The sequence below is a fragment of the Rhinichthys klamathensis genome, unplaced genomic scaffold, assembly GCF_029890125.1.
Source record: "Rhinichthys klamathensis goyatoka isolate OS25496 unplaced genomic scaffold, OSU_Roscu_1.1 h1tg000003l_1, whole genome shotgun sequence".
NCBI classification, from domain to species: domain Eukaryota; kingdom Metazoa; phylum Chordata; class Actinopteri; order Cypriniformes; family Leuciscidae; genus Rhinichthys; species Rhinichthys klamathensis.
In genome coordinates this window covers 4799917-4872005 of record NW_026606556.1, presented here as the reverse complement: position 1 = coordinate 4872005, position 72089 = coordinate 4799917, and the positions used below count along the sequence as shown (strand labels likewise).

The window sequence follows — 72089 nt, the reverse complement described above, 5'->3', positions numbered from 1 at the left end:
CCACTGATATTGTGTAATTCATGCATATACATATATATATATATATATATACATTAGGACTGTCAAGTGATACATTTCTTTTAAATCTAATTATTTACATGATGTGGCACGCATTTATTACACATTTATTGCACATCAAATTTGACTGAGAAATTACCCCAAAAAGATAATTTAAAGTCATTATTGTGATACTTCAAATAAAGTAGCTTTAGAAAGAAATATTATATTTGATTCAACATAGAATTTATTACACATCAACTTTTAGGCTACAGCGGCCATGAGGGTGAGTAAATGACGACAACATTTAAATTTTTGGGTGCGTTAATAAATGCGTTAATAATTTCAATGCATGTATATACTGTATGTATATATATGCATTGAAATGGTCAGTTCAAATTGATTTAAGATCAATTCCAAACCGTTTCAAGGCAATTATTAATTGTCAAATCCTAATAGTCAGGTGGTAAGTTAAATAGTGTGTATTTACAGGTTGCAGATCCAGACAGAGATATGGTGAGTATGCAAGCAGACGATATTCAGGATGGAACTTAGCTGAAGGATAACCAGAGTCTTTGTTAACAGATGCGGATGGAGAGTCACTGGGAACAGGCTGATGACCGGAGACTGGAGACTGAACTTCCGTGTGAAGGTTAGCAGGTGATCGATGGATGGAACTCAGGTAGGTAGTGGGTAAGTTGCAGGTAAGTAGCGTGATAGTCTGTGGTGTCATGCAGAGACGAGACCAGACAATGAGTGTGTGAAGAGGAGTTGAATATATAGGGAGGTGAACTGATGAGGTGCAGGTGATGGTGATTAAAACTCAGGGGACTGTGAACGAGTGGGAGGAGTGAGTGAAGCTGGTGGAATCCTGACAGTACCCCCCTCCTCCGAGGCGGCTCTCGACGCCTGAGATGAGGGACGAAGACGGCGACAAGGTCTACCACGACCCCTGGGAGCGGGGCGATCAGGATGGTCGACGTGAAACTGAGTGACCAAGGGAAGAGTGGAGGTTGATAACCCAGGACACACTGAAAGGGGGTGAGCCCAGTGGTGGATTGCCGAAGGGAATTCTGGGTGTACTCCGCCCAGGGAAGGAACCGGCTCCAGCTGTCCTGGTACTGGTGGCAAAAGGTCCTGAGATGTCGTCCGATCTCCTGGATCTTCCGCTCAGTCTGGCCGTTTGTCTGAGGGTGGTATCCGGAAGATAAGCTGACAGTAACCCCGAGGAGTCTGAAGAAGGCTTGCCAAACCCTTGAAATGAACTGTGGACCTCTGTCCGACACTATGTCCTCGGGGATGCCGAAGTTTCGAAACACATGATTGAAGAGGGCCTCTGCGGCCTCAAACGCAGTTGGAAGTCCAGGGAATGGGATCAGCTTGCAAGCCTTAGAAAAGCGATCCACAACGACGAGGACACAAGTGTGGTTACTGGATCTGGGAAGGTCCGTCATGAAATCAATTCCAAGGTGAGACCAGAGTCATTGTGGGATAGGAAGTAGCACGAGCTTGCCCTCTGGGAGTCTTCTAGGGGTGTTGGTAATGGCACAGACTGAGCATTCCCGAACGTACCTGGAAACATCCCGTGGGATGGACGGCCACCAGTACCGATTACTGAGGAGCGAGAGGGTACGTCTGCTACCTGGATGTTCAGAGCCCGGAGTGGTATGAGCCAAGTCCAGAAGGGCGGCACGAAGATGGAGAGGTACGAAGACACACCCCTCTGGACCTCCCGGCGGAGCAGGATGACGAAGGTTCTCCTGGGAAATCTGCTCGTCGATGTCCCAGATGATGGGGCTGATGATCATGGCTGGAGGGAGGATAGGTTCTGGTAGCGAATCTTCGGTTGAAGCATGATGAAGATGAGAGAGAGCATCCGCTTTGCAATACTTGCTTCCAGGTTGGTATGACACGGTAAAATCAAAGCGGGTAAAGAAGAGAGCCCATCGAGCCTGACGGGGATTCAGCCTTTTTGCTTCTCTGAGGTATTCCAGGTTGTGATGATGGGTTATAACCTTAAACTGGTGGTTAGCTCCCTCCAGCCAATGCCTCCATTCCTCTAACGCAAGCTTGATGGCGAGCATCTCCCAATTTCCAATATCATAGTTCCGCTCTGCCGGGGACAGCTTCTTAGAGTAGAAGGCACATGGATGGAGTTTGGGAGGATCACCCTGCCGCTGTGATAGAACTGCTCCAACTCCTGTTGAGGATGCGTCCACCTCAACAACAAACGGTATATCTGGGTTAGGATGAACCAGGATGAACCAGGATGGGAGCAGTCAGGAAGGCTTCTTTCAGTTGTTGAAAGGCTAAGATGGCTTCAGGAGATAAGGACAGAGACTTGGGCCGGCCCTTTAGAGACGAGGTCAAAGGAGAACTGATGTGACTGTAGTTATTGATGAGTCTTCTATAGAAATTGGCGAATCCGAGAAACCGTTGAAGATCCTTCACAGTAGAGGGCAGGGGCCAGTTCCGGATAGTTTCCACCTTCCTCTGGTCCATCTGCACTCCCTGTTGGTCTATGATTTAGCCCAGAAATTGCACAGTGGTGGTGTGAAACTCACATTTCTCCAGTTTCAGGTACAGTTTATGAGCTCTCAGTTTCTCCAAAACTAGAGTGACATGGCGCTGATGCTCAGCAAGAGATGAGGAGTAGATGAGAATATCGTCGATATAGACAACCACAAATCTGTTGAGATACTCTCGGAAGACCTCGTTCATGTAACCCTGGAAGACAGCTGGGGCGTTGGACAGTCCGAAGGGCATGACTCGATACTCATAGTGACCTGAGGGCGTGACGAATGCCGTCTTCCATTCATCACCTCGTCGAATGCGAATCAGGTTGTACGCACTGCGTAAATCGAACTTAGAAAAGATGCGGGCTCCACGTAGCTGCTCCAATGCTGCTGGGACCAGAGGAAGGGGATAACTAAACTTGAGATGACGATAATCAATGCACGGCCTCAAGCCTCCGTCCTTCTTAGCCACGAAAAAGAAGCTGGAAGCGGCAGGGGATGTAGATGGTCGAATGAACTCCTGTTGAAGAGCCTCCTCCACATACTCCTCCATGGCCTTCTGCTCCGGGATGGACAGAGGATAGACATGGCCTTTAGACAGGGTGGCTCCAGGTAGCAGGTCGATAGCACAGTCCCATGGCCGGTGAGGTGGTAGTTTGGTCGCCAACTGCTTGCTAAACACATCCTGGAAAGCCCTATACTCAGCAGGAATCTCCACCTGGTGATGGACCTCCGGACTCTCAATGGACATGGAACACACAGGAAACTCAGACTTTCCCACCGAAGATGAAGAAGAGGGGGCTTTCTGGAGCTTCGCAACCGAAGCTAGACAGGAATGCGAGCAGTCTTCTCCCCAACGAAGGACCTCCCCGGATTTCCAGTCGATAATGAGTTGATGTTGGACCATCCAAAGGCATCCCAGAATGAGCTCAGCAGTGGACTCCTCCAGCACCATGAAGGAGATCTCCTCCGAATGCAGGCAGCCGATGCGGAGCGTCAGTGTGGGGGTGAAGTGACGAATTCGACCTCGACCCAGCGGTCTACCCTGGATGGTTTTGACTTGGAGATCTTGATGACTTCGGCGTTTATGAACATTCAATTTTTGTAGGAGTTGAGTGGAAATGAAGTTCCCCGCCGAGCCGGAGTCGAGGAGGGCTTGTGCTGAGACACATACACTGGAGGTTTATAAATGAACAGTTGTGCGGTTCAAGGTTAAAATCTTAGGAGGAATCTGAATGGTGCTTACCGCAGGGCGTTGAGGTCGAATAGGGCAGGAGTTGATGAGATGTTTATCACCCCTCACAGTATAGACAAAGACGCTGTTGAATTCTAAGCTGCCGCTCTGAAGAAGAAAGATGAGTGGAGTCAATCTGCATGGGCTCGGGTGCTGGAGTGGCGACTGATGGAGCCGAGGACGGAGGATTTTTAGCGGTTTCTAGAACATCACAGGCAGATAAGCGTTGAGATACTCGAATGGTTTTCTGAATGAGGTTTTCAATTCCCAAGGAATCCTCATATACCACCACCGGCTGACGGATGTTAGGGTTGAGACCATGTCGAAAAGCTGTCATTAAAGCTGTCTCATTCCAGCCACTAGAAGCCGCCAGCTTGCGAAATAGAAGGGCATGTACTCACTGAAGACTTTCAGACGGGCCATGGGACTCGCAGAGGCAGCTGACGAAGCAGCGGATGTTTGCTGAAGTGAATGGTGGCGTGCTGAGTAAAGGAGATCCTCGGGAACGGTGGGTGGATTAGTCGGGGGAGAAGGAAGTAAGGACTGGCGAACAGCATGAACCAGTTCCGCGAATGGATCGCGAGATGGATTCTCCACGGACTCCGCTGGACTCTGCATTTCGTTGGTCTGGTCTTCTGTCAGAGATATGGCGAGTATGCAAGCAGACGATATTCAGGGTGGAACTTAGCTGAAGGATAACCAGAGTCTTTGTTAAGAGATGCGGATGGAGAGTCACTGGGAACAGGCTGATGACTGGAGACTGGAGAATGAACTTCCGTGTAAAGGTTAGCAGGTGATCGATGGATGGAACTCAGGTAGGTAGCAGGTAGGTAGCGTGATAGTATGTGGTATCATGTAGAGACGAGACCAGACAATGAGTGTGTGAAGAGGAGTTGAATATATAGGGAGGTGAACTGATGAGGTGCAGGGGACTGTGAACGAGTGGGAGTGAGTGAAGCTGGTGGAATCCTGACATCAGTGAGGCTATCAGATTTTATTTACATGCACTTTAGATTGGCTGTGTTGTAGTTGAAGCGTGTTGATGATGATTTGACTTGCCCAGTATACAGTATATTCACTGGCTTATGCCAATCAATGTGGATGTTTTCAGTGGATTTTTGCTTGATATAAAAATAACTAGTGCATACAACTAGTGTAAACATAATGTTCAGCTATGTAATCCTATAGGCACTAAACATATTACATAAGCTTTTTATTTACATGAAGACGTGTACCAACAAGATGTGGCATTATCATAAAACAACTATAGTCAGTCCCGTGATATGGTGTAACATTCACCCGGGAAAAGGCCAAACATCCATCTCTCAAACAGGAAATACTACAGCAGGAGGCGAGTGGGACATGAGACCTTTCATGCTCAGATGCATTTCCTCTTTCGTATAAAGATCTAGATAGAGATTGCTTCTTAGTGACATGCTCAGAGTGCGTCTAATCTCAGCTCAGTCAAAGGACTCGAATGCAAGTCGGCAATGTGCATCAAGTGTTGCTGTATATGATGATTGTCACAATCCATTTGATTCATTCTGTAAATTTGCCTGCAGGGACAATATGTCACAGCTGCTTTCTGCTGCAAAAGGCATGTTCCCCCCTGAATTGAGCCCAAATCAAGACCAAATTTGTTTCCCTAGCAGTTTTATCTAAAAGCATATCCATAAGCAGAAAACCATCTCTGGAATCTGAAGTTGAGGTCATTAGAAATGCCTTCCTATCACAATAAACCAACAGAGACAGTCATTACAGCCACAAGACTCATTTTTTAGACTCATCATTTTATCCGACTGCCAAGAGGCAAGATGTACTGGTCAGATGTGGTGTCTATAACCTTCCAGACTAGCTGAAGCAAACTGAAGATGCCACAGTCCAAAGTCCTTCAAAATCTTCCTCTAGCTCTTCCAGGACAAAACTAGTTTGGAAAAGCTGTCGAAAGTCAAGCACCTCAACTTCAGTTACTTCCTTTTCACTAAGCAAGGATCTAACAACAGCAGAAAAGTATTTCTTAAGTCAGCTCATCCTTTCTTTACTTCAGATTGACACATCACACAGTAAGGGGTCCAGGGAATGTGTCAAAAGTGGAACAACAAACTATCTAACCTGAATTAACCTGTTAATGTAAAATAACATGGGTTAAGGTTAGGTTTAGGGGAAGGTTCAGGGTTCTCAGTTTTTACCCAGTTATTGTAATTACTACAATAGGTACATACTATGTACATGTGGAAGACTTTAAATTTAAGTGCTGCAAAGATTATAGTACTTTAAACGTTCTTTAGTACATTAGTCAACACAGCAAAATAAGTGTACTAGAGAGCACGACAAAAATGATTTGAAACATACTTAATATGTACTTTAAAGTAAAACTTTTAATTTGACTATTACAAAATGTAGTTTTTTAAAGTTTACTTAAGCGTTTTGAGAAACAGTCGTGACATTTTAAATAGACTTAAAGGGATAGTTCACCCAAAAAAGAAAATTAGCCCATGATTTACTCACTCTCAAGCCATCCTAGGTGTATATGACATTCTTCTTTCAGGCGAATACAGACTCGGAGGTTTTTTAAAAAATGTCCTGGCTCTTCCAAGCTTTATAATGGCAGTGAATGGCCGTTTCTGTTTTGATGTCCATAAAAGTGCATCCATTCATCATAAAAGTGCTCCACACTTCTCCGGGGGGTTAACAAAGGCCTTCTGAAGTGAACCAATGTATTCATGTAAGAAAAATATCATATTTAACACGTTACAAAGTAAAATTCTAGCTTCCGGACAAACGAACATACGCAGTCTACTTACGCCTAAAGCGCAACTTACACAACTCATGACGTCGGAAGTAGCGTAGTGCGTAAATAACAGCAGTACGTCACATTACTCGCATAAGTTGCGCTTTAGGCTTAAGTCGAATCTGTATGTTTGTTTGGCCGGAAGCTAGTTATTTTACTTTATAAAGTTTTAAATATTAATATTTTCCTTACACAAACTCTTCGCTTCGCTTCAGAAAGCCTTTATTAACCCCCCGGAGCAGTGTGGAGCACTTTTATGATGGATAGATGCACTTTTATGATGGATAGATGCACTTTATAATGGATAGATGCACTTTTATGATGGATAGATGCACTTTTATCATGGATAGATGCACTTTCATGATGGATAGATGCACTTTTATGATGGATAGATGCACTTTTATGATGGATAGATGCACTTTTATCATGGATAGATGCACTTTTATCATGGATAGATGCACTTTTATGGACTTCAAAACAAACTACTCACTGCCTTTTTAAAGCTTGGAAGAGCCAGGACATATTTTAATATACCTCCGACTGTATTCGTCTGAAAGACGAATGTCAAATACACCTGACTTGAAGGCGAGTAAATTATGGGCTAATTTTCATTTTTGGGTGAACTATCCCTTTAAGTAGCATTTTACTTAATGTTATATTGTCTGCAAGTACGTTTTTTTTTTAAATAAGATTTGAAGTGCACTACAAGTGCACGTTCAGTAGAATTAAGTGCACTTCTTTTTCCACATGGGACACATAGGACTGTTAATTGTTGATTTGGGACAGAGGATTGTGTGTGTTAGTGCCATAATCTTCTTCAAAACGCTTCACATGACAGGAAGGACATGATATACAGAAACCAAATGAACGAATGGATACAGTATATTTCTTTAGAACCTCACATAAAACCCTTTCAAAAGGTTAATTTGAATATTTCTCAGAATGCAAAAATATAAAGCAGTTTGGAGAATGAATGTGCACAAATAAAACTGTTAATGATCTCAATCATCCAATTAACTTTCTAGTGTCTGTGAACTCATAGATTAACCGGAATATAAAATTGAGGGTCTTAGAGAGATGTTTTATATGTTCAGCCGCTGCCTTCATGGCATCATGACTTTGGGTTGCGACACATTTTTATCTCATATGGTCTCCGTGCTTTCCTCCCTAATCTCCCGTCACAGGCGTACGTCTCCATGTAACACGGATAGTGTTTGACCAGCCCACATCAGCTGGCAGGCCATGACAGGGTGGCACTCCACTAACCCTGCTAAAGGTAGTCCACCTGTCTCCCGTCACACGTCTGAAGACACACACACACACACACACTCCACCAAACATGTTCACATCTTGTTCTGGCTATCCAGATGGGCCGTAGAGCTCAGACAATCGTTTTCCTGTTGCACACCAAGTTGAATCCATTAGCTGACAGATTAATCTAGAGGTCACGCCGGCCAGCAAGAGGAACATCGCCCAACATCATGCTGATTAATGATGCGCTACATCTCTACGAATAACTTAGTCATACATCATACTGCAGGAATCAATACAGTTCCCAATTTCCACAGAACAACATGTTTCTAGCGGTGCACTGAGGTTTATTGACACGCAATGACAAATTACCTCCCCTAAAAAAGAGAGTTAAAAAAGTAACGTTTGAACAATATCCTGACAAAGCCTTCAACCTTTAAATGTAATGTTACATTGAAGGTTATACTGCATATCTTGTGTTTTTTGACTACTCAGATTCCATGTTTGAGTGAAGCCTTGCTAAATGGTTGCTCAGGTGTCATGTCTGCTTGATAAGATGTTGTTCGGCTGTTGTTTTTACATGGCTAGAGTGTTCTTGCTGTTTGGTATGTGATTGTTAGAAACCTTGCTGGTTTCTATTAATAAATAACTAATATTAATATAAACCTTGCTGGTTTCTAGGGTGTTGCTAGGTCTCAACCAATACAAAGAGTTGCAGTAAAATTAACGAGAAGTAAGAAGACAGACTGATATAAAAAGTCACTCAAGTCAGAACAGAGAATAAGACTGACGTTGTTGGAATGGAATCAAAGTGTCTGCTAGATTTAGTAAGACTTTAAAGCAGTCATCCTTCAAGTACACTTCTTCAGCAGAGCTTTCATGCCACACATCTGACATTACAACAGAAAGAAAGCTACATTTATAATGGGTCGTCTATAACAGATGATTTAAATGACCTTCAAGTCTCTAGGCGTTTTGATCAACATGAAAATAAATCTTTTTTTCTTGAGCTATTAAAGTGGAATACTGGTATCCCTTAGCACAGTGGTTCGCAAACTCTCTTCCACTTCGTCTGCAGTCACACCTTGTCCATTAAAGGGTTAGTTCACCCAAAAATGAAAATTAAGGGACAATATTTACCCCTTTAAACTATTTTTCAGTTGCATTTTTTACCATTATAAAGACAAACTTTTTCTAATCCTATTAAATGTAGGCTATGTGTCATGTTTTATTTCAAATTCCATTATATCAATTAACTGAAATATTAATATAATACATAAAGCAATAAATTAAACTAAATCAATGATTAAAATCTAATTAAATCCATATCATCAAGCCACTGCAGCGGTACAAGCTGCTGATAGCACACGTACATCACAGAGACGTCTATTTGATGTGTGTGTTTACATCTGGAAGACGTATTTTTTAGAGTGTTTGCTCATCTGCAATACGTCTATAGGACGTTTCCTGTCAGATGTCAAATAGACGTTTAGAAGATGTCTTTAAGATGTAATGATTTAGAATGTATGTTAAACTGACATCTTAAAGGTGTCTATCACGATGTCTTGCAGACGTATGTGTGCTATCTGGGATGCGTTTACACACTGAATTCAATTACAATGGCATAAATCATTTTATGAGATAATGTTTAAATAAAAAAATATTCAATAGAGAAGTATGAAATGATGGGAAAAAAAAACAAGCGATACTTTTAAATATTGAACTAAAACTGCCAGTAGGTGGCGCGAAGTCCCTGTTTTAAGGAGCGAGTCATTCATTCATTCAGTAACGAAGCAAGTGGCTGTATAATTGAGTCATTCAAAGCCACTGATTCGTCCACTAAGGAAACACCATTGTGTGTTGCACAACAGTTCTGCTGTGGCTTTTGTTGGAACTATTATTTCGTTGCAAAATAGAGCAAACAATAATTGACAATGTGTACGTCACTTAATATGACCTTTTTGTTTGTTGAACTGTGATTTAAAATCATTGTCACGTTTGCAATCGAGCGGATATTTGGGAAAAATTGCATTCTTGCTTGTATAATATATTATCAACACGAAAAACAGGAACTCACATAGGGTATGTTTTTGTAGTGAAGAGAGTTTGAGTCTTAAATCGATATTTTGTCTCCATGCTAGTAATTGCTAAACCCCCACATTTCAAAGGTTCATATTCGAGAACGGTAGTAATGAAGCGTGATTTGCTGATTTTGTGGATGCAGTCAGTTTTGACCGCAAAAGATGAGGTAAATTGATTGGATGTCATGTATTTGACCGTTTACGGCACTACCACTTTCCCGTTTTTTACACTATTTTTCCTGTTAGAAATACATGCTCGGTTTAAATCTTATTTTAAGGTGGGGTAGAATTAAAGGAACGGCAAAACTCAGCATTTTGTTCACGCATCCCCTCGGTCACCTCACGTACCCCAGTTTGGGAACCACTGCCTTAGCATTTGTACAACATTAGCAAACAAACAATCTGAAACCATTTTACAGATATTCAACACTATTCTGTTTTTTGTTGTTGTTGCTTTTAGAAGGAACGGGAAATTTTCTTCCTTTCATATTCAAAAGACAACAAGGATGCTGAATGTATACATACGTTTTTTAATCTCTTTAGTTGGATTCATGTTTAAACAAGCACATGTTGACCAGCCCATGGTGCAAACAGAGAAAATGGCTGCATTGCCAATGCATTGCCTACATATTTTGTAAATTAACATGGGCCAAGGAACAACAAGGATTTCTGTATTGTGTCATCCGAAGAGGATCAACATTCTGTTCAGGCAAAAATAGCCTTCAATTTTTGAAGTGCAAAAGCAATTCTTCAGGCTAGATTGAGATATGTGAAGGATGTGACATGGCTGGAACTAGCCTTTTCATGTTCTCAGCACAAGCACTTGATACGAGCACCATCTTTGAAGTTTTGCGAGCTGAGGAGCTCCAGAAACTAGAGAGCGAGCAGAAAAGACGCCACATTTCTCCTCTGAACTTCTGAAAAGATAGCTAAATTGTTTTTTAGTGATTGCAGAATGAATTCTGAAAGAGTAGGGGCTTCTTGTCCGTTTGGATCCAATACAGGGTCAAAAACAGGAGACACTTGCGTATATTACACTGGCTGTCGACACAGCGCCATCTGCTGGTTTTGAATACAAACTTAAGGAGCTCCTTCTAGGCCCTAATTAGGTACATAACAAAACACAATTTCAGACTGTCAGTCCAAATCCGATTTTTGTGCATATCCGATCATCTTTAGCAAGTGTGAACAGCAACAATGTTCATGTGGTAGAAATGGGCTTCTATAATCAAATATCCTTCTGAATTGCATTTACTGACAATCTCGTGTTTGATGATGTGTGTTTATTTTTTATCAGCACCATATTAAAATCTGATCCTATTTAGTTTAATACACATTGCTGTTGTTACACTGCACAATCTATCAGGATTTAGTTTTGTCTTTGTAATCTTTTTATCAAAATGTAATAACTTGCCTCAAAGGAGTTGCAAATACAGTTTCATTTTGACTTTAAGAATATTACTACATAGATGAAGCTAATATTGTTACACAACTCAACACACTATTTTAAGACAGTTTTGCTCTGCTCATCTAACAAGTCATCATTCACACGCAGTACTTACATGTCAACGTGTCTATCAGTGGATTTCATCACCGGATGTGGGAGGAAACCACAGGAGTTCATTTGCATCTTTCAAAGCACTTCAACACACACAGCCTATTTTGGTTCAGTTTGAGGGAGGATTGCATCCTTTGTTCTTGTTGATTTCGGTGGTCTCTACAAAGTTTGATATTTACAGAAGCAAATCCTCAACCACAACATGTACACAGAACTATCAAAACTAAACTAAATATATGATAAATCTCGCAATGTGTTTTAACTCCAAAGGAGCATCATATTGTACTCAAGCAGCAATCAACAGTCAACTGATTTCACCTGTGTTCTTTCTTAAGGCATATATAAGTCCATGTAGGAAACGATGCTCTTGACCAATGGGAAGTGTGCCTGCTCTCTGGAGGACTGCAGCACACGGCTGGTGGTTGAAGTGTTGCTGAACAGGAAGTTGCTGAGTAGAATTGAGAGAGCTCCAACAGACATGAGGGTCTCTTATCAGGCTCTTGTCTTGTTGTTCGTAGCAGGCTTTTGCTCACTCGGTAAGATACTTTCATAAGCATTTGCATAGTTTTTACTATTACATGGTCACTGAAATGGCTCTTTTATGTTCATTTGTATGATACCAAAATGCAAAATCCATGTTTTTTTTTGTTTGTTTTTTACTACAGGGAAAGCTGAAGTTCACACAGTCGTCAGCAAACCAATCCCAGGAACTCTGCAGAATGTCAGTAAGAATGACACTGGAGTACAGAAGGCTGTCCTGACCGGAACCTACTCATTTAACAACAAGTCCAATGATGCTTTCCTGTTCAAAGCATCGGCTGTTGATGATGCCAAGAGACAGGTACAGTTCAAGAAGCCCTTTTGTCTCACTGCGTGTGTATATAATGCGTGCGTCATCCTCTGCTCTGCTATAGGTAGTCAAAGGCATCCGCTACATTCTGGAAGTGGAGATCTCACGGACTATGTGCAGGAAGAGGGACAACAACGAGAACCTCACCAACTGTACCTTTCAGACAGAGAGTCTGTTACGCCAGGTATGTGTGGTTTTCTATGGAAGAGGTTAAAATGGCTTTCTTGCTCTGAAGTAAATCAATAAGGCCAAAATTAGGGTTCTCACTCTATATTTTTATATGTATATTTTTGAAAGAAGTCTCTTATGCTGACCAAGGCTGCATTTAGTGGATCAAAATTACAATATATAACAGTAGTATTGTGAAATATTATTAGTTATTTAAAAGAACTGTTTCTGCTTTAGTACATTTAAAAATCTTATTTATTCCCTTGATGCGAAGCTGAATTTTCAGAAATTATAATTATTACTGTTCAAAAGAACAGCATTTATTTGAAATAGAAATCTTTTATAACATTATTAATGTTTTTACTGTCACTTTTGATCAATTTAATGTGCCCTTGATGAATTAAAAAAAAGAAGTTTTTTACTGATATGTATTTTATATACACACACAGTTGTAATCAAAATGATTCAATCACCCATTGCAAATCAGGTTTACTGGCAAAATGTATAGATTTCAGCTGTTTGCAATGAACAAATCAAACAAAAGTAATAGAAAAGCTTAACACAACAAATGTTTCAAGTGGTTTCCCCAAATTCAACTGCAAATGCCACTTTTAATGACATGTGCAGTCTCAAAATTATTTAACCCCTTAGTAGAACACTCTTTTGCTGTTATGACCTGCTGCAAACGAGATGTATAACCAGACCCCAGCTTCTGGCAGCGTTTCTGAGGAATCTTAGCCCAGTCCTCATGAGCAATGGCCTCTAGTTCAGTTATATTCTTGGGTTTGCGTGCTGCAACCGCCGCCTTCAAATCCCACTACCAGAGATTTTCTATGGGGTTCAAATCAGGTGACTGTGATTGCCACCGTAGACTCTTCCATGACTTCTTCTGCAACCAAGCCTTGGTGGAATTTGAGGTATGCTTGGGATCATTGTCCTGTTGGAAGGTCCAATGACACCCCAAGCTTCAGCTTCCTCACTGACGGCAAGACGTTTTCTCCTAGAATTTCCTGATACTTCAATGAATCCATCTTGCCTTCCACACGCTACAGGTTTCCAGTGCCAGAGGATGCAAAGCAGCCGCAGAGCATCACAAAGCCTATGCTGCCTTACTCACTCCACAGAACAGAATCCTAAAACTTCTGTGGCTTCTTTATTTGAGCACTTTTCCTGTGCTTTTGTGTCAGTAGTGGTGTACGTCTTGGGAGTTCTGGCATGGAAACCGCATGCGTTTAGTTTGTATCTTTTTGTATCCTGTTCCTTGTTTGTGAAGGGCGATGATATCTTCTCTTAAAGTCCCCCTGCAGTCAATAACTTTATCCCTTAACACTCATCTTTAAACACCAAAACGACATATTTAAACGTTTTGTCCTAGAAAAAATTCTTCATGCTTTAAAATAGCTTGAATTAAAGCTCTATTAGGTATGCACAGTTCTATGAATATGCAAATTAGCCCTGCCTCCACTCACTCACACCAGCTCAGTGATCCACCTGTTGATGTGATTGGTTACAAGGTAGTTTGGGACTCAGAAACACCAGCGATTTCAAACCGCGTTTTTGAGACTGTCTTTGGTTCACTGCAGTTTTAAAGGTACAATATGTAAGAATTTTGTATCAAAATATCCAAAAACCACTGTGCACAGTGTTATATATTTCTTTCAATTGTGTACTTTCATTATCCTAAATGTTTCCAAGAATTAGTAAATTCAGAGAAATTCACAATTTTAAAAAGTTCCCGTCCCTGTTCACTTGTCGCCTGTCAATGACGTAATATCCGCGTTAGAACTGGTTTCCGCTTGTATACTGCCATAGTAACCATGAAGACAGATGTGGACAACTGTTTAATGTTGTATAGTGTAATGTTTAATATAGTTGAATATATGTTTAGCGGCACGCTCACGCTGTTATATAGTGGCACGCTCACACTGTTTCGTTCAAACATTATGGATCATGGCAAGCAGACTTTGGGACAAAAGGAGAACTAAAACGAGGATCAATATCGGAGTGGCGTTTTCGAGATGCCGAGAGCTCCACGTCTGCGACTAACTTGGACTTGACAGGGACGGCGCTATTGCATGTACTTTATTAGACAGGTGAGCAAATGTACATAAAAGAAATCAATGTTATAAAACGTTAGCTCAACGTGATGAAATGTTAAAATATGATCAGAATGTTATTCTAATGTTGATCTAGCTTACTACTAGGGGTGGGAATCTCTAGGCACCTCACGATTCGATTCGATTACGATTCAGAGGGCTGCGATTCGATGCTAAATCGATTATCAGAATCTTTTTTTTTGTGTGTGTGTGACTATAAATACTTTGCTTTAAAAGTAGAAAGTAATGACCCATAAAGAATTAACGTACAATATATTTTCTTAACATTGCAAAGAACCAACAGGAAAATACATGTGTGTCTGAACTAGCAGCAGCATATTTGTAGTAAATTAATAATATAACAACGACCGGTAACGTTACAGCCGAGTGTTTTTCCTCCTCTGGCTGGAAACGTGTCATATGGCTTCTCATATGTGTCTTGTTTCCGAAATATTTTAGTTTTACTCTACAAAGCTTACAACTAGTGTGGCTCTTGTCCAGCTCCTTTCCCCCTTCAACTTCAGAAGCCAAAATATTTCCACACGTCAGCTTTTAACGAGGAGGGTGTTTGGATTTGGCGCTCAGCCATCGCGTCCGCGTCTGTTACGTGCACGCCACAGACGGTCCGGCCACTGCACTTCCGCGCTTCAGAGTTCCGTCAATATTACGTTATTATAAATATATATCTAAATTTTTTTTATTTTTTTTGAAAATCTATTTTTGACAGTTGTGAATCGATTCAGAATCGTCCACGTCCGCATCGCGATGCATCTAAGAATCGATTTTTTCCCCCACCCCTACTTACTACTGGTCTCATATAGCAAACAAACTAACACATAGAATAACATTATAACTTTAAACACACTCAAATGCCGTTTAGTATGATAGTGTAACGTTAGACCAAATGAAACAGCGCTGCGTTACCTCACAAGTTTAATTCGTCAAATAACCTGACCTGTGTGAGTAATTCAGCACTTGCGGGTAGTTCAGTAGAATTAAATGTGGCGCTGATTTCTGTCCCTCATTAGCAATCACGACCTGCTTCATACCACAGTCATGTTAACAAACATGAATGTTTTCACTCATCCATAGACATTATTAGATCCATCAGCTTGACAGCAAGTCCCATTATGCTTATCACTGCATCATCAACCTACGCCTTAGTTATTGTAAGAGGTCAGCGACCCCTAGCAGCGAAAAAAAAAAATCATACTGAGAAAATACTCTGCAATGGTGTTGACATAAACTACATTAAAAGCTTGATTTTCACCACAGGGGGACTTTAACTTTTAGGACCATTTCTTTTGAGTTATATTTCTAACCTGCAGTCAAATCTGTCACTCCACAAACCTAGCCAGTTCAGATATTTCAAGTGTTCTAGCTCAAGCACACCTGGTGAAACTAATGAAGCCCTTGATTAGTTGCATCAGGTGTGCTTGAAACAACACCTGTTTTGCAGATTTGTGCTGTTGTGAGGGGGTTCTCTTCAGGGGGTTGAATAATTTTAAGACTGCAGAAGTCATTAAGTTGCATTTTCAGTTGAATTTGGGGAAATGACTTGAAACATTTGTTGTGTTGAGCTATTTCAATTACTTTGATTTGTTCATTGCAAACAGCTTGAAGTCCTGAAACCTGATTTGCAATGGGGGTTGAATAACCCTGATATTTCCATGACCCTGATAATCCTTGACCCTGATAATCCTCTACAAATGTAATTATAAAATACTGTATATAGGTTTTAAATCATTACTCATATTTTTTTTATATATTTCCTTTTTTTATAGACATTCCTCTGTCACTTTGACATATGGTCGATTCCATGGATGAAGACAATGTCGACCACGTATTTTAAGTGTCATTCTTTTGATAAATTCTGAAATGTCTTTTTCATCTAAATGTTTTTCAATGGATCAATCTGAAATGTCATGCTAATAAAGTGAATAGTGTAGTGATTGGTTATCATGTACAGAAATTCTATATGTGCAAGTGACCTTCAGTTCATCAAATGCTGAGATTGACTGACTGAGTGTAAATTATTCAGTGGGCTTCACGTCTGATGTGCGTTACGCACCTACAGTAGATCAGGGGCTATCACCGCAATCTCTGAGCTCCCTGGTCTCTTTTCCTTTGAGTCACAGATCTTTAAAGCAAACTGGCCCTAGAAATACACCAGCACTGATCAAACACATCTAACGGGTTTGTATGAACAGTATGAAATGAATTTTTTTTGACTACTCATTTACTACTAGTTTTTTTCAAAATGAGACATACTAGTCCTAAATTTCATAACCCCATATGCCCAATAGGTGGGTGCAAGCATCCAATAGGACAGTGGTTCTCAACTGGATTTGCTTTGAACCAAGATTTTACAGTGGGCGAACCAGCAACCAAAACATTATCATACAAAAGCGACCTTAAATTGTCCCTAAAATCAAACATTACATTTATTAATATTAAACCAATCATTGGTTTACATTTGAAAATGTCAATTTTTTCATATATTTAATCTCTTTCCCCGCCATTGACGGAATTTTCCATAATTTATGACGTTTCGGTTATGTATGTAACCTTGGTTCTCTGAATAGGGAACAACACGTTGTGTCACTGAAGCTATGTGAACACCTTCGGTGTGACGATTGTCTGAAACCCCTATACCATCATGCCAAATCATTGGCCAGTGGCACTTACACTGCCTCTAGGGAACACTTCCATTGACATGGAAAATCTGAAGAGAGATGGCGGGAGCACGCTCTTATGAGGCATACGTCACGTAATAAGAGCGTGTACCCGCCATCTCTTTTCAGATTTCCCATTACGGAGGAAGCACTCGCAATGTAGTAGAATGGCCGGTATTGCAATGTCTCGTTCCCTATTCAGGCAACCAAGGTTACATATGTAACCGAGACATTCCCGTCGGTTTACTTCTACACTGCGTCGCTTAAGCTATGGGAACTGTATACCATAATGCCTTCGACTACATTTGCGGGTTTATGTAGAAGACTGAGGACAGTGTCGTGTTTAAAAAGCCCAGACCTGGGAGCCAGGTGCCTGCACCTTGAGACCATAAAACCTGGTAAAAGTGTGTGGAGAGGACCACCCTCCAGCAACACAAATATCCTCCAAGGAAAAACCCTTAAATAGAGCCTGAAACCATTCCTCTAGAAGAATGAGCACGTATACCGAGAGGCGAAGCCAAGCCGCACACCTTATAGGCTGCAGCACAGCATCAGGTATCCAATTAGGGCGCTTTCACACTTGGTTCGATTGCCTGTTCCGAACCCGAGTTCGATTGCTCCCCCCTTGGTAACCGGCGCCGCTATGAATGAAAAGGCGTCAAAATGGATAGAATTGCTCGCTTCACATTTGTTCTTTTTTTTAACCTTTGGTTTTGGTTTCAAAGAAAAGATACAGAAACACACTTGGGTCTGTCTGCCGCAAAAGTACTAAAATCGTTCCAAAGACATCTGGCTGTCAGCCGAAGACAATTTTTGCGGAGGCAAGCATAAATCATTTCTCCTTGCAGTGCGTCAATCCCGCTTTTCGTCAAGGTAAGTGTACACACACACACACACACACACGACTGTCCTGTCGACCACATTATACATTATACGTCATCAATAGCAGTTCACTTCCGCGGTTTGGTTCGATTGCGTTCATATCAGCAGCGAACCGCACTGGAGTTCACATGAACCGTACCCCAGAACACCTTTTTAAGCTGACCCGAGTACGGTTCGCGGGTACGCACCCAAGTTCGGAAGACAGCGTTCACATCATCCAAACCAACCGAACTCTGACGTCATTCGAACCCGGGTGCGCACCAAAAGTGCTAGTGTGAAAGCCCCCTGAGACATCCTCTGCTTGGTGACAGCAGCTCCTCTGTTTCGACCACCAAAACACGCAAAAAGCTGGTCAGACTTACGTCACTGGTCCTTGTGGTCGACATATGTCTTTAAAGCCCGCACTAGGCAGAGCTCATGAGGCCGCACGTCACTCAGACTCTGTGCTAGGAGGGGAAATGCCTCCAAAATCACTTGCCGAGTGCAAAATGGGGTCGAAGCAACCTTGGGGACATACCCCAGCCTAGGCCGTAGTAAGAACTTAACCAAGCCAGAGACAAAGTCCATAAAAGAGCCAACTTTACGATTCGCTTAAGAGAGGATAAGGCCACCAATAGGACCAGAAGCTTATCTGACACGAACTCCAATGGTTCAAACTGATGGCCTTCCAGGACAATAAGCCTTTTTCACGCGTAACCGGAAACTACGTCACGTCGGGTAAACTGATTTCCGCCACAGCTGAAACTACGGTGTTTGAACATGGAGCGTTATTTCACAACTTCTCTCTCGACACTTCCACGACTCAGATTTGAGGATGTTGACAGAATTGTTGGACGGCACTCAACAGTTAAAGAAACGAGGCTGAGCAAGGGCTATAAATTCTTCGTTGAGGAATTTATTCACAATTATCAAGGTAAGTTGACAACTATCTGGCGCTAGCACTTGCAACATTATGAATGCTAATTGCTAACCATTTGTATGTGTTCAGTCTCCAATGTTGTTGATCGCAAGGTGGTAGTAAGAGCTAGGTGTTATCGTTCTATGAGGAAAAATGAGGAGCCCCACACTCTTGAGGTTATATGCAACGTTAATATGCCGGTTGGCTTAACGTTATGAGTTAGTCAGATCGTTCTGATATCAAGTTACTGCGGTTGCAGAATTTGTTTCCCTTTATTTTAGTTTCACCTGTCTTAAGTTTTTCTATGTTGGGTTTTAGTTATGTCTCTTTCATTGCTTCTGCGGTTGCAGACTACAGCTGTATTTCTTGCTTTTGCTGCTGTTTGCAGCTTTCAATTAACAGCACTTAAAGGGATAGTACACTTCAAAATGAAAATTCTGTCATCATATACTCACCCTCAAGTTGTTTTTTAGCCTGTATGAATTTCTTTCTTCTGCTGAACACAAATGAAGATATTTTGAATAATGTCAGTAACCAAACAGTTTACTGGTCCCATTGACTTCCATAGTATTTTTTTTCCTACAATGGAAGTCAATGGGATTAAAGGCATAATTGAAATGTCTTTCTCAGGGTAAATGATATCAAGACAGAAGCCTTAGTGGGTAATGACAAATATGGCAACAAATACTATGAGGACAACAGAAACTTTTTCGGTATTAATTTACAATTTTTAAGTGAACTATCCCTTTAATGTAGCTCACAGCATAAAATTACAATTCATTAGCTAAATTATTGTCTTCTCAAACAGGTATCACTGGAGACAGAAGAGGTTGTTTGTATTTCTGCCTACATGTGCAGCTGTGCAGCTGGTAAAGGGTTGTGCAACCATCTGACAGCACTTCTGTATCAGACGGGCCACTATGTGCAGCTGAATTTACAGTCTGTCCCTCCACCACTGGCCTGCACGAGTGAGCCACAGAGATGGCATCGTCCAAGAACACAGGCATGTATTTTTTCTTTTCTGCAAATGGTAAGAACACTATAGTATCAACTCGAGCAAGTAAGTAGGCTACATGTTAACATCAAAGCATTATGGACTAATAATGCACTAGAGTGCAGATTAAGTAACAAAGGTATAAATGAACATCACCCAAGATTAATACAATCTGTTAACTGTTATTACTCATTATTTCATATTGACTAAATGCATAAACTAATGTAAATGTATAAAACCTTATTATAAAGTGTTTCGAGAATATTTTAACTTTGCATCTGTTTATTTTATGCTAAGGGAGTCCATCCAGAGGCAGTGAGTGAACTTGTTGTCCTGAAGCCAAAGTCAGCTGGGAAGACTGGAATCAAGTCTACTCTATACAGGGCTTACACAGGTAATACACAACACTGTATGTGTACACGTCGTGTACTCAGCTACAACTTAATGTGTTCAAAACTAATAGTTTGTATTAATTTCTTTAGGTCCCCTTCCAGATTCTGATGTATTGGCTTCTGGTACCAAACTGAGTCAGATCCATCCCCGGCCTTTGCTGGCACACATACTAGAGGGCATGTCAAAAATAGAGTTGGTCCCCTCACAGTTTGGTCCTGTACCTCGTGGTAGTCCACTTTCATACCAATGTCCCCCTATAGCTGTAGATATTCCTGTTGTTAATTTCCCCCCACTACCTGTGCTTGGCTATCAGTTTGGCTGTAATTTTAAATATGTGCCCACACACCATCAATCACTTCATCTGGAGTCTATAAAGGTTACCCATTGTTCCGCTTGTCAGATTGAAGAGTTAGTCATGTAGTTGGGGATTCAACTGGTCAGTCATTAGCGGCAAGAATCATCAAGGGCACGAGGCAGACAAGTGCTATGAAACGTGGCCTTGAACTTGAGCCAGATATTTTGAGAAAATATTCTGAGATAGCCAGTGTTAGTGTCCTACCTTGTGGTTTTATTATCAACCCAGAAGCACCACATCTAGGAGCCAGTCCAGATGGACGAGTGCATGATCCATCTGAAACCTTCCAATTTGGACTAGTGGAAGTAAAAAGCACATCTGCTGATAACATTGCCCAGGTTCCATTTATCAAACTTCAAAGAGGACAAGCCAAACTCAAAGAGACCCACAAGTACTACTGGCAGGTTCAAGGCCAGCTTGCAGTGACTGGTCTACAGTGGTGTGACTTTGTGACTGACACAAAATCAGATTTCACAATACAGAGGATCTGGCGAGATGATGCCTTCATAGCATCAATGAAAGACAAGCTAGACATGTACTATTATTATGTTTACATGGATGTGTATCTTTCAGTGGTATAAATGTACGATAACACTTTACTTGAATGGGTGTGCGTAAGACTGACATGACACCTTCATATATGAATATGAAGGAGGTTTTATGCATGTTTGTGACAACTGTCATTAAGTGTCATTCACTCAATTATGACATTTTTAATGCAAATATGACATTGTGATAGATGTCTTTATGACAACTTGACAAATCAATACATCATAACCATTAAATTACATTAAACTGTCAGGTGGTTGGTTTTGACATTGGCTGTCATGAAGCCATTATAACTTTTTAATGACAAATTGAAGTTGAGGTCACAAAAAATATTAATGGCACAGTTATAATGCCTCATGACAGCCAATGTCAAAACCAACCACATGACAGTTTAACTTAATTTAATGTCAAGTTGTCATGACAAAGACACTGACAGGTTATGATGTTATGGTTTATGTCAAGTTGTCATAACAAAGACATCTCATTGTCATATAATTGAGCGAATGACACTTAATGACAGTTATCATAAACATGCATAAAAGCTCCTTCATGTTTATAACATGCGTTACATATACAGTATACCCACATTTATGTACATAGCCTAATAGTTAATACATTATTATATTTTGAATTTGATATTGTGTAATATATATGATATGTATGCATACACATTTACTAATTGTTTATGTATTTGTATTGTGTGAAATAACAATCAACAGCAGAACTCAGTTTACAATTTTGTTTTTATTGATTCTTATTAAATGCATTTTGTCAACTATTTCAATGCGTCTGTCAAATTACTTTCAGGAAACTTAGTATAAATAATGACAATATACATTTGATCAAATGTCACAGTACAAAGTAAACAAAAAAGTAAAAACAAGATATTTAATGTAAAATATTGAAAGTCTGTCACTACTATTGTAAAAATCAATCACACTGTCATTGTAAATATCTAATATTTATTATATTATACATATATACTTGTATACTGTACATTCACTCCTCAAGAAACATCGGCCCCTGGTAATTAACCATAAAACAGCAATTATGCCAGATTTGATTGATGCTTCCTGACAAGGTGAGTGGCACAACAGAATCCCAAATGTGGTTTTCCTTGACCCTTCGAATTACCCTTTCCACCAGAATTCTGAGGCGTGCAATGGCCTCTCTCAAAAGCTGACTGCCTTTGAGGGGGTACATAGAAATTGTTCCAAGGGAAACGACTGGGAATGGCACCAACCTTCAGCCGCGAACTTCCTGGAATGTAGTCGACAGCGGTAAAATGCTGACTGCAGACATACGTGCTGCCTCTCCGAATGACGAACGTAGACCCTTCGTTCCGTCTAATAGCGATAACCCATTCCTTTTTTTTTTGTCTTCATTCAAAGGATACCCGTGAAAAGATAAATAAGGTTGTTTTTGCTTAGAATTGCTGCACTGAGGGACACTACAGGAACACTTACTCTTGGACTCGGCCATTGTTGTTGTCACCGGAAGTAAGTTTACCCGGCGTCGGTGAGCACCGGAAACACAAAACCCGGAAGTGTGAAAAAGGCTTATTGATAAGTCCCAAGAATGGTGTAACAAATGAGGCTGGTATCCATTCAGCCGACCGCCAGAGGGAGCCTTCTCCCGAATACTAGCCCTGAACTGTTTCTTCTATGGTTTATTCCTGTTATCACCTGTATAAACAGCTATGCTTTTCCATAGATACTTTGCAAAGTATTGCCAGTTATTTCACTGCCTCACCGAGCGATCTTTCCATTGTCTTCCTGTTATGACCATTGTGCTTTTCATATTTGATTACTGATCGTTGGATTACTGTTTTTGTTTTGTCTGGTTAGACTGATTACTTGTCACTGATTACCTTGCCTGCTTCATCGACTTACGTCTCTGCCTTGTGTTTTGGATTTGTTGACTGATTTTTATTAAACTTTCTGCAGTGGTATTCTACCTTGGCCTCCATGTCGAATCCTCCACAAAGGGATTCACACAGCCTAAGCTGAATTGCTACCTGTAAAAACCGAGAAACCAGAGGGTGTCAACAAATGGAGACGCCTCCTAACGGCACATTCTCAGCAGCAAGCGCTAGCACTTATATTTAACGCAATGGGATAAATAATCGACAAGTTAAACCCTCTGTTTAGTTACTAACTAACTAAACAAAATAACTTCTTGGCCCAATTTCACAGACAGGGCTTAGATTAACCCAGGATTAGGCCTTAGGCATGTTTATAAAAGTGAATTAAATATCCTAAATTTAGCTTAGAAAAAGACATTACTGGTGTGCATCTTGAGACAAAACAATGGCACTGACATAATTTTAGATATGTCAGTCCAAATTGCTTTTAGTCTAGACAACTGCACTTTAGTCTGGGACTGTCTGTGAAACTGGGCAGTAATTTAATAGAGGTTCTGACAATTAAAAAAATCAGTCTGAATGAATGATTCAATGACTCACTTGTTTCAGTACTGGATGAATCTGTATTTTTTAACAAATCTTTTGAACGAGTCGATGATAAATATATATTTTTTTAACAGTCACTTGTTGCCACAAACTGTCACTAGCCGCGTTTCCATTACCCTTCAAATTGCGCAAATTGAAATTGCGAATTAAAAATACGCTCAATGGAAACATGTCAATTTCGCAAAAACTCCCATTTATCGCAAAAAAGTTTTTACGCTCGCATGAGGTGGTTTTTAAGGCAATTCGAAAAAGGAATATTTCGCAAAACTGCAATGGAAACAGTTTTTGCGCAATTACAGTCACCTGACTTAGAAGGCGCGTGTGTTTGGGGTCCGTGTAGGCTATTGCGTCCATTCGTTTTTCCTTTAACTCGTATGAAAACGAAAAAGATGCTTTCTTTATTAGTTTTTAGACTGGTGAAAAGATATTCACATACAAACTTATTTTCCTTATATAGCCTATTGCTTATTTAATTGAAAATCAAATAGGCCTAACTGACATAGGCCTACAACTTTGCGAAATTTGATTTCTGCATTTCATTTTGACACGGAACATTTAGATATGGAGCGTCTGTGAAAAAATAAAATTGCCTAAATGAAAAAAAATCTGTGGCGACGGTTTTGCAATCCGTCCCCTCAAGTTTATAAACCGCAGGCCTATTCACGGTTGAGTACAAACTGTTCCCTCGATCGGTTTAACAAATCGTGCCCATGGATTAATAAACTGTAGGCCTATACCCACGATATCCTAATCCGCGCTCTCAGATTTGTAAATATCAGTTCTTTGTAATTTCTTGAATTTTCTAAAAAAACGAAATTTAGCCCGGTACTTGTATCTTTAAAGTCCTTTATTTTTTTTTGGGGGGGGGGGGGGGGGGGGTCATAGGCTATAATAGAATAGCAAAAAAAGACTTCTCATACAAAAAAAGAAATATAACACAAACTCATTTTCCAAAACTGTAAAAGGTTATATAAAAATAATACATTCATCAATTATTTTATGATAAATATATTACTGTCTTAAGTGAAGTCATTTATAGTTATAAACGCAAATAATAATAATAATTATTATTATTATAGCCTATTACATTTATTAGGCTACATTTATTAGGCTACATATTTAGAAGGCGCTTTTATCCAAAAAAGGAACAAAGCAATTCGTCAAATGTCATTCATAATACAGGTTAGACAATAATAATACAGGGCTAAGATTATCACAAATAAACAAGATTTTGACGTATATCCAAAGGGTTTGTGGAGCGCGCACTGGATGACGGAGGCGCGGGCGCGAACACTTGCATTTTCCTGTCAACAGTGGAAACAACTTAAAATACTCTATCATTTATGGTCATACAGAAAATAATAATACATAATCCGCAACTACTTTTATTTGTGTAAACTCACAATAACAAGAAAACGTTCTTCTTTTGCAAAATAAATCAGGCGCGCTTTCATGATCTCCGTGAACTGGAACATGTCTCAGAAATTAACTGAAACAAAATATAGCCTATAGGCTAAAGCTTGAACGAACAAATTCAAATCGAAAGCAAATACCTTCTGATTATGTAATCCATATGAAAGGTGCATTTCTCTCTAAAGGCGCATCCCATCCGCTTTACAGTGGAGATGAAAATATGTTTGCAGTCGGCACTAACACTATAGTTTATTAATAAACAATTAAAATGCCTCGTTATTTTTTCAGACACATTTATTATCATTAGCCTAGAATCACCTATAAATCACCTAGGCTATGGTTCCAGAGACATGGCTCTTCTTATTCAGCACTGCGGGAAAAATATCATCGGGTTCTAATTTGGCCTTAGAAAACCAGTAAAATCAACATTTTTTTCATATTAATTTGTGAATATTTTAAATGTTTAATAAAGGGACAAAAAGTCATAAACAAAAATCTGAAAATTCGTCTATATTTATTTTTTTGCGCAGCATTGGTGTGTATAGGCTACAGTTCAAATTGAAAATTTGTTGTTCAACTTTGCGCTTTAAAAATACAACAACCGTTCATTTTTCGTTTTTCAATTAGGCTACGGGTTAAAAAAGGAAAAATAAATGGACGCAAAAGTACACGGACCGTTTGGACAGAATACGAGACAAAGTTCTTTATTAAATTCATAAAAGAAAAAAGAATTGCAGAAATACTGGATTCTAAACCTCAAAGAAATGCCACAATCAAGACCTTGGAGCAGAAATGAGGGAGAAACACACAAAAACACGTCATGTGCCGTTCACAGTATTAGGGTCTTTCCTTACCATTAATGCTTGGATAACACACCACGTCTCCTTCCATTAATAATAATAATGTCTTGTGCGGTGGCTGCACGTCTATTCACATGTGTTAAACCTACAAACGTCCAAAGTCGCATAACATCGGTTAATGGAAACGCCGTCATATCGCAATAGTTTTTTATCGATATTTAGAAAAAAACGCAAAAGTTTTGCGCAAATCTGTAATGGAAACGCGGCTACTGATAATTTTTTTTGAAGCATCAAGTAACTTTCAAAAAGTGTTTTATTCTATTTTGATCACAACCATAGACATCAGTGTTTATATCTGAACTATAAACTTTTATCCCAGTACTTCTGTGATCATTTGAATTATAGTAAGACAGAAATAATGATACCGTGTGGTTCAAAAACTGTTTGTGGAGTTGTTTAATACCTGAACATGACAACTGCTCCCTCTGGGTCAGCGGCAGAGAAAACACAGATTTGAATGTTCGCTGGTACTTCTAGTCAAAGGTTCAATAGATATAGCCAAATTGCCATTTAGGAATAAGATCACATGGGTGTTTGAATTGAGATCGTAATAATTGTGTAGCTCGAGTATCCACACAATCTTTGATGTCAACAAGACCTACTTTTGTCAGAAGCTTTAATCCAAAGTGACTTGCATATTGTCTCCATTCCCAGTTCATGCATTCCCTGGGAATCGAACCCATGACCATGGCGTTGCTAACATCATGCTATACTGTTTAAACTACAGGAATGCAAAAAGAAAAAAGTTAAGCAAATTAATTTTGCTTTCCCAACTATGCAAGATTATTTAATTTATTATTTCAATTTAGGACTATTTTTTTCACCATTGTCTTATCAAATGAGCCATGACCCACCAGTTAAAAACCGCTGCATTATTGCTGATAATTATTATAGACATCATATAATGTATGAATGGAAAACACAGATACTTGTGTAAGGGTGTGCTAAATATTATAAAGCCAGCAGCATTTATCAGCCAAGAGTGACACAGCTCTCATTTCTGCAACATATACAGACAACAATGAAATGAGGAATTAATACTGTCAATCTGTTAATTAAAAATAAACCAAAACATTCACACATTCGAACATTCTTAAAAACAGAAATAATTTTAGCGTAATGTTGCAGAAGATTCATTTTATAATCATATGAAAATACCCTTTCACTTCCCCAAAACAACATCCTTATGCGGCCACCCACAGGAGTTATAGTTTTTATAGGTCGTCTTGATGTGTATCACAGCGCCTTTATAAGAGAAACAGTTGGCAGCTCTATTTTAAGGACCAGATGATGGTCGGTGCAAATAAAACAAGTACAGAAACGACTATTTCTGTCACAAGGGAGAAAAATAAAAATAGTAATGGCACATCTTTTGATTAAAAAAAAAACTAAACAAACAAAACAGGCTACCAGAGAGCTTATTTTGCACCGCACATCTCTAAAAAAAGAAAGTCACCCACACACAGGTTAATGGAACATAAAACAGGCATCTGTCAGACCTAAATAAAGAGGATGGGATAAAATGAAGGGACTGTGTTTGGTCATATGTTGACTATAATATGGAAGAATTTGATAAGTGTTCTTGTGTTAATTGCTTCGGGATCTGTTTAGAAGCCACAGTGAAATGACTCAAGCTGAGCATCTGTCAGGATTGTGACGTGTTCTTCGGCATGTTTCACACTTTGCTCAGATCCAGCTTGCACAGATAAGGGGAGCGGAAGGAGCCCAGGTACAGGTAGCCGTTGTACTCGTGTGCCTCGCTGATGTAGGCCGCCACCATGCCGTGAGGGTCGTGAAAGCTACGAACGCACGTCCCACCGTCCTGAAGCTCTACCACCAGGCTGTAGCGCGGCACAAACTTCAACAGGGTTTCTTGACTGAAGAGCTGAGAACACACAAAACATGGGAAAGCAGATCTATTTCAGAAATATATATTGAGTCGGAATGTGTAAAACCACCATTACAAAAACTACTATCAAAATCAGCAATTAATTAACCAGACAACATGTTTCCTAAGAAGTGCTCACTTAGGAATTGTTCTCGAGTACAACAGTGCCAGCCAGCTTTTTCACTGGCACTGGTTTGAGAAGTATTTTTTCCCATAGGGATTCATATATATATATATATATATATTAGTGCTGTCAAACGATTAAAATATTTAATCGCGATTAATCACATTAATGTCATAGTTAACTCATGATTAATCGCAATTAATCGCACATTTTTATCTATTCTAAATGTCTCTTGATGTCTTTTTGTCCCATTATTTTTTCTCATTTTAATGCTCTTATCAACATGGAAAAGTGGATCGGCTTGCTTTGTGCAAATGTTTTTTATTGAAAACAACATTGGCATATACTGTGTTCAATTTCACACTAACATTCTCACTTGGAGCAAATAATCTCTCACACAATGTAACACTGTCCATCAATAAAAGGGCGAAAGAAATACTGACGAGGTCCTGATATTGACGAGGGGGCGGAGAATTCATATCAGCTCTGTGTGTGTGTGTGTGTGTGTGTGTGTGTGTGTGTGTGTGTGTGTGTGTGTGCTTGGCCATCATCAAGTGGTATTTCAGACTGGACGTGCTGCGATGATGATCGCTCAGTTCACAACGACAAAACACACAGATCACTTTGGTCTTGTCAATGGAACCATTTGGCAACTTTTTAAAAGTAAACTTTCCATTTAGAATCTTATTGGCGTCCATTTCGGCGTCTCGCGCTCGTCATCCACTCAAAACGTAACGTAAACCTACTATTTGGCCGGCTCACAAGCCTAAACAAGTGTGTGCGGCGTGCCTGTTGTTTTGTTTCCGGTCTAGCTAGATCCGCTTGCGCTTTGGTCGACGAAGCAACAAAACGTCTTCGCGCGGCACAAGCCATTGACATAAATGGGTTTCATAGCGCAGCGCAGCGCATGCCGCGTCCTGTTGCAAAAGCATGTGAAAAAAACCTGCAAAGTTTGCTAGGCCAAAAAGACCGTTAATGGCGCGCTAAAAGTTTTTACGCCGTTAAAATGGGTTTGCGTTAACGCTGTTAATAACGCATTTAACTGACAGCCCTAATATATATATATATATTTTTTTATTTTGATTTGAAGCAAACAAAGTATTTAATAAAGTCGGAGAAAAATACAAAGGGTACAAGACTGTGTACTTCGCTTAGTGAGGAAAATAACTACAATCCCATGAAGCATTGCGAACAGCACAATCAAATTACATTTGATTATAAATATATACACACAAACGTTTAAGTATTTTTAAAGAGCGTAGAGAGATCGACTCGTTTATTCACAGTGCTTCATGGGACTGGGCGGAGCTAAAGAGATCTTTTGGTGAGTCTTGCTTTTTTTGACTCTCTGATTGGTGTCATTTTTTGTTCAGCATCATGGGTAATGTAGTTTTTCACCAGGAATTCTGCTGTTAAACACGATTATTTAAAAAAATAAGCTGAAATAATGCAGGCTGACGCCAAATACCATAGATTAACAAGCTTGTAGCTCACAGTAGGTCTGTCTTTAAAGGTTTATAAGTTATAGTTTAAACTCAATTTCCTTATAGAGAAATGGAAAATGAATGCAGATTTTACTTCCGGAACAGACTGTCGCACTATTAAGAAAAACAGCTGGATGGAGAGCAACAAAATGACAAAACTTGTGGGTCTCGAGATCCTTTTTACAAATGGGTCCATTTATTTTCTTGTTTTATATATCTATTTGTCAATTTTAAAAGTGATTTATTTGTTATTTTACTGTTACATTTAACTATGTTTAAACTGTTTAAATAAAAAGCAATACATGTCTATGTATTTGTCATTTGAAAAGTGATTTATTACTCAGACATTGTTTATTATTAATTTTAATTTAAAAAATAAATAAATTAGTAATAATTAGATAAATATAAATAAGAAAACAAAATCATTAAAAAAAACATTTCTTTTTATTAAAGTAACAACAGATAACTTTTGCTCTCGGGGTCCCCCTACAGTTGGGAAACAGTATTGTCCTCTACTACTGTCGTAAACTCTGTCATCCTATATGCACGTGCAATTGTTGACAACCATGATAGCCCTGAACACTGTAGGAGGAGGTCACATGCAGGTGTTCTGCTTGCGTCGCGTGTGAAATGTCTTCATCCCAGGTACAGTGGCATATATTTCAGCATGTCATATGAATATAATTTCATGGGTTTTATTTTTTTTCTAACGACAAATGATCGCGATGCTCACGTTTACAAGCCAGCGTCATTATAGTAGCCTAGTCTATTGGTTACCGTTTTACTGAATCTATATGATACTTCAATGCTATGTTTGAGTGGTTGATAATAACCATATATCGTCAATATTATAATATCAAGCTACCATAAATGAATCCTCAAATTTTACAAATCGATTTGCATTATAGCTTGAGGCAAGACAAATAAACAAATATCACAGACATGTTAGGTATCCTAAAATATGATTTTATTAATAATCTTCCTCCTTTCTTTGTACATGTTGAGTAGACTACACTTTTTAGGTCAAACATTTGCTATTTGCATTTCATCGATTGCAAAGTTCAAATCAGAAGGAGAATACTAGCGATAGCTAACCATCAAAAACTAGAATATCGTTTACTAGCTACCAGATTGATAATTCGCTACTACTCTAGCGAATTAGAGAGGTTAGAGAGAGGCATTCTTTTTTCGATGGGGGGTTCGATGCTCCCTGCACACGCAAGGTCTCTCGCTCGCTTTCTCTCTCTGCCGTCCGCGCGCGTTGGAGCACAGTCTCTGTCTCGCGTGCGCGCTCGCTCTAGATTCCGGGAGATTTGAACTAATTTGCGGTATAACTTGTCGATCACGAGTGGCTCAACAGGTAGAGATCTAGATAAACTCATCTTTCAGGCATTTGACCGACCGGGTTGACAATTTAGCGTGAGAAACCGGGGGTGTGGCGTGTGAGCGTGTGAAACCAATCAAATGCGGGTGTCTCACGGCCAATGCGTGAGAGTTGGCAGCTCTGCAATGTTGATCCTCGTTCTGCCTTTAACGCGATCACTTTCTCTTTTTGCTTTGCTCCGATAAAACCTTTGCTTTCTTGTTTTTCTGTGCTGCTTCGGCCATGACTATAACATTTGGCTCGCAAGTCCGATTTTAAGGAAATGGGGGTGGTGGTGGAAGTGACGTATATGCCGTAAAGCAGTCGAATTTTGTAGTTCTCTTTGTTCGCCGGTTACTACCCGAAACCCGAAGTTTAAAAGTACGATTAAAAACGCTACAGACCCCGTCAGGCTATGGCAGACGTGTCATTCAACCTATTGTAAGTCGATGTACCATCACAAGAGACTTGGAAATATATTATGAAGGTTGAAAAGTTACCTGTTGTTACTTTAAACAACAAAACATTGGTATAAAAAAAATTTGTAAAGTTTTTATTTTACTTCTAAATGGCAGCTTACCTTAAATATGAACTTCTTTATCCAGGGTCTTTGAGACAGGAAGTCCAGCATAGAGAAGCCGGGGTTGGGTCGCACAGCAGACATGGCCACCCAGTATCCTCCTGAAGAACTGCGTCGAATGTTGTCAGGGAATCCTGGGAGGTTGTCTATAAAGGTATCCATTCCTCCTTTATTGAGGCCAGACACGTGAACTCTGTGAAGACAACAAAGTAAACATTCAATAATGTAGAACTGAACATGAGCAGTGACAGACCGATACATCAGCTAAACCGACAAGTCAAGATGAAGTTTCAACATTGACATTGGATTTGTTATATTAGGAATTGAACAAATCTGGTTCCAATACACTGTAATACACTAACCAAAAAATGCTAAATCTTTTGGCAACATTGTCTCATTTTTAATTAACATAACCTCAGTTAATCTGGGAGTTATTTTTACCCAGCACTGTTTCTACTGATTTAACCAGACCATCCCAGATCACCACAGGGTTAAAGTAGTCACCTTCATTTAAGTCACATTCATTTATATAGCGCTTTGAACAATAAAGATTGTTTCAAAGCAGCTTTACAGTGATAACAGGAAATTACAGTAACCGAGGCTTTACAACAGCTCTTGAATAAAGTTATTGTCCAGCTAAAGTTAGTTTTTGATTGATTCACTTCCAAGATCATTAGTTATTAATTTAAGGGCCGCTAACACGACACTGTTTTAACTGAAAGCAGAAAACTTTTAATGCGTTCTAGCAGCTCATCTGCACAACAACAGTGTTTCGTGGATCGCGAACGCAAACTTTGAAATGGGTTCCAAGGTGCAAGTTTTGAAAAATGTATATTTTTTTAATCATCTCCGTGTAAACTTCAAAAGCATGAATCTGTGAAAACGGTGACGCACATGCATATGTGTTTAGTCTATAGGCATGCACATTTGAATATATATGTGCACAGGCACGTAGTCTTTTATACAAACTGACATCATCAAATTACTTGTCTGGCCTTCATAATACAGAATTTTTAGTCGGTTCCACGCATCCGTGCGAACTGGAATCATTTTGATAACGTTTGATCAGTACAGAGGTAAAGGGAAGGTACATTAATATTAAACCCTCTGGAGCACTGAGACCACACTAGCTTTAGTAAGAGCAAACATGCTATGCATCTCCACACAGGAAGCTTAATGATGGAGCCTGTTGCCTTGGCAACTGCATGCACTCATCATTCATCCAGGTGAGGAGAACGGCCCATGCCTCTAGCAGACATGAGACGTCATGTAGCTGTGAATGAGGACTATGTCATTCAAGAGGTCAGCTGTGTGAGGCGATAAAGAAGTGACCGGGAGAACTGATGTGTTCTAGCTGACCTGATAATGAATCAGCCCAAAGGGAGGGACACGCTTACAATTACATTGGACAATCAGTTTACTGACATATAGGTGGAAGTGAAGTACAGAACAGCTCATTATTGGTCGGATTTGTATTAGAAAGCAAACATGAGCATCTTTAAAGTCAAAGATGTGAAACTTGCCATGAGGGATAGAAATACACTGATTCAAAAGTTACGATTTTTCAATTTTTCAGATTTGATCAAAAATAGGCTTAAGTAAAAACAGTAATGTTGTGAGATATTACAGTTTAAAATAACGGTATTCTATTTTAGTGTATAAATGCACTGAATTGTGTATACATATGTGTGTTTGTATCAGCATATAAATATACATATACACACACATATATATTATTGTTGTCGAGTTTGTTTATATAATATACACTCACCGGCCACTTTATTAGGTACACCTGTCCAACTGCTCGTTAACACTTAATTTCTAAGCAGCCAATCACATGGCGGCAACTCAGTGCATTTAGGCATGTAGACATGGTCAAGACAATCTCCTGCAGTTCAAACCGAGCATCAGTATGGGGAAGAAAGTTGATTTGAGTGACTTTGAACGTGGCATGATTGTTGGTGCCAGAAGGGCTGGTCTGAGTATTTCAGAAACTGCTAATCTACTGGGATTTTCACGCACAACCATCTCTAGGGTTTACAGAGAATGGTCCGAAAAAGAAAAAACATCCAGTGAGCGGCAGTTCTGTGGGCGGAAATGCCTTGTTGATGCCAGAGGTCAGAGGAGAATGGCCAGACTGGTTCGAGCTGATAGAAGGGCAACAGTGACTGAAATAACCACTCGTTACAACCGAGGTATGCAGCAAAGCATTTGTGAAGCCACAACACGCACAACCTTGAGGCGGATGGGCTACAACAGCAGAAGACTCCACCGGGTACCACTCATCTCCACTACAAATAGGAAAAAGAGGCTACAATTTGCAAGAGCTCACCAAAATTGAACAGTTGAAGACTGGAAAAATGTTGCCTGGTCTGATGAGTCTCGATTTCTGTTGAGACATTCAGATGTTAGAGTCAGAATTTGGCGTAAACAGAATGAGAACATGGAACCATCATGCCTTGTTACCACTGTGCAGGCTGGTGGTGGTGGTGTAATGGTGTGGGGGATGTTTTCCTGGCACACTTTAGGCCCCTTAGTGCCAATTGGGCATCGTTTAAATGCCACGGCCTACCTGAGCATTGTTTCTGACCATGTCCATCCCTTTATGGCCACCATGTACCCATCCTCTGATGGCTACTTCCACCATGTCACAAAGCTCTAATCATTTCAAATTGGTTTCTTGAACATGACAATGAGTTCACTGTACTAAAATGGCCTCCACAGTCACCAGATCTCATCCCAATAGAGCATCTTTGGGATGTGGTGGAACGGGAGATTCGCATCATGGATGTGCAGCCGACAAATCTGCGGCAACTGTGTGATGCCATCATGTCAATATGGACCAAACTCCCTGAGGAATGCTTCCAGCACCTTGTTGAATCTATGCCACGAAGAATTGAGGCAGTTCTGAAGGCAAAAGGTGGTCCAAACCGTTACTAGCATGGGGTACCTAATAAAGTGGCCGGTGAGTGTATGTGCACATTATATAAATTATTAGATGTAATTTATTCCTGTGATGCAAAGCTGAATTTTACTCCAGTCTTTAGTGTCACATGATCCTTCAGAAATCCTTCAAACATTTAATTTTGTCGTGCATATTTTTGTATTATTTTCAGGACTCTTGATAAATAGAAAGTTCAAAAGAACAGCATTTATTCGAAACTGCAAATTTTTGTAATATTTTAAAACTTTACTGGCACTTAAAAAAATAAAATAAAATAAAAATCTAATTAATGCATCCTTGCAGAATAAAAGTAGTAATTTCCTTTTTATTTTATCTTACCTCAAGCTTTTGAACGCTAGTGTACAGTATATACTATAGAAATAGTAAAAACAGTATGAACATAAGCTCTTGTTCCGGGATAATAACATCCCAGGTTTTGATTAGAATAATTAAAAAAAATGAAATAATATAAAAGTTAACAATCAATGACCAAAGTAACTGAATATAAACAGTACGGCGAGTATCACCTCCTTATTCTCGCCATTGTGGTTTCAGCCACTAGAACAGACTCCTCATCAGGGAAGAGCTGGATGCCGTTAGGAAACCTCAGGTTCTCCATCATCACGGAAACTTCCTTGCTCTCTGTATCGTACTCAAGCACACTGAAAAAACAAACAAATTAGCAACATCAGTCACCGTACTAAAACATAATTCCCAATGAAAACAAGCAGTGATTCAGAAACTATGTAAAGTGTGAAAACCCGTGAAATGCACTGAAAATAAGATCCCCCACTGAATGTTTCATGTCCCAGTTACCGTCCATCTGCTGTGGCCTCCATGATCAGGTGCATGAAGTCTCTGCGCTGCCACCTGCTGCTGGAGTCAGTGAAGTACACCTTTTTCCCATCCTGAGTTACATCCAGATCATTCACAAAGCCCAGACGTCGACCACCGATCATCTTCCCTGTGCTCACCAGAGATTGTACCTCACCTAAGAGTCAAAACGAGACAGTGCATTGTTCTTTTTGGAGCTTGACAGAGACGTGGGCACTGTGAACTATTGTTAGAGGAGTGGCGTCTCAACTCCTGCCTTTGTGTGCTATGTGAAAAAAACAAACTGCATACAGGTTTGGAACAACATGCGGTTTAGTGAATAATGGCAGAATTATTTTTTTTTTTTTTTGCATGAACTATAACCCTTTAAATGAGTACTGACTTTTTAAAACAGAATATGTGTATTCTCTTTCCTTACCCGTGACAGGGTTGACCTCAAACAGTCCCAAATAGGCATCAGTGACAAACAAGGTGCCATTGGGTCCCACACGGATTCCCAGAGGACGTCCACAAGTGTGTTCATGCTCTGGAGAGCCTTTGAATCAGGAAAAAAAATGACAATAGCTATTCATTAATGATAGTAGTATTTGATACTGGAATTCTTAATTATATCTATCAGTTATTGAATAACTTGATGTGTTTGATGGAAAAAAATGCATGAGCTAGTCAACAATTAAAATTCTAAGCACATTTATTGTTTGTTTCCGCAGTTTATAACACAGCCAGGGAGAAGACAGGAGAACAGTCATCCATTATATAAAATGCCATCTTCTACTGTGATAAAATACACTTAGGAACTTTTAACCTGTCTATGTAGTGCTTTAATGTTACATTAATGCATGTGTGCTTTACATGCATTAGTGTAATGTACCAGTAGGGCTGGTTCAAGCCATTAGTCGACAAGTCAGATGTTTGTGATTTTAATTTAATTACAATGGTTTCGGTTTCAGGGCTGAGAAGGAATATTATATGTAACACTGTTCTACATTACAGAGAAATACTAAACCATAACAATGAGCATTTAAAATTTTAATTAAAGGTGCAGTTAGCAATTTCTGAGAATCATTGAAAAATAAAGCAAAGATCATGAACGAATGACAAGGAAGAACAAAAAATGAACATACTGTGCACTAGGCTTGCTACGAAGTCGGTGTTACCGGTGTTCAGAAGCAACACCGGTTACATCTCTTGCCCACCGCGGCACCGCCCCCCACTGTCGATTTGATTTTTTTTTTAAATAAAATCATTTAGTTCAGTAAGAGAACAGACACTATTAAACTGAACATGTCTGCTTAATAAATCGTGAGCCGAACGAGAGTCGCCGCACAGATCAGCAACAGGAGCTGACTGACAAGGTGACTGCGGAATATTACCGGGACCGGAATTCATACACATACTTTGCCATACTTTTTCATTGCCCATCATAATTTATGATCAAACCTTTTCTAGTCTTGACAAAACACATTGTCAGAAAGGTCTGAGTCTCAAGGTTCCATATTTTGTAACAGAAGTGATGTTTGGACAGAAATTTATTCTTTTGTTACAGCAGAATGCATACAATTAAATTCAATGGAATTTATGTCATTTTTGGTATTACGCCCGTCGCCTACACAAAATCTCATGAGAACTTCAATTTTTGTGATATCAACTTCAAATTTGGAACACAACTTGGTTAGATATATGGCTTTGATTTTATAGTAATTTTATAGGAAAAAATATTTTGTAAAATATATATTTTATATGAAAGAAAAAATATTTAGTGCAGTATATTTGATTTAATGTAAATTTAAAACTTCCATAACTTTCTCATACTTTTATTTTTTGAAGTGCTTTTACTTCAGCAATAATCTGGAGAGTGTTTTCTTTAAAACAAGACTAAACTTAGGTCTTTATTCCAAATCATACTTGAATTACAACCAAGTTTTAATAGTGCATTGTAATGTCCATTCTCAAAAAGGGGGGAAACAATTAACCGTTATGTGCCAAATCAACCATTTGGTTGAGCATGTTTTTGAAAAATTATTAAAAATATACTTAAGTTTTTTCATAGCACCAAGTAACATCATTTTGTAAAGTTAAGGCTCTTACAGTGTAATATGTAAAAAAAATTATGCTTAGCTTGCAAAATTTCACCAAAAACAGTTCACATGGCTGGGGTGATTTATTTGTTTCTGACATCCATGTTAGAAGAAGTGTTGTGACAAGTGCTGTTGATTGACACTGTGACATCTAGTGGATTTTTTTTGGCATAATATACCTCAACCAGATGATAGAGATGGCTCAATCAGTTTGAGTTAAGTTGGGTACTCCTCTCAATAAAATATAGTGACTCAAATGTGCTCAACCGTTTGGTTGAGAAGTCAGTTAAAGGGTTAGATGGTGATGAAGCACTATAGACTGAACACGTAATACGCATGTGCATTACGTCATAGTCTTCAGAGATTCACGTTTTTGTTGTTTACATTGAGACCGTTTTCAAAAACTTGCACTTTGAAACCCGTTTTCAAAACTTTGCGTTTTCAGGCACCCAAAACGCTGTTGTTGTGTAAAAAACAAAAGGCCAAAACGCATGAAATGTTTTACGTTTTTAGTTGAAAACAGTGTCGTGTAAACAGCCCCATAGTGTGATCAAACGTACAGGTAGCCTAATACAAAAACTAATTTATTAGCTGATATATAATTTATATGATTCGTGAATTGTATACATCTCTGGATGGTGAAAACGACATCTCCCATAGTTCCACTCTCCTTCAATAGCGCCATCAGCTTCGTCTTTGTTATTGTTTTGAAAATGCGACCTTTGGCGGCGAAAAAATTACATATTGTAGCTTTAACTGATGACCGTGTTAAGTTGTGACTTTACGCCAGATGTGAACGATTTGACTCGCAGTGTCTTCATTACAATTAAACTTTCTTACAACATGATGCTGGTATCATTGTAAAGATAAAACATTAGTGATGTCATTACCTTGGAACAGCAGAAGTACTTTTAACAAAAAAAAATTTAAGTTTATAAAGTCATCCTTGTTACGGGATTCGAACTCATCCATCAAAATACAAGCAACACAACATTGGAGCATTCTATCGATTCAACTATTTTACCACCACAAACAGATCTTGATCCTCAAATAAGCTTTTCTGTAGCCTAATGTGTCATGACGCTCATGTTAACTTGTGCCTCACACTCACATGCTGATACAGCCTCTTCTGAATACATTATATGACACAGTGACAAGATCTCATCAAAACCCCAACATATTGTGCGACATAATACTCATCACTCAGTGTTCAATGAACAAACAAATGACCTAAATAAATAAGCTGATTTATTGAGCTGAGTTAGTTAGTCATACTCACTCTTGCAAAATGTGATATAAAGCTTTCATTGGGACCCCTTACAGCTATCCTATATATTTCTTTCCACATAGTCATTGTAGAACATTTGGTTTAATCACCAAAGCATAACTATGATCTTATATCTAATTTAGTACTTTGAACAATCAGATAATTCAATAGTAAATAATACAAGATTTCAAATCACCCTTGTAGGTAAATCAAAGATGTTACAGTAATACTGGATACAGTTGCCAAATTGGAAAATACATTCAATTATATTAAATGTTAAATGTATAATGTTTGTAATATTATCTATCCAGTGTGTTATCAAAAGATATGACCGTGAGTTTTTGTGCTAGAACAGAGTAAGCTGTAAATACATCAAATGCTCCAACTATACCATAATCTATACTCTAGTTGACCTTTTTAGATGAAGTGTAAGTTACAGTGCTTTGGCAGTCTTTACCAGGGTAAGGCCTCTGTTGATAGTATCACATGTTATTCTGTAATGTAAAACGCCTGTATTTTGATGTAACCGTTAGCCTACCTGATCCGTCTCCCTCCTTCTGATTAATCTCTGATTAATCTAATAGTTACACTGTCATTGATGGTTTCCGGTGTTTACAGACTCTCTCTCTACTGTTCGATAGAATCCATATCTTTAGAATTTATATAGAAATCTATAGATGTATGATTAGGTTAATAAAAAAAATTAGTTGGATTAAACAATAGACAAATGTATTCAACTGAATAAGAAAAGATGCAAATGAAAAGTTTGATAGTAAGCATTATGAATGGCAGTTATGAATGAAAGGTAGATGAAACACTTGTGTGTAGGATATTATGTGATTTTTGTTTTGTCCTAACATTGAAAATGTACTAACATTATAGGAAAAAAGGACATGCATTTTTAATGATCTGTTGTGCGATTAGTAAAGAAGATTTTTTAAAAATGTACCTCTTGAAAACGGTACCAGAGTGAATAAAAACAAACAAACTGTAATGACTCAGCTCAATGGAGGGCTTATTTATTTAGGTCATTTGTTTGTTCACACAGATGAGGCTAAATCAGCATGCGAGCGTGAGTCAACATGAGCACAGTGGCATCATGAAACATTAGGCTACAGAAAAGAATATTTGAGGAGCTCTTTTCCAAAACGCGATAAATCCATTTCAATAGTTTTCAGGAAATTCTTTTTTTTTTACCTAGACCCACACATTTTGTGAATATTCAATTTAGCCTGTTAAAACGTTTTTTTTTCCCCCTCAGTCTGAACATGTTGAACAATGATTATTAAATCAAACAACAATATTGTTGATGATAAATTCAAAGTATTTTTTTTTCTTCAAAACGCTATAAATCCACAAAAGAAAAATCCAAAAATGGATGATTTTGGCCACTTAATTAAGTTTTGTTTTGTAGAAAGCCTTTCTTTAAAGTGAATTTCGTTTTGTATAAATTGTATCTTAATTTTAATATTTTTTTCATCAACCAATTGCCTGGATTTAATAAATAAGAAGCAAATAGACAATATAATCATGACATGGAGGCGCCCGCGTGGTCACTTGCATTGCACGTGAACAGGAGCGCATCTCATCATAAATTAATCGAAATTCAGCGTATGCCTCACAGAGTCATGAGAAATATTTCTATATAGAAAGCTTGAAATGTCTTTAAACGAAACAATTAAAAACGAAAATAAATAGCATACTCTCTGATTATGTAATCCATTACATGCATTTCTCTCTAGGCGCGTTCACTACAGAGATGCTGATCGTCAATTTCATCTTTGCAGACACTGACACACAGAAAACGGTTGATTAATAAAAATAAAATAAAAATTTCGATTTTCGAACGATATTCGACTTTTGCTCCTTGATTGTCGAATGCCATTTTTGGCAGAAATTATAAACAGAAACCTTTGGCAGCAGCATCTACCCCAGGAGTAGGTCTCACTGGCTCATCAAAGCCATCAAAAGTGTTATCACCGTTTAAAGCACTAATTTTGAGGAATGAATGAACATAAACAAACCTCTGTTTAGCGGGCCGATGTTGGATTGCGTAGAACGCTCACTGAATTCTGATTTGTCGAGAGAGGATTTATCGCGTTTAGGCTAAAAATAGGTTTGCCGCTTATCGCGGTTTGGAAAAGAACTGCATCTTGCAGTACATTTTAAACAAGGAAATATAGCGATTTGGCATGAAACATTGATGGAGCAGTGAATAGGTTCAGAACACAGCAAAATGACATGACAAACTAAATTTTTTTTAAATGGCGTTTATCGCGTTTTGGAAAAGAGCTCCTCATTTGAAGATTAAGATCCGTTCGCTTGCTGTGGTGGTAAAATAGTTCGATCGATAGAATGCGGCAATTCTCCGTTGAGTTCGAATCCCATGACAAGAATTATTTTATTAGCATTTAGTTGTTTTTTTCTTAAACATACTTCTACCAGGTAATGACATCACTAATGTTTTATCTTTACAATGATACCAGCATCATGTTGTAAGAAAGTTTAATTTAATGAACACATTGCATAGGTTTTTTAAAGCTGCAGTCGGCAAGTCTGGCAGATTGAGTGGATTTAGGCAAAATTTTGAATGTTTACAACTCTCATGCCCCTCCCCCACTATCAACGGATACCCTCCCACCGAGTTCGTGCTGGTCAGTGCGTGTGCACCAGGTTATCTGTCAACGCGCCCGTCTCATCAGCATCCATAAACACCATGGAGTCTTTGGAGGTATGCTGTCCTGGCTAATCTACCGATAGATTGCAATTGCTAACGTCATTTATACTCTAAATGAGCTTACTTGATTTGTTAGTGTTTTGAAAGCGAGATACATCCGCCATCACTCTTAGTTACTGCGCGAACTTCAAGCGTGTGCATGTGATTGTAACGTGCGCGAGGGGTGGCGTGTGCCCGATCTGTGATTGACAGTCAGATCTCACACCCCCCTGCGCTGATTGGACCCGATGATCCGGGAGCTGTGGATTTTTGCAAAACAAATAACACGCTCCAGGTGGAGTTAGAAGCTCGCGTTTTTTTCTAAAACCACTTTATTTATGTTGTTCTGTCAGATTATAGTGTCGATTTCACTGAATATGATTAAAAAAAATGTTGCCGACGGCAGCTTTAAAATTTACGAATCTGCGGCCGATCGTTCACATAAATTCACCAGTTAAACCGTAATACTGCAGCTCACCGGCAAATGTACTGATTACAAATGTGTCAGGTAAAACAACAGCAAGGAGATTGTCTGAACATTTTAATTTATTAATAAACTAGCGAGTGTCGGCTGCAAAGAAGTTGACGACGCCGACTCCTAATCTCCACAGTATAGTTGATGCGACTTCAGAGAGAAATGCATGTTAAGTTAAACATGTCATGAAGTAAGCGCTGTGTAATTTTGTTTCCACACTCCGCACAAACACCTGTGTGCCTAAAACATATGTGCCTAATATTAGCGTAAGAATATTTATCTAAGATAACGTTAACATTAGAGCCAGCAGCCAAATAAAGTGGCTAATGTTAGGCTACTACTTGCGTTTGAAATGAAAAGCCATGTCTTCCTGCCCGACAGAATTACCACATGGACCAGGTGTTGACGATCTGTTCGTCATGGACTGTGTGACTATTAAAATTCAGTCGACAAAAGCTTTGTTTAGTCCAAAATAATTTTTTTGTGCATATCCAATTGGAACCCGATCATATTTAGCAATTGTTAACGTCAAAAAAACAAACAAAAAAAACACACGAGTTTCCTAAAAGTTACTGAAATCTGTACAAAGATTCATGCCATGTGCAACAAACCCATGAACCCGAGCATTTCAAAAGACAAGGTCACTTATGTTGAAATACCACATTACGCAGTGTTTGAGGAAAGGGTCCAGTATTGTTGGTTTTCTTACCACATGGTGGCTTGCCAAGTGTTGCTAATACATGAATGTTCTTTCCCTCGATTTTGACTATCTTTCCATCAGCCGTCCCAGTGTACAAAACATCTACAAAACAAGAATGATTTAGAGGCATTACATACTGCCATTAAAGCAAATTTTTTATTTTTTTTATATTTAATGACTTAAGATCAATATTAAGATCTACATATAATCATTTAAATCTTAAGATCTTCATACTTCCTTATATATTGTCAGAGTGTGCAACCATGCAAAAATACAATAACACACTCCAAGTCAACTCAACTTTTACCTATTTTGGCAAGTACAACCACAGTTTATCTCTCAGTGCACACACTGCCAAACAGCTGCGGCAGACTGGGTGAAAGGTCAAGTTTTGACTGCATTGCTTTGCAAATACTGACCTCCAATATTGGCAAGGGATTCTGGGCCGATGAGCCGCTCCTCGAACAGTCGCTCTGCCTGTCTGAGTATCAGGTTGGGCTCGTAACAGCCAGTCATAAGAGGCGGTTCATTGAGACTAATTATCAAACACAAGAGGGGAAAAAAACAAAGAAGAACTTTAGTTAAGCTTCATGTTCAGAAATGTTGAGAAGAACTGAACTGAAAGTCGTTCTTTCAGCAGAAAGCTGGAGGAGATGAAATGCCCTACATATCAACTGCAGAGGCATCAATTATTAACCATTGTCAGAACTAAAAAAGAAATGAGAACGCACTGTGGGGCTTGACTTAAGATGAATATTTATATTGGATTTTGTCAAGAACATTGAGGCAGCACCACAGCTCACAAATGTTGGTCTATTTTTTATTAAAAATAAATAAAACACCTTTCATGCCACATGTGACTTCATTTACATCAACTCCCTGTAGCAATATTGTTTTAGTAATCGAAATAAAGCTGAAATAAATTACCCCAAAAGTTAAATTAAAGGAAAAAATAAATCTAATTCAAAACATTAATAAATACTGTGGGCTTCACAAGTATTGGCACCCTTGGTAAATATGAGCAAAACTGACTGTGAAAATTGGTTATGCAATTTCTCCTCTTAGTCTTTCATTCAAAATATTCACAAAAATCGAACCTTTAATTAAAGTCAAATAGTTGAAAGAAACAAAATCGTATCATAAAACAATTTTGCTGAAATATATGTATTGCACAATTATTGGCACCCCTTAATTTAATACTTTGTGCAACGTTCCTTTGCCAAGATAGATAACCGCTATGAAACTTCTCCTATAATGCGTAACAAATGAATGTGGTTGATGAACATATGGCAAGAGATCAGAGACCATTCCTCCATTCAGAATCTCTCCAGATTGGGAGATCCATGCTTGTGGACTCTTCTCTTCAGCTCATCCCACAGGTTTGTATGGGGTTTGGGTCAGGGGACTGCTATGTCCATGGCAAAACCTTCATCCTGTGATCGGTGAACTATTCTGTGGTTTATTTTGAGACGTGCTTTGGATCATTGACATGCTGGAAGATCCAACCAAGCTTCCTGACAGGGTCAGTCAGGTGTTGATTTTATATCTGCTGGCCCTTGATGTTTATTTTATTTTACCGTGTATCCTAAGTTGCCCAGGGTCTTTTGGAAGATATGTAGCCCCACAGCATTAAAGATCCACCAGCATTATTCACAGTGGGGATGAGGTACTTTTCTACATTGCTATGGTTCAGTCTATCCAAACCCACATCTGGTGTTTTTTCCAAAAAAGCTTTATTTTGGTCTCATCTGACCATTAAACTCAGTGTTAAAACTCCCACTGAAAGTTCCAGTAACGCCTAGCAAACTGTAGGTGCACGATATTACGGTTTAATGTCACCAAAGGCTTTTCCCATTGCATTCTTCCCAAATAGGTTGTAATTATATAGATGAGGTGTGATCATAGTTTTGGAGACTTTCTGAACCCAAGACCCAACTAGCATCTGCAATTCTCCAACTTTCAAACCAAACCATCCTCTTCAGTGCGTGTGGGGCCAATATAGACACTCGTCCTCTTCCATGAAGATTGTTACCATCTCCAGTTGATTTAAACATCTTAATTATTGCCCAGATGGAGAAAATTAGTATTCCAACAATTAACCGCTTAATTTTCAGCAATATTTTTTTCAAAAGCTTAAAAAACCCTCAAAATTCATCCTCTGAAAACCGTTTTGAAATCGGACATTGCGTTACCATGGAAAGGGTACTTTACAACCTTTTAGCCGGCTCCTCCTCCTAGTGTTTCATTTTACAACATTTAATTTAACTTTTATAATCAAAAATTTTCTATTCTTGACTAAATACATATCATCCAAAAGGTCTGAGACTCAAGGTTGCATATATGGAGATTGTTTTGTGATAGAAGAGACATTGTGGCAAATTGATTAATTTGTTACAGGAGAACGAATAGAAAAAAGTCAATTGAGTGTGGTTGTCATCTGGTGGCTATTGTTGGGATAACGCCTAAACAAAATCTCATAGAAACTTTAATTTTTGCGATATCAACTTCAAATTTGGAATACAACTTGGTTAGATGTATGGCTTTGGTTTTATAGCAATTTTAGAGTAAAAATTATTGGTAACACTTTATTTTACAGTGTCCTTGTTACATATGTTATGTACATACAGTCAATTATGGATAATTAATTACATGCAACTAACCCTCAACCAAATCCTAATCCTACCCTAACCCTATAGTGAGTACACGTAGTTGCTTAATATTACTCAGAACTTAAATATATAATTACACTGTAACAATGACACCTTAAAATAAAGTGTAACTAAATTATTGTATAACATTTTTTTTAGTACAGTACAATTGTTTTACAGTAAGCCTAAACTTATACAAAATTTTCACACTTTAATTTTTTTAAGTGCTTTTACTTCAGCAATAATCTGAAGCGTCTTCTTTACAAAGAGACCAAGGTCTGTATTCCTGACAGAGCATTCATGAATTACAACCATTTAAGTTTGCAGGGCTCCAGAATAACGTTTGGGAACAGTTTTTACAATTAAAGCAATTCACTTTTTGAATAGGGCTTCTTTTAAATTGCAACATTTCCAGCTTGGCAACAGAATGTTACAGGAAGTTATTTTTTGCCATTTTGTAATAAACTTTACAACTGACATTTAGCAATAAACATTGAGTAGGACCAATGGCAATAACTCATGGTTTCTGAGCAATGCGGTATGACACAACGTCCCACCTTTACTCCTCTCTGCAACCACCTACATCATTACACACCCTTGCATGAGTAATATCCTATTTTACATGCATTAATTTAGTCATTTACTGATTTTTATCCAATTCAATATTCAAGAGTGAGGTGTAACTAGAAAATGTATCTTTCCATGAGTTTTTATCTAAACTTGTATTCCCGAGGAGACCTTGAATGTCTGAAATACTGTGAGTTGTGACATGTGTTTCCCATGCTAAAGGTGTAGATCTCTGTGAGAGGACGAAGCTCACCTGAAGGCCTCTGGTTGAATGGGAGAATCAATCAGGAAAATGAGGACCAGCAGTGGGAAAAGCAGGAAAGCCACCAGTGAGAGTAACGTCACACGAAACACCTTCCCACTGTAAGTGCTGCAACGCACAACAGAACAACATGGTATACATTTATCAGACGAGGACAAATTTCACATCAATTAAATTGAATTCAAATTAATCAAGTGCTACAAATGTTTCCAAGTAAGCAATGAAGGCAGGTAGGTATGGCTTACCTTGTGTTTTTGTACTGGGGTTCATGGGTTTCGTCAGTAATTATTTGAGGTCTGTTTAACCTCCTGAACCGCAGTCCCTCGGGCTCATTCATTTTTGTTGTTGTGTCGACTCTCTCTTTCTCTGTTTCACAGCTACGCTCACTAAAACATAAGGCTAAATAAACGCTGGTCCAACAAACGAAGAATTTATTCACAACATCCCAAAGCCAGAGCGCAATTCATAATGACGTGCACGCGACCCACGCGCGTTCTCGACACCAGTCAGTGACGTGTGAGCGGAGAAACGATGAAACACTTTCAGTGACACAAGGGACATTTTTCAAATTAAAAGTTTTTTGTGGCTTTTTTTTTTTTTTTTGAAAGGCAGCAAACCGACTGAAATAGCTTACGGTAAATAAAATGTTGCCATTAATAAACAAGCAAATAAATAAAGTATTTAAAGAATAAATACACGAAACGTTTCATTTATGACATTATATGCAAAGATAAAACCACTGAATCAAGAAATTATGATTAATATGCTGAGCTTGTAGACGTCAAAGTCTTTAAATATCATTGGAACACAACTCATAATAATCTTGTAACAACATAACACATTAATACATAAATAATATATAAATATATATATACACACACACACACAACATTATTTATAATAAGTAAATTATTATGTATAATTAAAGTATAATGGGTAAATCATTATTTAAAAATGAATACTTTTTTGCTAGAATTTTGACTTTAATTATGAAAATATTGTACTTTTTATATTTGCCTTCACACTGCTGGTTAACGCTGGCACAAGAGGTGTATGTTGTTTATGCTGCAATGGCTATTATTAACACTGAAAACATTCGTAGTACAATTTGGATTGCCCTCAAGAGGCTTGATCTCAACGGTTGGTGTAATTTAATAATAATCTGTCCAAATTGCATGTAGTTAAACAGTGGACAGCTGCGTAGCATCCTGGTTGCCATGGCAACATGAAAAGATTTGCTGTAGTAGATCCTCGTTTGTCTGCCTTTTTGCCACCTTCATTATTTTTACAATAAGAGTACAACATTTCTTATAAAATATCCTGAATTACTCTGAAATAGGCTAATTAACTTTGCCTTTCGGCCACTGTTGTCAAATGTATTGCGATGGATAGACAGCAACAGGTGCATCTGACAGCACAAGACTTATACTGGTTAAACAAGAACAAGAGTTACTGGTTACGCCAAAAGAAAGAAAAAAATGATATTATTTTGACTATGGCTTTGAATAATTGTTGCACAATTTTGTGCTGACATGCTAATCACATGCAAATGTAAAAGATATAGCACAGGTATGTCTCTAAGATGTCTGCTAAAAGTGCTTAATCTGGAAACATCTGATAAAGTCTTAGAAAAAGGCAGTTTATATATATATATATATATATATATACACTCACCTAAAGGATTATTAGGAACACCATACTAATACTGTGTTTGACCCCCTTTCGCCTTCAGAACTCCCTTAATTCTACGTGGCATTGATTCAACAAGGTGATGAAAGCATTCTTTAGAAATGTTGGCCCATATTGATAGGATCGCATCTTGGAGTTAATGGAGATTTGTGGGATGCACATCCAGGGCATGAATCTCCCGTTCCACCACATCCCAAAGATGCTCTATTGCAGGGGTCTCCAACCTTTTTTCATTTGAGAGCTACTTTTTAAAAATGAAAGTGGCCGAGAGCTACTCATGTAATACAATACTTAAATCTAATTACCCATATTAACAGCTATCCAAACTGTTTTAGACCTAAAAGAGTTTGTGTAGGCCTAAATATGTCACCCTTAAATGTCAGAGAAAAGAACAGAATCAGAGATTATTTTTTTATAGAAAATTGTACTTTGCATATTATTATATTATATTATTATACTGTAATAGTTGATTTTATAGTGCATCATAACTAGAGATGAAATGGCATGAAAATGTTATTTCATACGACTAAATAAAATCAATTCACCAAGTTATATGTCGAAAACCAGCAAATAACAAAAAATAGCATCAATATGCACTTTTTGTTTAAATAAACATTAAAATAATAACATTAAAAATGATGGCCAGATTTTAAAGGAGTGTCTTGCAACATGTTATCTACTAACATGTACAAGTTCAAATAAAGTTTTGACAAATAAGGTTTTATAAAAAGATAAACCTCACGTATTTCAGCCTTTAAATCATTTTAATAAAAAGAATGAGTCAAAAAAGATAAATTACGGACACTTACAATACACATTGGCTTATCTTTTATTATTAATAGTAAAATTCGGTCCGATTTTCCCGTGCCGTCTGTCGTTGCTATGCAACCATATGCTCTCCACAACAACAAAGAAGTTTTAGTAGCTAATGGATTTCCTCTACCGAAAACGCTTGCTGTAGCTCTGCTACAAGATTTATTTACGGAGAAGAGAAAAACACCCGTAGTGTTTGGGTGCACCCCCATCCTTCATGTTGACTGAGCTTTCAATGTTGTTACGGAAAGGGTGAAGCTGATGGTTGGTTCTTGTCACATGACCTGCGGTGCGCTCGCTGCATTCTGAAAAGTTGAGGCGTTTTCATCTCGCTGCGCCTGGGAAAAATGAGCACATTGCTTCAATTATGAGCGCGCTTGCCCAAGCGCCTACATTTGAAATAACGAATTTGACCGGGCAAAAGACACCTTATGTGAACGGCCCCTTGGCGAGCTACCTCCAATCAGGCCACGAGCTACTGGTAGCTCGCGAGCGACGTGTTGGAGACCCCTGCTCTATTGGGTTGAGATCTGGTGACTGTGGAGGCCATTTTAGTACAGTGAACTCATTTTCATGTTCAAGAAAACAATTTGAAATGATTCGAGCTTTGTGACATGGTGCATTATCCTGCTGGAAGTAGCCATCAGAGGATGGGTACATGGTGGCCATAAAGGGATGGACATGGTCAGAAACAATGCTCAGGTAGGCCGTGGCATTTAAACGATGCCCAATTGGCACTAAGGGGCCTAAAGTGTGCCAAGAAAACATCCCCCACACCATTACACCACCACCACCAGCCTGCACAGTGGTAACAAGGCATGATGGATCCATGTTCTCATTCTGTTTACGCCAAATTCTGACTCTACCATCTGAATGTCTCAACAGAAATCGAGACTCATCAGACCAGGCAACATTTTTCCAGTCTTCAACTGTCCAATTTTGGTGTGCTCTTGCAAATTGTAGCCTCTTTTTCCTATTTGTAGTGGAGATGAGTGGTACCCGGTGGGGTCTTCTGCTGTTGTAGCCCATCCGCCTCAAGGTTGTGCGTGTTGTGGCTTCACAAATGCTTTGCTGCATACCTCGGTTGTAACGAGTGGATATTTCAGTCAAAGTTGCTCTTCTATCAGCTTGAATCAGTCGGCCCATTCTCCTCTGACCTCTAGCATCAACAAGGCATTTTCGCCCACAGGACTGCCGCATACTGGATGTTTTTCCCTTTTCACGACATTCTTTGTAAACCCTAGAAATGGTTGTGCGTGAAAATCCCAGTAACTGAGCAGATTGTGAAATACTCAGACCGGCCCGTCTGGCACCAACAACCATGCCACGCTCAAAATTGCTTAAATTACCTTTCTTTCCCATTCTGACATTCAGTTTGGAGTTCAGGAGATTGTCTTGACCAGGACCACCCCCCTAAATGCATTGAAGCAACTGCCATGTGATTGGTTGATTAGATAATTGCATTAATGAGAAATTGAACAGGTGTTCCTAATAATCCTTTAGGTGAGTGTATATATATATATATATATATATATATATATGTGTGTGTGTCTCAAAATCGTTTCCTGTTAGATGTTAAATAGACATTTAGAAAACATATTTACACTCTAAAAAATTACGGGTTGTTTCAACCCAAATTTGGGTCAAATATGGACAAACCCAAATGTTGGGTTAAAAATGTAATTTAAAATTTTTACCCAACTTCAACTTTCACTTGTGAAGTTTTTAATTACATTTTTAACCCAACATTTGGGTTTGTCCATATTTGACCCAAATTTGGGTTGAAACAACCCATCATTTTTTAGAGTGTAAATATGTTTTCTAAATGTCTATTTAACATCTGACAGGAAAAGATTTTGAGACACATTAGCAAATACACAAAAGAATGCATCTTGCAGGTGAAAACGCACATCAAATAGACGTCTCTGAGATGTATGTGTGCTATCAAGGAAAAGATATAGCACAGGTACGTCTCTAAGATCTCTGCTAAAGAGCGCTTAATCTGGAAAACATCAAACATCTGATAAACGTCTTAAAGGCGGTTTTACATTCTAAATCATAAACATCTTAAAGACGTTTTCTAAATGTCTATTTAACATCTGACAGGAAAAGTCTTAGAGACACATGCAGATTAGCGATGTGTAGAAAGAAATTTCAATTTCTTATTGAAATTATATCAGATTAGCAAACACTTAAAAAAATACATCTTGGAGATGTAAATGCAGACATTAATCTCTGTGATGTCCGTGTGCTATTATGGATGTAAATATGAGTGCTGACATCACCAGTTATTTTACAGATAACAGGGTCACGGCCCTTCGGGAAGTTCACATTCCAACTGGGGCTAAAGTTACCACCATAAGACAAGTGCGTTTTATACCAGTTCTTAGGTTAGATATTAATATTCAAAATATGTATTAAATTGGTGTTCTCTCTCCGTACAGATACTTGCTCATTCTTTCAGGCTGGACACTTCTCAGTTAACGCTTAAGGTATTTTGACATGCGCAGACTTCCTGTTGTGGTGATTGAAACCTTTACTATCTGCTCCATATTTATATAAACAGAAATATTTTTAAATAAATTTTCAGATGCGAAACAATCAAGGATCTCTAATTCCATTAAACTGCTGCATGCCTCCAAACAGAAAGCAAATGTAAGTCTATTTAAACAATCTTATATAGTGTCAAAGATATAAACACTTATACTTCAGGGCTGTTGAATGCTTGATTCTGATTGGTTGACGAACATTCTAAAGATGTGCAATTACTTTCATGGAAACGCACGGCTAAAGTAGTTCCAGGCAGGTGTTGACCGCATTACAGTTCCATATCACTCCGCCAAATGATTTCAGTTATTATTTCAAAGGTTATTTATGAAATTATAAACACTTTAAATTATTTCTCACTAGTTTTAAGGACAAAAACCTGACAAATGCCTTAAAATACAACATCTGAACAATGTTTTGAGGTGTGGTAACCGTATAGTATATATAATATATATAAGCGGAATAATTGACTCTGTTGAATTATCAGAAAATAAAGCACAGCCGAATGCGGCCACGACACGAAGCGAAGTGTGCATTATTTTAAAATAATTCAACGAAATAATTATACTGCGGTATAAGCTTATACTTCCACTTCCGCTTATACTTACATATATGAGTGTCAGCCTCAGCCAGCAATAACAATTTCATTTTTTTTTTTTTTTTTTCACTTTTATCACAGGACAATATTTGGACCCTAGAATTACTTTTCAGGGACTTTTTTTACATTTATGAGGACATATTTTAAAAAATAAAAATATTATATAAAATATCAAAATTTAATCAATCAATTGAAATAAATTCTTGAATATAATGAATAAATGTTACATTTTCAAATCATACTTATCAAGTAGATCTAAATGCACAAGATATCATCACACGATAAACACATGCTAGAATACATTGTAGTATAAATGGCTGACATACATTTTTGACCTGGTAAATGTCTGATGGTCATGGTAAGCAATTCGTACGAATTTTACGAGGTGGCTAATTCGTACGACCTAACTCGTACAAATTCGTACGATTTTTGCTAATTCGTACATATTTTACGAGTTTCCAAATTCGTATAAATTCGTACGAATGACCTACCCCTGACCCCGCCCCTAAACCCACCCATCACGTGGGTTTAGACAAATCGCACAAATTCGTACAAGTGAGGTCGTATGAATTAGTACGAATTAGCCACCTTTTAATTGGTTTAATTGGTCGAATTGGTTGTGAAATAGCCTTGCAATTTCTTATTATGTTAATCCTCATGTTATATTTTCTGGATTGACTACTTTTAATTTGTTAATTTGTTCATATTCTTTTTACTCAGGCCGTACGTCCTTGAAGTGGCTAAAAACTACCAGCATGGTATGACAACTAATAATGAACCCCCCAGCTTTATTAAATCATGTAAAAAAGTCACTATTTTTCCTTATGAATATAGTCAACCCAAGACCTAGAAGTATTCCCATTTTGAATAAAACCTTGAAGTCAAGACTACAGAACATTGTGAAACAGGTGAGACGTTTGACTGATACTCCATTTGCTTCTTTAAATCAAGTCGACTGTTTAACACTTCCTTGGTGACAAAGTATGCAAATTTCAAACATTTATGACACATGGTGCTATTTCAGATTGAAAGATTAGAAGACCTGTTGCCTCAAATCAAGCTAAAACACCATGAAAAGATGACAAAGGTGAACGTCTGATCTTATATCTAACAACTTTCTTTCCTGTATAGATGCATTTCCTGTTGAAACAGGATGTTGCTCACTCAAGTGTAAAATGCTTTAGTTTGCCTAGAAGATCCATGATTTGCCACTTTCTATTATGAATATAGGTTATTAGATTAGAAAAAAAGTCTTATATGTCTGTAAGTCATGATCAGTTTACTTTTTTGTTTTCCAGGAAGATTCAGATTGTACATTTTATATGCATGCATGTGCTATTAGTGAATTTTGTCAACTTTAAAGGCCCGTTCACACCAAGAACGATAGCTATAAGATAACGATATTAGAGTCCACGCCAGCGGATGATATTGCTCTTTTTATTATAACCGCGCTAAAGTTTTGTCCTCTGTCACTTTAAATGCTCGAGCTATTTAAATCGGACCGAAAGATTTTAAAAAATGCTCGTTTCACTGTGCCGTTTTCGTTATAGGTGTGGACTCTGTTATTCTTTTATTTTAAGAACTTTTTTTTTTTTTTTACTTTATCGTCCTTTGTGGGCGGGTCTTTAAGTGTGCACTAGCATATGGCAAACATTTGTCTCTAAAAAAGTAGTAATATGCTAATTTCATGCCTTTCATTGCAGGATATTGAGTTACTGAATCAAAAGCTGGTATTTCTTCACAAACGAATGCAGGTAAAATGTCATTCCTCATTTGTTATCATCATCATCATAATTTCATAATAATTATTAATGCAGATTATTCATATCAACAATCTCTAAATTGTAAATGAACAATCTCTTTAATTATATTGAATATTGCATATTTAAAATGATTTTAACATTTAAAATGCGAGGCAATCTCAGATTGACTAAAATAACAGTTCAGATTTGATTTGTTTTAGACGTCCGAGTGCTGTTGCTGGGAGGGGATGCTGAGAAGAGCTCCGCTGTGGTGAATGATGGTCAACTCAATAATACAGTATAAGCAGTGGTGTAGCAGGGTATACGCAGGTATACGGCGTATACCCACTTCTTTTTCAGTCGGCATTGCGTATACCCACTTCTAAATCCCCTCTGATGCGCATCATTTAGTTGCTAATCCAATCTCGTTAATAAAAAACACCCAGTCAGGGTCGTATCATTGAGACCCCCAACCCCCCTAGCAATATCATTTATGGGACCTGGATATTTAGAAAACCCTGCGTACAGGCCTGATATGCAAAAATACTAGTAATTCATAACACAGATCGTTCGTCCTTTGCTGGGACGCTTAAAAAATATTGGGGGCATAAATTAAGAGTATACCCACTTCTCCAGGCACCACTACATCACTGAGTATAAGCACTGACTAACATGACCAATAACATCTTAGAGTAGAATCTGTCTGTTCTTCAGTTTTTGATTAAATCTATAGAGAATCTGATGTATTTTTCTGGAGTTGTGTAAGTATCTCATTATGTATTTTATCTGGGGTTTTTTTTTCAATATCAACTGGCCTCAAAAACACATGGACAAAAGTCCGACCTGTCAATGACTTATAAAATAAGTTTCTGAGTCGTTTTTCCAATGGCTTCTATCCAGTTGGTGTCCTATCAGGCTGACCACATGTGAAGAGAATCATATTACCTATTAACATGATCCACTAAGATTGCATAACCCATAATCTAATGCAATGACATTCATACATTAAGAGTAAGTTGCAGATACGTTTCGGCATTGCTATAATATATGCAAACAGAACAATTCAAATGTGTAAAGCAGTTTATAAAGTTTGAAAACCCATTGAAAGAAAATTACAGTTCTATTTTTCCTTGACCCTGGATCACAAAACCAGTCACAAGTCGCACGGGTATATTTGTGGCAATGGCCAACATTGTACGGGTCAAAATTATCGCTTTTTCTTTTATGCCAAAAAATCATTAGGATATTAAGTAAAGATCATGTTCCATTAAGATATTTTGTACATTTCCTACCGTAAATATATAAAATACTTATTTTTGTGAGTGAAAGCAGCACAATCGCAAACATAAATGGACGGCGATTTTCTCAATGTTTTGATTTTTTTGCACCCTCAGATTCCAGATTTTCAAATAGTTGTATCTCAGCCAAATATTGTCCCTTCCTAACAAACCATAATCAACGGGAAGCTTATTTATTCACTTCAGCTATCAGATGATGTTAAAAAAAATGTTGGTCCAGGGTCACATATTTACAAATACATGAATGTTATGTATTTCGAACATCAGTATGTTATGTGTGTATTAAGTGCTGTGACTGGTGGCCATCCTTTTTCTTTTTAAGTAGAAATATTCAGTGTAGTCTTTCAATTAAAATTAGAGCCTAAAATGTCCATGTATTAAAATTATACACATTTGAGACCATTTACAATGGTGTTAGATGAAGTATATCACTCTCATGTTAACATGGGCATATAAACAATGGAATATAATGACAGCATTTCCATTTAAATAAAACTCGTCAGATATGATTTTTCCCAGTACTTCTCAATAGGCTAAAATTTGGATCCATTTTTGCTGATCAGATTACCAAGAACTAAACATACCAGTCAGAGAAACAACATTTCCTTAATGCTTGAACAAACCCCAGTTCTCCACAAGAAAAACAGCATCACAGTACTTGTCTCCACTTGTTTATTGATACAGAAAAGGCTGTAGTTCTGAGCAATGACTTATCGTTTCCCTGTACATCCCACAAAGATGTTCTGAAAAAGTAGCAAAATATATATTCCAAAATACGTTGTATATAAACCTTAATGAATGAAATGGCTGCTTCATGACAATGGAAAAAAAGAAAACTTGTTTTGCAGTGAGGACTTCCACTCTATAAATGCAGTTTACTGATTTCTTTCACATTGATCCCAATGTCAGCCTTCAGTCCTTCCCATTCAAAGGAATGAAGCCCATTTATTACACGCATTAGGATCAATGTTCTTTTGCAAGCATGAAACAAGGGAGAAAGGAATGTCAATGTAAATCACCATCTCAGAGCATTTCTACAGGATTATTTTCTCTCTCATCTGGACGATGGCTTTATCAGGGAAAAATAGACCAGCATATCTCTTTCAAGTTATTTAAAAAAAAAATGTATTTGATCAATTACATACTGGTGTCCAGAAAAAAGGTCACAATTACTGACACAATGAACCACTATTAAAAAACAAACAACAAAAAAATCATCAAGTTGACGGTTACTGGAAAAACACTATGTACATAAACAAGGGTAGGATGGACGAGACAGATACATCAGGACTCGTGTCATCATCACCTCTGCTACCACACTGCTCTGTTCATTCCACTAGCAATTATAGACGGGCCTGTTAAATAAATCAGAACAACAAAAGAACAAACGGTCTGGTTAAACAGTTCTAGTTGCTTGCGTCTTTGAATGGTTTAAAACTTAAACGCTCTTTCTCAGGGAGCTATTCTTAAAATTTTTCCAAGTGGTCTGAATTGAAAAGGGGAAGGTGTCCTCAAAATAACAGCACATTCACCGACAGCACTTCTATTCAGTTTTGGATTTTTTGCTGTCATTGCCGTTTTCCTCGGCCGTGGTTTCCTCGGACTTCCGCTTCTTGGTGCTCTCAGCGACGCTGCTCCCGAGGTGCGGGGAGAAGGTGATGATTATACAGGTCATGTTGTCACACCCGGTGCCGTCCCCTGAGGTGTCTGGGGCCAAGCAGTGGTCGAGCAGCTAGATGGTGAATAATACACTTTTCATGACTCCAGTCATAACGACAAGACAAGTCCAATAATAATGACATTTTTAGCCATTTAATTGAAACGATATAATTATTTGTTCAGGACCAAATTAGTTCAACGTGGCCACGATTTACTAAAACGAATTCTTAATTTTTAATTGACACAATATATGCATTTTTGCATGTCATGTGTGGGGCTCCATATTGCTGAAAGAACCAAAAAACATCACACATAGGGATGTGCCCAAAGCCGAACCTGGAAAGTCCCGGACAATAAATAATGTAATATAACAATTTATAACCACAATTAAAGTGAAGCCACAAGTGTGGTCATGCTTCATTTCAAATCTGAGGATATCTCAAACTATGAATTTTCTAAGATCATGTCGTGAGTTTTTAGAGAAGGCTGATAAGATGCTAATAAAACATTTTATTGCCCTCTAAACACCCATTTGCAGTCTAATTGTCTGGCAAAGAGAACTCAAATTCAATTCATGTTCTATTGTTCTTACTCAATGAACCTTTCACACTTCTGCCGTGAAGACTTCATTATTCTTTTATCGTTATCCTTTTGTTTGTATACAGCCATTATTAGCCTTTATTCTGGCATTATATGGCTTTCCCATCTATAACATAGATAGGATCTGAGATGTCATCCAACTCTACTTTAATCTATTATCTGAAGTCATTCTAGAAAAAAAAGCATATTCTTGGGACTTTGTGAATTCTTTTTACAAATTATTATATAGATTAGCTCCTGGCATGACAGGTGCATTGAAGCTACAATTAGCATCAAGCTACATAACACAATTTAAAAGATTAATATTACCCTTTTACCCAAAACTCACTTTAAACAACCACCGAGTGTTTGTATTAACTTCCGATCGCGATCGAATGTGGATTTCAGTCATAATGTTGTTGAAATATAGCATTATATATGCAGCTAATCGCTACACCTGCTTAGCATGTATACTGCAAATATTCTTTAATTTTACTAATAGATCTACCAATCTGTGTAAAAATAAAATGATAGTATTTTAGTGATATAGTGTAGTAACTATCAGATCAACCAGAAAGTAAACCTGTTCTGAGCTCGTGCTGCACTGTCTGTTATTGGTCTGAGCTGATAAACTGCCCGCGCTGCGCAACTCAAGAGTAGCGTGGTTTCGTTTTATTAATAGTTAATTTGCCAATTAATGTTTTTCATATGCATTGAAGGCAGCTCTTATCAGTTGGGCAACATGGTGGTGGCACCAGTGCGACCTCTAACAATTTATTCGCACCAGCAAGAATTTTTTTTTTTTTGTGTAAAATGCAATGATTTGGTCGTAGTCTGAACCCTGATCAGATGTCACTTTTTACGTGAAGATATTGAAATATATTTTTTCCTTCACCATGTCATTCAGGGGCTCCGCAGAATCCATTATCTCCTTTTCAAATTCGGCTCCGGGCACATCCATAGTCACACATTTTTCCCAGTACTTACCTCTTCTACAATAGCAGATAGGGGTCTGCTTTTACCAGCCTCAGTTTTAAATCTCTCATTCACAAAGTCCACCACTTCCTGACTGCTCATCACATTCCTTTAAACACACAAAGACAAGTATGAACACACAGACAATTTAATCTACTCATCGGCTACTCATTACAGTTCTTATTGGACTATTGCAAAAAAACAAGACAAAAAAAAAAATCAGCATTTTTTCATGGCAGAGACATTGCATATTGCAATGAGAAGAATTGTTATAGGAGAACTACCTTTACATCGAGTGACTAACACCACTACATTAAGCCTAGATGTTATGCACAATGTTATCAAAGCAGAGAACCTGAATAAATACTAGAAGTTGCACTGTTTTTCAGCCTTTTCCATGATATTATATATATCATAATATTTTTGTTATTTAAAAGTGATTTCAACCAAACAATTTCAACCAAAACAGCTACTATAGCCAATTGCATGAAAATGATTTATCCAAGAACTAAAAGCATAATGTAGTTAAAAGTAAATCAAGGTTTCTTTTATAATAATTTTAGGCTAGAAGATCAGCAAAATAAATCACAAATATCATGATTACTCAATTAACAACTTGCACAAGCATGTTAATGCATTGTGAATATTTAATACAACTAGCCCTAAAAAAAAAATCCTCATGAAATCATGTTATTTAGTTATTTTTGTCCGTCTTACCAGATGCCATCACAGGCAATAACCATAAACTCATGGTCTTCATTGAGAGTCAGCACTTTGACATCAGGCAGAGCAGAGATCATCTGTTCCTCTGGGGGAAGAACCTTGTTCCTTTTATAAAAGTGATCACCTACAAGAAAACAACCATTAGAGCAATGCAAGAAAACAATGTCAAATACGCAAAATAACACTTCGGTAAATAAGCCAGTAAGCAGCAGAGTTACCAATAGCTCGGGAGAGGTTCAGGCCTCCATTGACACGTCCGTCCATCGTCACCTTCCCACCAGCGTTCTTTATTCTGGTCAGCTCAAGCTCGTCCTCGGGTTTGTGGTCATAGGACATGTCCACCGCCTTACCCTTTTCAGACACCACACACCTGGAATCTCCAGCGTTGGCCACAATGAGCTGCTTCCCACGAATAAGAGCTACAACAGCTGTGGTGCCACTGTCTGAACCCGGCTGCAGAACGGATGAAATATGTAAATAAACCATGCATACGAGCATATGTCACGAGGTTGTGTGATTCAATCCTTACACATCTTATTTCAATCTTCAAAGCATTCACATGAGAAAGAATTACTTAATCCCAAAAATATGCTTGTTTTTCACTGTGGAACATAAAATTTGAATTTTTAAGGGGGGGGATTGAACAACAGCAATCAAGTTTCAAAAGGAACAAAAAGGACATGAAGGCATCATTTGAACTTCTATTCAGAGTAGAAAGGGGTCAGAACCATAAGAAAATTCATGAACAAACACTATGGCTGCATCCAAAATTGCATACTTCCTTTTATAGTAGGCGAAAAACAGTATGTGACAAAAGTAGTATATCCAAATTCACAGTACTCATGTCGAGTAGGCAAAAAGTACCTGGATGACATACTACTTCCAGCGAGACTATTAAGTGTGCATTCGGTGGACACTTGACTATCCCATGAGGCCACAGGAGAAGATGTGTGAATGACAGTGAAGCGATGCAACTGACGGCGGTAAGTCACATGACAATGACAACATGGCGAATGTAATACGTACAGATTACATTCATACTCCACACATCCATACCACATAGAATATACTTTTTAGCGGTCGAAAAGTAATTACTTAATCACAAAAGTGATTTCAGATGCAGCCTATATTTCCCACATTAAATCTGAAGTCATGTGACATGCTAACCTCCTCTTTTCCATCCATGCCGGGCAAGCACATTTCCTCCTCTTCATCGGTATCGTCTTCCTCCCCCTCTTCAGTGTCATCCTCCTCTTCATTCTCACTGCTGTTCTCACCATCCTCCTCACTGCAGTCCTTTTGATCGTAACAGATAAAAAAGCAAACTTTTGTCAATTTTAAAATATACATTTACAGATTCCATTGATTTTCTGTAAAGTTTCTTTGAAACGATGTGCATTGTGAAAGGCGCTACACGGATAAACTTAACCATTCAAAATAAAAACATTGGTTACCAGAATGAACCTGCAGTGCAAGTAACCCAGATGCTTGGCCATTATACAAAGCTAGTCCTGAATTGTCAAAATGTGCAAGTCCTGCTAAATGTGTCCCCTCACCTCTTCCTCACTACCTTCCTCTTCTTCTTCTCCCTCTGACTCTTCGCTGTCCTCGAAAAACTTGGACTTGGCACTTCCAGGAGCAGGAGCTGCAGAGGAGGAGCATGAGGGACCAGCATCCCCAGACTTCTCACGGGATCCAGCCGAAGCGGAGCCGGAAGCAGCAGCTCTTCTGCAGGCCCTCATCTTGGAGCCTTCAGCCACATCTCCTGCACCAGCGGCCTTCTGCTTCCCATTGCTGCCGGCCTCAGAAGCCTTACATTCTGCCTCGCCGTTGACCGCCTTCTCAGCAAGAGACTTCTCTCCATCCTCAGACTCTTTAGACGCATCAGGACACGGCTTTTTGGCATTTTTGTTCTGTCCGAAGCGGATGAGCAGCTCCTCGATTGTCATGGTGGCCTCTTCATGCAGCAGAGCTGCTTCTTCATTATCAACTGACACGAAAGAGGAGCATGGATGTCACTTTATTTTGCTAACTTGCAGTAGTTGAGCTGTGCATGCATTTTACAATTGATATTTCACATTGCAATTGCTTATGTCACTTAGGGTGCCTTCACACTTGGTTCCAAACTGGATTTTGTTCACACGAGGACTGGGCGATACATTGAATATTATCAACATTATTATGATATTCGCTAACGATAAAGATTGGGGAATATTGTGAATTTCGCAATAATGTTCAAAGTTTAGCATACAAGTAAGCCAATTTCACACTTTCACACAAAGATATGCAGCTGCTTTCCAACTTTCCAGTGCATATTTGTGTGTGTGCTCTGAAAAGCATAAAACACTTCTATTTACAACGCATTTTTGCAGTGTTGAGAATTGTAGCCAATCACAGACACGTCTGTTGAGCACCAGAATGCAATGGCCAATCAGAAGTGTTGAAGCCAGTCAGAATCCACTCAATACCGCTCATAATGCAGAAGGAAGATTACAATTTTTGTTTCATTTTCATATTGGTAACTTTAAGTTATTTTGATTTTAAATATTCCTTTTGCGTTAATTTATTAAAAATCAGCAAGTGGTCAATGTCTAGACCAGTGTTTCCCAACCCTGCTCCTTGAGGCACACCAACAGTGCACATTTTGGATGTCTCCCTTTTCTGACCCATATATTTCTGGTCTTGGAGTCTCTACTAACGAGCTGATGAGTTGATTCAGGTGTGATCGATTAGGAAGAGCTGGAAAATGTGTAGTGTTGGTGTGCCTCCAGGAACAGGGTTGGGAAACATTGGTCTAGACATTGACCACTTGCTGATTTTTAATAAATAAACGCAAAAGGATTGGTAAAGTTACCAATATGAAAATGAAACAAAAATTGTAATCTTCCTTCTGCATTATGAGCGGTATTGAGCAAAAGTGCTAGTGTGAAAGCACCCTTATACACTGCAAAGCATCATTACGAGATGTTTCATTCAGAAATAACATTAATAAAAAGAAAAATATAATGAAAAGCTACACTTTAAAGAAAATGTCTATCATTCATATTTCCTCCAGCTTCATCCATCAAACAGGAAACCAAAATACTTCCATTTCCAAAAGACAGACTGAAACTATGAATGTGTATTAGAAATCAGGAGTGGTGAGAGAACATTGTGCATCTTCAAACCATGAAATCAATCCGGTCAAACGTGTTTTCAACTATCTCTGGAAGAAAGTGGACAAGCTCAAACCGTTTCAGACCCCGTTTACACCTGTATTTAACGTCGTCCACTTGTGATCCGATCGACCCAATCGAATCGTAACACCAGGTTTCAACAGGGCCATTATGTGATTTGCACAACCCTAACACTAACCATCATCTTCATCTGCTACTTTTTCTGTTTCTTCCTGAGGACGTCCAGCAATCTGAACAAGTTCCTTGATGACTTCCTCTGTGGTGATTCGGCCATCGATGGCCAGGAACGCATCTTCCAGAGCCTGGGAATATGAAGGCAACCAAGACAAACACAAAGATGAGGTCAGTTATTACACCCATTTTCAGATATCATGATATAATTAATAATTAATGAGAGCCTAATAACAACAACAGCATGGAGACTTTAAAAAGCCTTCAAATCATTTACTGCCTTTGCACATCTGAAATCTACCATAATGCCTTAAATAAAAGCAGAAACAGATTTTCTTTGCACCACAGAGTTGTGGGCTTATGCAAGTTAAAGGAGTATACCAGATGCAAAATGAATATATAACTGCGAGTTACCTTTTGCAGCTTGCCATCCTTGTATGTCTTCTGCTCTTTAATGACGTCAGGCAAGTACTTTGAGCAATACAAAGCAACCTCTTCACCTGGAGGAAACAGTAATAGATTGTTCACTAATCAATATTATCAAATAGATTTTTGCCTCTTTCAGGAAGAGTTAAAAAAAAATAAAAAAAGCAGCTCTTTTGCCTACATCTCAGCACAGGGGAAGATTTTAAGTGAATAACTTAATTTTAAAGGGATTATTCTCCCAAAACTTAAAACTATCACTTGCTCACCCTCATGTCATTCCAAACATGTATGACATTTTGAAGAATGTTGGCGACCAAACTAATTTTTGTGACCAGTGACTTCCATTGTATGGATTAAGAAAATGGACATTTCTCAAAAAGTATCTTGTTTATGTCCCACGAAAAAATTAATACATGTTTGGAATGTCATGACGGCGATTATGATTTTTATTTTTGGGTAAACAAAGGCTGCGTCTGAAATCGAATACTCTCGAGTAGGTAGGCTACTTATTTTGAATAAGTAATTCATAACCGCTAAAAATAGTATGCTTTATATAGTATAAATGTACGTAGTATGAATGAAATCCAGACATACTACATTCACCATTTTGTCATTATCATGTGGCCTACCAATTCACGAATTTCTCCATTCACAAATCCTCTCCCGTGGCCTCATGGGATAGTAAAGTGTCCATCTAATGCACACTTCAGAATCCCATAGGTCATCCAAGTACTTGTATGCATACTCTTTTATGAGTACTTTTGTCACATACTGTTTTTCACCTACTATATAGTATGGAAGTATGGGATTTCGGATGCAGCCTATACCTTCAAGTCTTATTGCTCAAAACGCTCATATATGGACTATTGTATGTGTATATGGTGCTTTTTTTAAGCTTAAAGGACATGATCACTATGAACAAGCATATGGAACAAAGCTGCACTGAAATAATTATTAAAATAAATAAACAGGAGATTGGAACGACTTTGAGGGCGAGTAAATTACAGATTTGTCATTTTTGAGTAAACTCACTCCTTAAAAGCTCTTACACACACCGTGCACGTTAGCAACTTACCTCCATGACCATCATAGACGGCAAACATAGCGGTTTCATCATCCAACTCTGGGATGCAGTTGTGCGCGTCCTAGGAAACACAACAAACCATTAGAAAGAGCTCGAGGCGGGAGTCACTCTGAACTCACTGGCGCCAAAAACCACGCACGTCACACACACACACACACACACACACACAACAAAACTAACGCTCAGTTATAGGAATCATTTAAAAGATAAACATCCAATTACAACTGGTAAGGGCTATTCTCTTTCGGTTTCCTTTCAAATAACATTAGTAATCCACATAGCAACAGCAGGAGAGTGAATGAAACGGTGAAAGTGTGTGTTTTACCTCCATAGACACTCGCCAGCCCTGCATGGCCGCGTACCCATAGGTCAAGTTTTTATCCCCGCCGTTGCCTGTGCTCTTCTCCGTGTTGGGTTGAGACAAGTAAGCCCCCATGATGCAAGCAACGAGGTATAGTGAAAGAAAAGCTCGTAATGTAAAATAAATCCGTCCAATTCCAGTTCGCTGACTTTAAAGAAGGTAATACGTCTGCGCAAACTAGGTACTTGTCACATTTCAGTGCGCAGTGACCCTTAGATGAGAGTAAACCGGTATGTTACCCTGCTAACTGCTGTTAGCTGACGGGCTGCTAACACTGGTGATGCTGCTGGAGTTTCTAAATGAACAATCACAGATGAGCGAAGAGTCCAGATAAGTCTGTCCAAAACTGACAGAACTCACATTAAACACTAAGGGGAATAAATGTTGATTCGATTTGAGTCTCTTTTAAAACATAGAAAAGCCTCTAACACGTGTGAGTCAACATAATCAACAGTCCACCAGCAAACCCATTTCACAGAGGGCGGACTTTAGGCACACCGGAAAGGGAAGTCTGCTCATTGTGAGTTCGCGCATGCGCATGTTACAAAAAATTGGTAGCGGGGATTTTTGATTAATCGTAGTGACACGAATCTTATGAATCGCTGGGTAAAAAGATTCGTTTAGTTGTACTAATTCGTCCAGTCACAGGTTACATAATTATAGTAAACATAAAATCAAAATGGACAATTCTTATTTTTTATGATAGGCTTTTTATGGTTTTATTCTCTTCTCTTCTCTTCTCTTCTCTTCTCTTCTCTTCTCTTCTCTTCTCTTCTCTTCTCTTCTCTTCTCTTCTCTGATGACATGTTTACTATACCGCAAAAAAAATGGACGACGTGTATTTTCAAAGTTTGACTTAGAATAGTTTGCAAGTGCATGAATATAAACACAATGAGGCTGTGAAAGGGGACTAGTGAGTAGATGAGTTCTCTTACGAGAGGTTCTCTCGTATTGCGTAAGTTAGCTTACGCTACGGGAAAGATTCATCTTTTCGAGATATTGAAGCCAAAAAATTATCCTTAATTTTGTATTGTCAACGCAGTGCAGCAGCTAGCAGACCTAGAGCAGGCTGTCTAGCGTGCTCATAGGCTGCCCTGCGGGAACTGCAGCAGCCTACCACTGAGCCCGACGTGACGTCACGTCCAATGAAGGGCGCTCGCGCCTTCACAGCATCACAGCCCGCCAGAATGGGCGTGGCTTAGCGTATACAAGCAGGGCTCTGAGGCTGTTTCTCTGATTTTCATCTCTTCAGCGAAGCTGTCCGCATCGCTGGATCTAGAGAAAAGCCGCCGTTGAGATAGCTACGCTATCCGGCGACATATCCTTTTAAGCTCTGTATTCTGTGTTCTACACTTCCTTAAAGAGCAGTGCTCGTTCAGAGCCGCTCAGCGTTGGAGACCGCCATCTCATCTGCGCTCTCTGCCTGGGCCAGGAACACGCAGCCCTCGCCCTCTCGTGGAGGATGCGAGCACTGCAAGGAACTTCCGATGTCGACCCTGCTGGCTCGAATCGAAGTCTTTAACCACAGCGCCACGCGGCTAGCTCTCTTTACGTTACAAGAGAGCTACCCCGCCCTCGCGCCCCCGTTTCGCGCGTCATGCAGAGCCCTCTCGAGCTCTCTGCATGACCCGGACGGGCATCATCTGTGTCACATGTAGGTCCCGTGCCCACTACTAGTGCGCACGCCCTCATACAAACACTGTTCCCAGTAACTGCTTGACCAACGAGCACGCGGCTAGCTCTCTTTACGTTACAAGAGAGCTACCCCGCCCTCGCGTCCTCGTTTCACGCGTTCAAGCTCTCTGCATGACCCGGACGGGCTTGCGCGCCACCGTCGAAATGTTTCGCCCTGTCAGTCCCCTTAGAAAAGGCTACTGCAGCGGTGTATTTGGCAGCCAACGAGCCGGTAATGCAACCCGCTCGCCTGCACATATCCGCCGTTTTCGCGATGACCTAGAGAAATCTCAAAGTGAGTATAATGTCTGGTTATCCGGCTCACGCCGTTGGTGTCTTGAGTGTAGAAAATGTGCCCACATCTCGGTGTTCACCCCTACACACAAGCACGATACCCTCCGTGTCTCTCGCAGAGCTCACTCTCATAAAGCTGGCAAATGCTGCTCGAGTGCAAGATGTAGGAAACGTGCCCACAACTCTGTGCTTTCGCCTATTTTCTGCCCACTCTGTCACATGGCCAGAACAGCCTCATACATGTCAGGTTAAGAATGTAAGTCACGTGCCCGCTCACGAGCGCTCACGCTTACTAAGCAGACACACCGCCTCCGGCGCTGCTCACACATTACAATGTTTTCACAAAACGTTCCCCGTTCAAAGCAACCGGGACGTCACGTCACATGTAAAACAGCCAGCTGTCGCTGTCAGCGAGCCTCCGTACTCAAGTGCTCATTTTCTCAGTTCAGTTTATTCACAGTACCTCTTCAAGCATTTCAATAATACAGTTTTAAAGGTACAGAGTAGATTGGGTACAGTGAAATGGGTCTCCCAAAGAAGCAAAAAAAAGCTTATAAATAGGGGCCCATAGTTCTTGAATGGGTAGGTACTGACAAGGTACAGTGAGACACAATAAATACACACAAAATGTACCATGACATATGTTACAACAACATTCTCGCTAGGGTTGGGTACCGAAACTCGGTGCCAATAGGGAACCGGTTCCGACGTAAACGGTAGTAACCAGACCGAATAAGAACGACAATTTCGGTGCCTGACTTAATTAGGCACACACGCGCACACACACACACACACGCACGCAGTCTCTTCTGTCTCGCATGCGCGCTCTTGCTCGCAAGGTTTGGCTCGCCCTCTGGGTGTGCCGATAGTCTGAATCCATATAGAATCAAGCCAATCCATTGGCTGATGGCGCGGGCGCCGCCTCGACGCACTTACGTCGTCATATTATGTTGGCGCGCGCGCGCCATCTGCTCCTCAGATTTCTTTGCCGAAAAAGGAAGCTGGTCGGCAGCGCAAGGAGCTTGGCAGCGTCTCGTTCCCTATTGAGAGAACATAGGTTACACCAGTAACCAGAGATGTTCTCTTTCATAGGTTCACTCAACGCTGCGTAGCTAAGAAGCAGTGGATTTGTAGGCTGCTGTATCACGTGCCGTTTGAACTGACGCGCTACAGCGATCTGTCACATTTCAAAGAGCCAAAACGTTATTGTGTGAATCTCGTAAAAATATTGACAGAATCTGACAGCTGTGGATTTGTTCCATATCAAAAGTAACCTTGTCTGTCGGTGTCAGTGTCCTCTTTGTCCGCGATTTTTCTCTGCGTGAGAAAATGGATGTGTGGCGTGCGTGAGAGCGTGTGAAAAGGGTCAATTGCGTCTCACGGTCAATGCGTGAGAGTTGGCAGCTCTGCCTGCTAGTAATCTCTATTAATCTCCAGTATTATTACATTGTTTGATACAATATTGTTTTATTTGATATTATGTAAATGTGAATTTTTATTTTATATTGGTTTTATTATTATTTGTATTTATATTGTTTAAAGATTTAAGTTAATATTGTGTCCAGTTTGGCCCTGTAAATAAAAGGGTATTATTTTTTGATAAAGTGTGTGCGGTTTCGTTTTCTTAAGTACCGTTTCAAGAACCGTTTAAGCACCGGAACCGTTTAAAAAATACCGAGTAGGTACTGGTATCGGATAAAACCCAACCGATACCCAACCCTAATACTCGCTCATACAAACATACACATATGTATGGTCGGGCTGTGAATGTAAGTCACGTGTCCGCTCACGAGCGCGCACGCTTACTGGCAACGCTCACACGGCCATTAAAGACTCATATCAGTCAGGTTATGAATGTAAGTCACGTGCCCGCCCACGAGCGTTCACGCTTACAAACACATACCTCTCCCCGAGCGCCGCCCGCGCATCTAAGAGTGACTATAAAACGCCGCCCATCCCAAGCGATCTGGGCGTCACTTATAACTGTAAGTCCTGTGCCCGCTCAGAAGCGCTCACGCTTACTAATAAACACTCTGCCCATAGCGCCGCGCTCGCGTCTCAAGGCGATCATAAAACGCTCCCCATCCAAAGCGATCGGGGCGTCGCATTCATATGTAAGTCTCGTGCCCGCGCACAAGCGCTCATGCTTACTAATAGACAATTCGCCCAGGGCGCTGCTCGCGCATCACAAAGTGGTAAAAGAACGCTCCCCATTCATGGCAATCGGGACGTCACACACAATTCAGCCTGTAACGGTTGTCAGCGAGCTGCCGCCTTCAAGCACCGAGGGCGCGCGCCGCACCCACTCCTCCGGTTCAGTTTCTCGATCCCCCAAAGTCCGGCGATCAGAGCGCGGAGGACATTTGCCCCCTAGCTGTACATATAAAAGCATGGGAAGCTATCCCAGGGGTTTTCAGAATGGGTGCTAAGCACAATAAAGCAGGGCTATTCGTGTCAGTTCGTTCGCCGTCCCCCGCGCTTTTGAGCACGGACCGCGACAACAGTGAATGCCAGTGAACATCTACTCCGCGCAGAAATAGTGAAGCTACTGTGCAAAGGTACTATAGAGCTGGTACCGCCTTCTCTGAGTCAGGCTTTTACAGCCGATATTTTTCTCGTGCCCAAGAAGGACGGAGCCCTCAGGCCCATCTTAGATCTGAGATATTTGAACAAAGTGCTTATGAAAAGGCCGTTCAAAATGCTTACAACCAGGAAAATCCTCGCGCACGTTCGCCCGAGGGACTGGTTTATCTCTCTCGATCTGAAAGATGCCTATTTTCAGATTCAGATAATACCCCGTCACAGGCTATTCTTGAGATTCGCCTTCGACGGTCAGGTTTATCAATACACTGTCCTGCCGTTCGGCCTGTCTTTAGCACCCCATACATTTACAAAGTGCATGGACCTTGAGAAATCAGGGTTTGCGAATCATGAACTATCTGGACGATTGGCTGATTTTGGCACAGTCAGAGATAGAACTGTTATCTCACAGAACAGTGCTCCTCAGTCATCTGGAGAGATCGGGTCTCACGGTCAACTGGACCCATGAGCTCATTACTGCCCAGTCAGTCAATTTCCTTTCTAGGAATAGAACTGGACTCTGTGGCCATGACAGCTCGTTTATCGACACAGCGCGCGCGCGCCATGTTCGACACCTAGCCGCGTCTTTCCAGAAGGGCAGCATCATCCCTCTGAAAACATTCCAGAGGATGCTGGGCTGTATGGCTTCAGCTGCAGCAGTGCTTCAGCTGGGCCTACTGCGCATGCGCCCACTTCAACGCTGGCTGAACGCGCGAGCGTCTCGCCGAGCTTGGACCTCTGGCTGCGAACGAATCAGAGTGACTCAGACCTGCATTACGGCTCTGCAGCCCTGGTTAGCGGCCGACTGGTATCAGCGGGGAGTGATGAGGGGAGCTGTCTCATATCAAAAGGTCATCTCGACAGATGCGTCCAACTCAGGTTGGGGCGCTCTCTTCGAGGGCAGACCGGTCTTTGGCCTGTGGCCAGACCAAGAGAAGCTCCTTCACATAAACTGTCTGGAAAGGTTAGGGGTCGAGAACGCGCTCATGCGCTTCCTCCCGTTCATACAGAGCCACCATGTTCTAGTCCGATCGGACAACATGTCTGTAGTGGCCTATGTAAACCGTCAGGGCAGTGTCAGATCCAGGAACCTCTGCGATCTAACAGAACGCCTCCTCGTTTGGTCTCAGCACCATCTGCACTCGCTGAGAGCTGTGCATGTGCCAGGCCACCTGAACGACGGCCCAGACAAGCTATCCAGGGACAACGTTCCCCCAGGGGAGTGGTCTCTGCACCCCCAAACAGTCCAGAAACTATGGCGCCTTTCGGCAAAGCGGAAGGCGACAAATATGCGTCAAAAGACAACGCTTACTGCCCAAGGTTTTTTTCGAAGAGCGAGGACGAACTGGCCCAAATCTGGCCCAGCCGCCCGCTGTATGCCTTCCCTCCGATTTCTCTGTTACCACAGGTAATCAAGAGGATCAGGGAAATATGCCACTTGGTGCTCCTTATAGCCCCACGTTGGGAGAATCAGACTTGGTTCCCGGAAGCTGACGCGGCTGTCACAAAAACACAGCCCCGTGGCCGATTCCGGTGAGAACAGTTCTCCTCTCTCTCAAGCTCGCGGCTCGATCTGGCATCCCCATCCAGAGCGCTGGTCGCTGCATGCATGGTTGATCAACGGGTACCCGTTACCCTGCCAGAAGGAGTGATGAACACGATTACACAGTCTAGAGCTCCCTCTACCAGAAAGCTTTACGCGTCTAAATGGTCTGTGTTCTCTAAATGGTGCACCGACAAATATCTGGACATGCGGGGTCTCGCGGCTGCTCAGTTTCCTACAAGAGCTGTTGGATAAGGGGAGGTCCCCATCCACGCTTAAAGTCTATGTGGCGGCCGTCGCAGCGCTCGCAGAATCGACACGCAGCCGGTCACTATAGGGAAAAACGAGCTCATTATCCGCTTCCTTAGAGGAGCCAGAAGGATGAATCCTCAGCGCCCCCCTCGGTTCCTATGTGGGATATTTCCTTGGTCCTTGAGCCCCTGAAAGCTTTCCCCTTTGAGCCACTAGAGTCCGTGGAACTGAAATACCTATCACTCAAAACCGTTTTTCTGACTGCATTGTCATCAGTCAAACATGTGGGGGACTTACACGTGCTGTCCGTCAGCGCTGCGTGTCTTGAGTTTGGGCCAAATGACTCCAAAGTCATCCTCAAACCTAGACATGGCTATGTTCCAAAGGTGATGTGCACTGCATTCAAAGCGCAGGTCATTTCTCTATCGGCTCTGTCATCATCCGATAGCGAAAGCAATGTTAAATCTCCTATGCCCTGTCAGGGCGCTGAGAGTTTACACTGAAATTTTCCCTGGTCTCTTTCATTCCAGTTTGCAGACATTTTTTCATCCTTTCTTTGTTGATGACGAACACAAACTTTCTTCTAAGAGCAAAAGAGCTGTGATCAGCTCTTTTGCTCTTAGAAGAAAGAGCAAAAGAGCTGACACACCCCTTACAGCATTTACTACGACACACCCCTTACGGCATTGGTCCTGGCGTTTGTTCACACAGGGCATGTTCCGGGACTGATCCCGGCAATGTTACTAGGTCCCCATGCCGGCATCGATCCCGGTATGAATCCCGGGACGTGTTTGCATTCACACAGAAAGCACTCTAGCAATTTTACGGCAATTTCCTGGGATCAACGCGCTGTGTGAAAGGGGCTTTGGATGCCCCAGTTCATGCGGCTGGATTATTTTGGTGATATTGACACCTTCTCAGAACATTTTCTGGTAGCCCAGAAACAATCTAAAACCATGAGTCACTTCATGCCCGATCGGAGCACTGACTCTAAAATGCTCCCCTCCCACTCAAAATCATCTTCTGCTCAGCGCTCATCTGGACGTCCTTCTGCCCGAACCAGCGGTGAAGCCGAAACCAGCCTGGCCAAACTCGCTAGAAGTGCCAAAAGCATCAGGGCCTGCACACTCTAACTCCCCCACTCCTTCACGAGCGAAAAACTTTTTTTGTTCAAAGTCCTTACCTTTGTTAATAAATGCAAAAACAGACAAAACTTCTCAATATCAGAGCAAATATCCATTCACGCCTTCATACGAAATAAGCAGTTATAAGTATAGCAAGCACCGATGCACACTCATAGTCCCCCACCTCAGGGCAGTGAACTACCGTGAAACACTCATGAATTCACACAGTTTCCCTTCTCAGGGCAGCAAACGACTGTACATGAAGCATTCATCTGATCACAGCAACGTGGATATGTTTGCACGAGCTCTGCAATTCGGCACTTTAGTAAAGTCACGCCACGTTATATAGCACTTTATACAATAGACTGCTTAAAATCAAGCAGCTTTACTGTAATAAACATGAAAAATAGTGTCAGTGTCTCGTTTCATCAGAAGTACAACTTAATTTTCTACTATAAAACAGTTCTCCAGTGTCTTCATGTTATCATTCGCGGATCATGTCTGACCTCCAAGGATTGAACAGGAGAAAGGAAGCAGAAAAGGCAGAGCCTCAGAGTCAGAGCCACACCTACCTTAGTAAGTAATCGCCATGGACCAATTTGCAAGTTGATCCAAACTCCCAAAACTAACTCCAACCGAACTTAGTTTTGGCCCATTTTGTTTGAAATGACATTACATCAGTTCGTTCTTCGATTTCACTTGAAGTATATCGACGGGGACGGACAAATACACACAAAGATATGTCAAAATATTCTTGTAAATACATTGGGTTATGTCTTAAAAAAAAAAAGCCTAATATTCCTGCTGATGTCTCTATAAT

General features: G+C 39.6%; 4 protein-coding genes across 4 annotated transcripts; 2 read left to right on the top strand and 2 right to left on the bottom strand.

Annotated features, from left to right (window-relative positions):
• The first annotated feature begins 11467 nt into the window (after positions 1-11467).
• Positions 11468-16478, top strand: LOC130084635 (cystatin-F). The gene is made up of 4 exons (XM_056250006.1): positions 11468-11964; positions 12094-12269; positions 12343-12462; positions 16327-16478. The coding sequence occupies exons 1-4, from the start codon at positions 11790-11792 to the stop codon at positions 16417-16419; spliced, it is 564 nt and encodes a 187-aa protein (XP_056105981.1). The 5' UTR covers positions 11468-11789; the 3' UTR covers positions 16420-16478.
• A 9934-nt stretch (positions 16479-26412) lies between these two features.
• Positions 26413-46477, bottom strand: apmap (adipocyte plasma membrane associated protein). Its single transcript, XM_056249986.1, has 9 exons — positions 46207-46477; positions 45953-46069; positions 42904-43019; positions 42494-42586; positions 35667-35783; positions 35231-35405; positions 34942-35076; positions 31471-31663; positions 26413-27916 (listed from the first exon to the last, which is right to left on the bottom strand). Exons 1-9 carry the CDS (start codon positions 46296-46298, stop codon positions 27707-27709), a joined length of 1248 nt encoding a protein of 415 aa, XP_056105961.1. The 5' UTR covers positions 46299-46477; the 3' UTR covers positions 26413-27706.
• Positions 46478-47024: 547 nt separating this feature from the next.
• On the top strand, positions 47025-53660 carry si:zfos-1056e6.1 (uncharacterized protein LOC107988029 homolog). The gene is made up of 9 exons (XM_056250054.1): positions 47025-47101; positions 50763-50830; positions 50908-50955; positions 51054-51118; positions 52329-52366; positions 52443-52516; positions 52633-52695; positions 53312-53362; positions 53572-53660. Exons 1-9 carry the CDS (start codon positions 47032-47034, stop codon positions 53623-53625), a joined length of 531 nt encoding a protein of 176 aa, XP_056106029.1. The 5' UTR covers positions 47025-47031; the 3' UTR covers positions 53626-53660.
• Positions 53661-55306: 1646 nt separating this feature from the next.
• Positions 55307-64299, bottom strand: ppm1g (protein phosphatase, Mg2+/Mn2+ dependent, 1G). The gene is made up of 10 exons (XM_056249983.1): positions 63767-64299; positions 63433-63502; positions 62346-62431; positions 61939-62062; positions 60141-60574; positions 59752-59880; positions 58803-59037; positions 58579-58708; positions 57874-57970; positions 55307-56380 (listed from the first exon to the last, which is right to left on the bottom strand). The coding sequence occupies exons 1-10, from the start codon at positions 63875-63877 to the stop codon at positions 56192-56194; spliced, it is 1605 nt and encodes a 534-aa protein (XP_056105958.1). The 5' UTR covers positions 63878-64299; the 3' UTR covers positions 55307-56191.
• Positions 64300-72089: the final 7790 nt, after the last annotated feature.

Coding starts and splice junctions, on each gene's coding strand:
- LOC130084635 (XM_056250006.1), top strand. CDS start 11,790: ATGCTCTTGACCAATGGGAAGTGTGCCTGCTCTCTGGAGGACTGCAGC. Junction 11,965..12,093: donor AGCAGGCTTTTGCTCACTCG/GTAAGATACTTT, acceptor TTTTTACTACAG/GGAAAGCTGAAGTTCACACA. Junction 12,270..12,342: donor TTGATGATGCCAAGAGACAG/GTACAGTTCAAG, acceptor GCTCTGCTATAG/GTAGTCAAAGGCATCCGCTA.
- apmap (XM_056249986.1), bottom strand. CDS start 46,298: ATGAATGAGCCCGAGGGACTGCGGTTCAGGAGGTTAAACAGACCTCAA. Junction 35,784..42,493: donor ACTTGGCAAGCCACCATGTG/GTAAGAAAACCA, acceptor CCTGATTCAAAG/GCTCTCCAGAGCATGAACAC. Junction 35,406..35,666: donor TGAGGTCAACCCTGTCACGG/GTAAGGAAAGAG, acceptor TTTGACTCTTAG/GTGAGGTACAATCTCTGGTG.
- si:zfos-1056e6.1 (XM_056250054.1), top strand. CDS start 47,032: ATGGCTATTATTAACACTGAAAACATTCGTAGTACAATTTGGATTGCC. Junction 50,956..51,053: donor CTTCTCAGTTAACGCTTAAG/GTATTTTGACAT, acceptor ATAAATTTTCAG/ATGCGAAACAATCAAGGATC. Junction 52,367..52,442: donor GGCTAAAAACTACCAGCATG/GTATGACAACTA, acceptor TTATGAATATAG/TCAACCCAAGACCTAGAAGT.
- ppm1g (XM_056249983.1), bottom strand. CDS start 63,877: ATGGGGGCTTACTTGTCTCAACCCAACACGGAGAAGAGCACAGGCAAC. Junction 63,503..63,766: donor GCTGGCGAGTGTCTATGGAG/GTAAAACACACA, acceptor TGTGTTTCCTAG/GACGCGCACAACTGCATCCC. Junction 62,063..62,345: donor AGGATGGCAAGCTGCAAAAG/GTAACTCGCAGT, acceptor TCATATTCCCAG/GCTCTGGAAGATGCGTTCCT.